Genomic DNA, 72,089 nt, shown 5'->3' with positions numbered 1-72,089 from the left:
ATGGTCCCTACGCTGGAGCTGGGTGCAGGGTCAGAAAGAGCAACAATTGGCTTCTGGCTTAATCTCAGCAAGTACAGTTCAGTAAATAAAAGATGTCGATGTAATCTGTTGGCTTCACGAATCTGCGGCTGTACCGGTGAATATACGTTTTGGTATCTGACACCCAAATGCTGGATTTTGAATTTCAAACGAATACCGAATACTGCAACTTAACTTTGCGCCTCGGTACATTACTCGAGCCCCTGCCTTCATAAGAGTGCGGTGTGTCATTTGTTTGTAAGACATTTTTGAGCTTGATACACGTTTTTAAAACATTGAAGCTACGTGCTGCTGCTGAAATTTCAACTGAAAATAGAGATTAGTTGATATTTATGTAGCTTCAGAGGTCCTTTTTCTCAAACTTGTACTACATACGTGCGTATACTGTCAGAAAGAACCGCAAAAGCAGCACATTCAGCTACAGCTTCCATCTAACTTTGTTAAAGTAATTCATAGCTGCAGGAAGCATTTATTCTTTTTTAAATAAAACTTTGACTGTATCTGTGTTGTGGCTAGTTAAAACTTGTTTTGAACAGCAAGTATAATTGTTGATTTTACTGTATATTTATTGACACCACCCCCAGTAGGAGCTGTAGCCGAGATGTTACTGTGCTGTCCCCTTTTGTCCCGTCACACTAATACTGGCTACTGTGCCGGTATATACATACTGCAGAAAAGCGGCTACTGTGCATATAGCGTCTTATGTTCATTCATTCATTTATTGTCTGTAACCGCTTGTCCATTTCAGGGTCGTGGTGGGTCTGGAGTCTACCTGGAATCAATGAGTGCAAGGCAAGAGCACACCCTGGAGGGGCACCAGTCCTTTGCAGGGTGAATGTCAATATTATACAAATAATTTTATTTTTTTATGCAACTTAAAATGGAGTTGATTATGGCGACCTTTACAGTGACATTTATAATAGATAGATGTTGACACTACCATGCAGCAGACTTTCTGCATTGTATCCTCGTGTTTTCCTGCCCGGCTCACTTTTTATCTCAAGATTATTAACTAACAATATACATTTAGCACAGGTGGGCAAACCAAACTATGCAGAGCAGTATGGATTTCTCTGTTTAAACATATAATTTAAGCCTAAAAGTAAGCTTGTACAGTTGCAGAAGAGCTGAACATTCCTCATGGACAATTTTAAAGTTATCTGTCTAAATTAGTTATCCTGTTTTGTTAAATACCCACAGGGTTTGGAGTTTTGTAAAATAAGTGACATATATTTTGTCTGTTAAAAGGTAATACTGACTTTTTACTACTTTAACCCTCCATATAAAGTGGACAGCTGAACTTGTAACAGATTACTTGTAACAAATTTTATTTTTTGTTACTAAAAATATCTGGAACAATTTACAATAAGGGCGGCACGGTGGCGCAGCAGGTAGTGTCGCAGTCACACAGCTCCAGGGGCCTGGAGGTTGTGGGTTCGATTCCAGCTCCGGGTGACTGTCTGTGAGGAGTTGGTGTGTTCTCCCCGTGTCCGCGTGGGTTTCCTCCGGGTGCTCCGGTTTCCTCCCACAGTCCAAAAACACACGTTGCAGGTGGATTGGTGACTCAAAAGTGTCCGTAGGTGTGAGTGTGTGAGTGAATGTGTGTGTGTCTGTGTTGCCCTGTGAAGGACTGGCGTCCCCTCCAGGGTGTATTCCTGCCTTGCGCCCAGTGATTCCAGGTAGGCTCTGGACCCCCCGCGACCCTAAATTGGATAAGCGGTTACAGATAATAGATGGATGGAATTTACAATAAGGGTACATTAAATTTACAATACACAAAGATAATAAGCCATATTAAATGGTTAGGTAATGTCACAATTAATCATTCTATAGAGATGGCCCCAAGAATCCCTTCAGTCTGGGAGCTCATCTGTCCATCCTGCAGCCTCACCACAGATGCCCTCACACCCAGACTCACTGGCTTTGAAGCATCTGCTGCCAGTGCAGTGTATAGCTCCTCGGATCCCCAGTGTCCCCCACCCACCAGAGAGTAATTAATATTGCTCTTTATTTGTATTAATGTACTGATTGTATAATGAGTAACCTTTTCACTTTTATAGACCTTGATTGATCCTTTTTGAATCCAATCCCTTCTACCCATTCCCTACTTCAAATAAGGCCTGTAATTCAGGCTTACATGCTGCCCCAACTCCTCATCTTAGAGGTTGGGAGTAGGAAATAGATGTATTCTGTCCCACAGTTCTGCAGGAAAAGTGATGTGTATTAAGTGATGAATGAATTTATAAATCTGCATCTGTTTAAAAGACATGTAGATATTTCTTCAGTGAACTGAAGATAAAATAATATTCAAAACCATCTTGAACTACTACATTAAAGTTATTATATCCCCAACATATAACCTAAACATGTAATGTCATTAAATGTCATTATTGTTTCAAGTGGGACAAGAGGAGACCATAACAGTGTTGAGGGAATGAAAGCTGCTAATCTTGAAGTATTGCTCTCCTGTTCCTTTTATCAAAACTAATCTTACACAATGTATTTCATAATGGTTATTTTACTAGCATAGGCCACGCCCAGAGGGGGGCGAAAGAAGGTTTGGGATGGAGTTCGAGGTGGCTCGGAGGCATGTGCGTAAAAGCCGTGCCCCCCCCCCCCCCCCCCCCAGGGCTTAAGGTGGTCAGAATGAAAAAGTGACTTCACTTTACTAGCATAGACCACGCCCAGAGAAGCATCAGGGAGGGGGGCATGTGTGTAAAAGCCGTGCCCCCAAAATTAGACTGTTGCCAATTGTTCATGGGCCGCGAGCAGATCATGGGCGTGGGTACGGATGAATCTGTGGTAGGCTTGTGAGGTCCAGCGCCCGAGGACTTGGACGGTGTGATCGGGAATTCCTTGGTGGGAGACTGAGGAAGCCGCACCGATCCTAAAGGAGTGAGCAGAGAAGTAAGCGGGATTGAAACCACTAAGAGAAGAATGTGACGGAGATGGAGGTGGAACCAATGGCGAGTGGCGACGGATCCAAGTTCGGTTGAAAAGTGGTTCGTGTCCAGATGAGGCTTGCATGTGACGGGTCTGAAGGTGGCGAAGGAGTGGTTCGGAAGTCAAAGCATGGAGAAGGAAAGTTAATAAAGTTGATGGAAACATCTGAAGGTTAGCCAGCCGGTCCAGTATGTAGACAGGGTGTTGGGTGCTACGGCCTGGAGGATGAGGTCTTGCGAGATGATTGAAAGATGGTGGAGCCGGGATGAAGTTGGAAGATGATTTCTGAAAATGGAGGCGTCTGCGTGGGATGAAACCTGTAGAAGGAGCGGCATCCGTAAATATGGAGGGGTCTTCGGGTTGGAAAGAGCATCGTTGTAGAAGGATGAGATGCCATTCCAGTGGTGGAGCAGGAGGAGCCAGAAGTTCAGCTCGGATTTACAAGCAGGGTCTAGGTTAACGACCTTGAACAGAGAGGAGACAGAAGAGGCGAGATTAAGAAGGTGTGAAACGAAAGCACAACCTTGGGGTATAATTCGCATGGCAAAGTTTAGGTGACCCAACAGACAGAGGAGCTGATGCTTATTGCAACTAGCTTGGGTAAGAAAGTCAGAAAGGAACTGGATGATGCGGTCTTGTTTTTCTTGTGGGAGGGATGCTTGGAATAGGATGGAGTCCAGGAAGATGCCAAGGAACTCGAGTGAAGTAGTGGGACAGAGGGTTTTCTCTGCTGAGAGGGGAACACTTAGGTGGCGGAAGGCGGAGTTGAATTGGGTAATGCAGTGCGCTGGCGGGGAGGAAGGGATGTCGAGCAACAGGAAGTCGTTGAGGAGGTGGATGACGTAGGGCAGGTGATAGATGTTCAGCAATATCCAAGATAGGGCCTTGGCAAAGAAGTCAAAAATCTTGGGGCTGCTCTTACAACTGAAGGTCAGTCGGACTGCAAAGTAATATGAGCCTCGCCAGTGCACGCCAAAAAGGTGCCAGAAATCGGGAGGAAGTGGGAGGATTTTAAAGGCGGAGACGATGTCCGCCTTGGCCAACCAGGCGCTCTGTCCTATGATCTTGATGAGTGCAATAGCATCCTCGACGCGAGTACAGGAGAGGGAAAAATCCGTGCTGGGAATGAGACTATTGATGGATGGCATGGAGGAGCCGTGGGGAGCCGAGAGGTCTATGATGAGGCATTTTTTGCCTGAATACTTTCAGGTGGCAATACCAATGGGGTTGATGCCGAAGGAAGAGAAGGGAGGCGTGGAGAAGGGGCCAATCATGAAACCGTCTGAGACCACCTTGTCTAGAACTGACGAAACGACGTCAGGTTCGGCTTCGGCTGATAGCAGATTGCGAGCGGAGAAGGAGGAGTTGGGGAGGACTAGTAGACCAGGATAAAAGCCCAATAAAAGATCAATCGAGAAGGAAACAGGCGAAAGTGGAGTCGGGATGATGGGAGAGGCAGGTGGCGAATTCCGGCACGTTGATGCTGAATCTAGGTGGTCTAACGGGACAGCTGGGTTGAGCATGAGCCTGGCCACAGTATGTGCAGATGTGCAGGAATCTGCATGAGGGTGCGAAACATCCACCTGAGTTAAAGTTGTTGCGGGCTTTTGTTTGTTTAAAAAACTTTTTTTTCATTTTATTTATAATATATGGACACAGGAACACCTGCAGTATGTATATATCACCGCCAGACACTGCTTCAATATCGCAAACAGGAAATTTACAGTATCAGCGGTGCCCTCCAGGAGACACTGCGGAACCTCCGCTTGCTTCGGAGGCCTAGCCCTGAAGCCTCGTCGTTTCCTGATGCCGGCGGCCGGGGAAGGAGACGACGCAAGCGGTGTGAGAGGAGACAGAAGCGCGGCAAGCGAGGGGGGATCCGTGCTAGGCTAAGAGCTAACCCGAGCCGGCAAGCTATCCCTTCTCTCTTTCTCTCCAATGTCTGCTCGCTGGATAATAAACTGGACTATATCAAACTTCAGCGAACTACACGGCGACAATACAAAGTCTTTTTGATAAAATTGATAAAGTCTTGCTGTGTTTTTGTTTTTATGGAGACATGGCTCAGCGACAGTATTCCCGACGCCGCCATTCAGCTAGATGGGCTAGCCGCATTTCGAGCCGACAGAGACCCAGCGCTATGCGGTAAGACTCGCGGTGGTGGTTTATGTGTCTATATTAACACTGAATGGTGTAAGAACTCTGTGCTAGTCTCTGCTTATTGTTCACCGTTTGTAGACCTTTTTATTTACCTCAAGAATTCTCTGTTGTTTACTTAATCGCAATCTATATCCCTCCCGATGCAAACACAAAACAAGCGCTGTGGGAATTATACGAAGCCATAAGTGACTTCCAAAACACACACCCGGATGGTCTGTTTATTGTTGCTGGAGATTTTAATCATGCAAATCTCAAGAAAGTGTTCCATAAATTCCACCAGTATGTGAACTTTGCTACGAGAGGAGCGAACACGCTGGATCTTGTTTACACAAACGTTCCAGACGCGTACAGGGCAGAGCCCCACCCCCACCTCGGACACTCAGATCACATGTCTGTTATGCTAATTCCTGCATACAGACCCATCATCAGGAAATCCAAACCTGTCCTGAAAGAGGCGAAAATCTGGCCATCAGAAGCAATCTCTACTCTTCAGGACTGTTTCGAGTGCACTGACTGGGACATGTTTAGAGAAGCTGCAACTTACAGCAACACAATAAACCTGGAGGAGTACGCATCATCAGTGACCAGCTACATAGAGAAGTGCATCGCTGATGTGACCATCTCCAAGACCATCACCATCCGCTCCAACCAGAAGCCGTGGATGAATGCAGAGGTGCGTGCGCTGCTGAAGGCTAGAGACATTGCTTTCAAATCAGGCGATAAGGCGGCCCTGAGAACAGCGAGGGCCAAACTCTCCAGAGCTATCAGAGAGGCAAAGCGTGCACACGGCCAGATCATTCACAGCCACTTCCAGAGCAGTAGAGACACATGTGGCAGGGCATGCAGAGCATCACCAGCTACAAGACTACACCACCTGTTTGTGACGGAGATACTTCCCTACCAGACGTGCTGAACCATTTCTACGCACGGTTTGAGGCACAGAACAACGTAACGGCGAGAAAGTCCACCCCTTCTCCCAGCGACCAGGTGCTGTCTTTTACTGTAGCCGACGTGAGGAAAACCCTATGCAGAGTTGACCCGCGGAAAGCTGCTGGACCAGACAACATTCCTGGCAGAGTGCTCAGAGAATGTGCAGACCAGGTTGCTGATGTCTTCACTGATATCTTCAATATCTCTCTTAGCAGCGCCGTTGTTCCAACATGCTTCAAGAACACCACCATCATCCCGGTGCCTAAGAATTCTTCTGTGTCCTGCCTCAATGACTATCGTCCCGTAGCACTCACACCGGTCATCACAAAGTGCTTCGAGAGGCTCGTCATGAGGCACATCAAAACCCTACTTCCCCCCACACTGGACCCTCTACAGTTCGCGTATCGTCTTAACCGTTCAACGGACGATGCCATATCCACCACGCTGCACCTGGCACTCACCTACCTGGACAAGAAAGACACATATGCCTGAATGCTGTTCATAGACTTCAGCTAAGCATTCAAAACCATCATTCCTCAGCATCTGATTGGGAAGCTGAATATACTGGGCCTCAACACTTCTCTCTGCAACTGGATCCTGGACTTCCTGACTGGGAGACCTCAGTCAGTCCGGATCGGTAGGAACACCTCCAGCACCATCACACTGAACACTGGAGCCCCCCAGGGCTGCGTGCTCAGTCCACTGCTGTTCACATTGCTGACCCATGACTGTGCAGCAATGCACAGCTCAAATCATATCATCAAGTTCGCTGATGACACAACTGTGGTGGGTTTCATCAGTAAGAACGACGAGTCAGCATACAGAGAGGAGGTGCAGCGGCTAACTGACTGGTGTGAAGTCAACAACCTTTCTCTGAACGTGGACAAAACCAAAGAGATGGTCGTAGACTTCAGGAAAAACAAGGGGTGAGCACTCGCCGCTGAACATCGACAACTCTGCTGTGGAGATTGTCAGGAATACCAAATTCCTTGGTGTTCACCTAGCGGATTATCTCACCTGGTCCACTAACCAGTAACATCAAAAAGAAAGCCCAGCAACGCCTCTACTTCCTGCGAAGGCTGAAGAAGGCTCATCTCCCCCCTCCAATTCTCACCACTTTCTACAGAGGAGTCATCGAGAGCATCATGACCAGCTGCATCACTGTCTGGTTTGGAAACTGCACTGTGGCAGATTGCAAGTCCCTCCAGCGGATCGTGAGGACAGCTGAGAAGATTATCGGTGTGTCTCTTCCCTCCATTACAGACATCTACACCACTCGCTGCACCCGCAAAGCACTCAGCATTGTAGGAGATCACACACACCCTTCACACACACTCTTTAACCTACTGCCGTCTGGAAAAAGGTATCGAAGCATTCGAGCCCTCACATCCAGACTCCGTAACAGCTTCTTCCCACATACTATCAGACTCCTAAACACCTAGAGACTGAGACTGGACTGAAAAAGCACACACACACACACACACTTCTTCACGCAAACACTGGTCTGTTAGACTGAAAATGAGTGAACTGTTTACACATATCCGGTTTACATCATGTTTACATCCAGTTACCGTTTACAGCACAAATACACTTTAAATTGCAGTGTCTCTCTCCCTCACCCACTCCGTACATGGTTTTTGCCTTGTCTTGTATTACATTGTATTGTATTGTACTGTAGGGACATTGTTTTGTATTTTTCTTAGCCATATCTTTGGCACTTTAATGTGTATGCACTGTTTTATGTTGCACTAGATTTGTACTAGTTGCACTTTAATGTTGTGTATTGTTTTGTGTTCTATATCCTTTACACTTTAATGCGTGTGCACTGTTTTATGTTGCACTAGCTTTGCACTAGTCGCACTTTAATGTTGTGTATTGTCTTATGTAGCACCTTGGTCCTGGAGGAACGCTATTTCGTTTCACTGTGTACTGTAAACACTGTATACTGCTGAAATGACAATAAACTTCTTGAACTTGCAAATCATCTGGCCGTTGAGGTAGGACAGGCGTCGTCCGTGACTATCGCGAGAGCAGGAAGTCGTAACGCATGGTGCGATGGTGGCTGTGGATGAAGTGGGGGCGATGTCGGTAGCAGCAATGGGAGTTTGTGAGAGAAAGGAACATGAAGAAGGGGCTGAAGAAGGGCGTACTAAGGCTAAAAGGTCGATGTCTGCACCTTGCAAGATCCTTTCTCTGAGACTGGGGGGCATGAGGGGTGGATTGAACAGCCGAGTGTTGGGAGGGGGCGGACCCGAGGGAGCTGAAGCCAAGGAGAAGGACGTGTCCTGAGGCCGATGCACGGGGGACTGGAATGGTTGAGCAGTAGCACCTGTAGGAAGAGAGAGTGAGAGAAGGTGCAGCCGGAAATGGAAATGGTTGGGATGACGAAATAGGGTTGGGGTTGGATGAATGGGCAGTAGGGGATGGATAAATCGGGGTGGGATGAAGGGGGAGGGGGTCGAAATGTCAAGAAACAACAGAAGAGGAGGGCAGCGGAAGAGGAAGAAAAGAGACAGAGGCAGGTAGAGTAGAAAGAGGGAGAGAGAGAGAATCCGAAACAAAGGTTGTAGGGAGGGGAGGAGAAAGTCGAGAAAACATGGAAACCTGGGAAGGGGCGGGTCCAGGTAGGAGAGGCGGGGCCTGGGCCGGAGCTGAAGCCGGGGGGATGGGGGGAGGCTTGGACCTGAGGCGTGGATTGATGGTATGGCGGCGTCTGCAGGGTCTAAGGCTGGGATCGCTGGATTGGGAGGTAAAATTGAAGCTCCAGGGGGCGGCTGGCAAAGGGGGGCTCTGCGGCGAGGAGGCGGAACCTCCAACCTACTTGTTGGCTGAGCGGGAAAACGAAATGCCGCGATCCTGTAAGGCCTTCTGGAGTCCGGCCACTGTCCAATCCGCGGCAGCGTGAGCAGTGGGAGGAGAAACACGGGACCTGCCGTGAGCGGCAGAATTGAAAGGAGGGGTAGTCCTGCGACTGGAGCGAAGACAGCGGCGAGAAGGATGAGGAGAGGTTGGGGAGGAGTGGCGGGAACGCCTAGAGCCGGAGTGTGGAGCTCGGAGGCGGCTGGATCGGGAGCCTGAGGCGGTTGAAGCAGGAGTGGCTGGAACTTCGACCACCGAGCGAAGCCTAGGGGTAGGATGCGAACTGGTAGATGAAGGACCGGGAGATGCGGAAAATAATTTGTCATCGGAGGCGACGAGAGCGATGTCCATGGTGGCAAACAAAAGCCGGATGGGTGAGAGACAAAACGCAATGCGATGTTGTTCGACACGGGGATGGAGTGAGAGTGAAGGGGTATAAATAGAGCTGTGGAGAGATAATTGGGGCGGGGTCTAGCTCCCAAAACTACGTCACGTGGTGACTTCACTCATAGTTCAAAACATCAGGTATGTATAAAAATCATTATGAGGTATTTAAAACCAGGATTTAAATGATGACCGTGTATTACAGTTTTTCTCAATTGCCAAGACACATTTCCTGAAACCATGCATCCATTTCTCCAAACTATAAACACAAGACCCAATTCACACACTAAATTCACAAAACCTCTGACTCTTCCTGCTAAACCAAACTATTGCCTCAAAACAGTCCAAGCAGTGCTCAAAACCAAACAATGTTGTCAAATCAGGCCTCGAGTCAACCAAAATGAAAAACAGCACTGAACAGTCATTACACACAACACTGAAAAAAGGAAAACACAGTAATCAGATCATGATGTTGATGTGCTGGCATTATGTTGATGTGCTGGCTCAGGCCATAGGACTTCATCTACATCACAGGCCACATTCTCCCTGGCCAGACAGCATGGGAAATAACTCCTAGTATGCTGTATCCATGCTTGGCATGCATCCACCCCTATGTCATTACAGGCCAGTTCCATGGCCTGCAAGAGAGTTTGTTGCAAGAGGGTTGCCAGTCATAAACCATGAAGAGAAGAACTCCTCTGATGGGTTGAGGAAAGGGGAGTATGGTGGAAGAAAAATATTTAGGGAATCTTGGTTGATATTGAACCACTGTCTGACCTGGACAGGACGGTGAAAACTCACATTGTCCTACACAATGACATGGACAGGATGTCCTGTCTGTTCATGATACTGCTGCTCACACCCTAACACAATATCTCGAAGATCACTTATAAAAGCCAAAAGATGTTGAGTGTTGTATGGCCCAAATGTGGCACAATGGTGGCGAACCCCATGATTGCTGATGGAAGCACATAACATGACCCCAACACTGGCCAAGGACTGAAACAATGGCTCGTTGGCCAATCACGTTCCTTCCTCTCCTCCTCCTTTTGGCGAGATTGAACCCAGCTTCATCCATATAAATATATTCATGTGGACAGTCTGAGGAATTCAGTTGAAACATTCTCTGCTGTATTTCACGCAGTATGATTACACTTGTCTTTGAGGGACCATGTCAACAATGAGGGTCTCTTGGTGTGAGTTCAACATAGACGTCCTCCCCTGCGATGTGGCAGTCTTGCGATTCTACAAAAGAACATGCCATTGCAAAATATTGCATGCAGCACTAAGCCTACAAATGTTTTAGGAAAATCATGTAATGAAAAACCTTTTTAAAGATCTGTACTGAGTCAAACTGTAAACATACACAAAATGAATAAAGCAATTACCTGTTTTTCTCTCTGAATGTTCGGATTATGGTGGACACTGAATCTACTCAGGTTGGGCTGAATTTGAAGTCCTGCTTCCCTCATAATCAATCCATGGACAAGAACGTGGTCAATGATGGTTGTCTGTATTTCATCTGAACATATCATTCTTCGTCTCGTCCCTCCTCTTCTTCCACCTCTTCCACCTCTTCCCCTTACTCTGCCTCTCTGTTTCTATCCATAGTTAAACTTCTACAACTGGGACCCTTGTACTGGCTTATATTGGTTTCTTCACATCGTTTGTCCCATGTGTGGTCAATTTAGAGTGGCTGCGTTTAGGTTGTGATACCTGTGCTTTATTTGAGTTTCACATTTGCTACCTGTGCTTACCATTAAGCAACCCAAGTGCATCACAGTGCAAAATGTGTTTTAGTGGGTGAAAATATGTTTGCAAATTAATGGGTCTTAATAGGTGGAAAGTGGTTAAGGTTCTGACAAAAGGGTGAACCTGTTGTGACTAACTAGGTGAAATGTGTTTATGGTTCTGCCAAATGGATGACAATTTCAATAAATGAGTTTTTGATTCAGACAACAGAGTTTTGTGTTTTAGCAATTGAGAAAAACTGTAATACCAGGGTTTTTATATACATTTTTATCATTGTTATAAAATTAAATGAAATATAAACATTATAAACATTAATATTAATAACATTTAGTTTAGGTATAGGCTATATTGTTTTTATTTAAAAGTTTAAAACTGCACTAATGTCTGTATTAAATCTTAGGTAAACATTCATTCATTATCTGTATCCACTTCAGGGTCGAGGTGGGTCCAGAGCCTATACCTGGAATCATTGGAGGAGGGAATACACCCTGGAGGGGGCGCCAATCTTTCACAGGGCAACATACACACATATTCACATTTATAAGGACAATTTTGAGTCGCCACTCCTCACGGAAATCGAACAATATATATATATATAGGCACAGTAGAATTAGTGTGTATATATATATATATACACCCTAATTCTACTGTGTGTGTGTATATATATATATATATATATATATATATATACACCCTAATTCTACTGTGTCTTCCGTCATTGATGACGTAGTCACCAGGAACTAAGCTTCTAATCACAGGTCTGAAGCAGTTCCAACTACACGACAGTGTTGCGAACGTTGGAACAATGGTTTTGAGAAACCCCTGTGTCGTTTAACGATGGTTCGGACTATGCAAGTTACCAACGTACTTACCTCGATAGTTCCAACGACTCTTTTGAAAAACACTTGCATCGAAACTGCATCCAACTATTTACATTGCTAGCTTAGTTAGCAACTATGCTTTTGGGAAACAAACCCCAGGGCGGGCATCGAAAAGAGAGATGAAGGGATTTGAGTGAGGTTTTGCGTTGATCAGAATGATATGTATATCATGTATTTGCAAGAAGCAAATTTAATATAAAAAGTGATTTAATATCTATATGTTGATGTTTGTTTATTTCGTATACGTTTTGTTCTTAATGTTTTGACAGGAAAATTAAATACATGTTGCGTGGTCTCTGACTTTTGCGCACTGCTGTACATATGCACGAAAATACGAAGCTCAGGTGGTACTGGTATGAAATCAAATTGTTTCAAAGGCGTGAAGAGTAGAGAAACGGAGGAGATTCCGTTAAACGCCTATGGTCCCGGGATCAGGGGCTTAATCCGGCGCTTCGGCGCACACTGTGCTGCATACGCAACCAGCCGAAACATTATTGTTAATTCAGAATCCATCCCCTTTTCCATCACATTCCGTCATGAACGGAATACACATTTTTTTGCGTTTTTCTGCAGCGATGAGCATGTAAAAAATAAATAACATACACTCTAAAAATAAAGGATTAGGTAAAAAAAAAAACAAAAAAAACCCCACATTCTCCATCAATGCAAATAACAATTTCAGCATGCAAAGAGCAAGCAATGGCTTGCAAAAATCAACGCAATGTTTTGCGACAGCCTTTTTGAATTGTGTCATCTTCTGGTAAAGTTACATTGATCCAGCAAAGAGTACAGTGACTTTGACAGACATATTAAAAGGCATTGTTATATAACATGAACTTAATAAATGTTACCGTCAACAGATATTCAACAGCATGATTACTTTTATTCCGTACTGTGATCACATCTCACATCTTTCACATACTTGAAACAGTAAAAAAAAATATGTATTAGGTTTTCTGTATAAATGTCACAGTTATAAGGCTCCATTTCAGTCAGCTCAGTGTGAGACAATTTAAACAATGATGCAAGAACATGAAAACATTCATAAAAACAGTAATAGAACTTAACTTCTCTCTCCTCCGTTTCCCTCTCCCTGTTTAACTTTTTGCATCCAAAGTCTCAAAGCGAGTAAATAATTACATTACAAAATTACAGCTTTTGTAACACTGTCTCTTACGGAGTTAAGGAAAGCTAGCTGGCTAATTCTGCCTGTATCCACCAAACACAGACTGTCAACACCACAGAAAAACGGGCAAACCTAAACATACAAATAAAATAAACCGCCTGTTTGTGTCATGAAAATGGTTATAACTCTCACCCTGGTAGTTTTTTTCATTATTATTAAATTAAATATTTTATCTTAAAGCAGTGCATTATATTTAAGTATTGGCTAAAGGCCACCATAATAACGTTTTAGAGTGTATTTAAAAATAATCCACTCTCACGCACTCAATAAAACTGGCGAGCTTAAAAAGAGGAAAGCTGTGGAAAATGACACTATACCTGTTGCACGACCCCTATATTATCCATCCATCCATCCATTATCTGTAACCGCTTATCCATTTTTATTTAGGGTCGCGGGGGTCCAGAGCCTATCTGGAATCATCGGGCGCAAGGCGGGAATACACCCTGGAGGGGGCGCCAGTCCTTCACAGGGCAACACAGACACACACACATTCACTCACACACTCACACCTACGGACACTTTTGAGTCGCCAATCCACCTGCAACGTGTGTTTTTGGACTGTGGAAGGAAACCGGAGCACCCGGAGGAAACACACGCGGACACGGGGAGAACACACCAACTCCTCACAGACAGTCACCCGGAGTGGGAATCGAACCCACAACCTCCAGGTTCCTGGAGCTGTGTGACTGCGCCACCGTGCCGCCCCCCTTATATCATATAAATATCTAATTAACTGATAAATGATCTGATAATTAGAGTGTACAATTATAAAGCGTATATTGTATTTGTTTTAATAAAAACTTAAAAAAAAAAAACATGGCCATACTCATGCAGATACAGTACATGTGAGTGTGTGACATGATTTGCTTGCATAGACCACGCCCCGGAGACGCGATGGGGAGGGGGCAAACTCAGGAGGTTTTGAGTTGGGTGTGCGTACTGCTGTAAATGTATATTTGTTCACGTTTACTCTAAATATATGTTGAATAATGGAAGTTTACAAATGTTCATCTCTCCTACTGGGGAACTGAATGTACGTAAAAGAGCAAAATTGATCGGGGTTCATAAGAAAATATGACAATGTTTAAAGTCGTTTTGTGGAGCGTACAATAGAGGCGTAACATATGTACATTTTGAGGTGTATACATGACTATGCATGACAGTTTTTAGTTTTGCCTAAGAATCGATAAGCGCAGTTCACGAGACAGGTTGAAAATTCTGTTGGAAATAATAAATAAATAACTCAAAAAATAAAAATCATTTAATTAATTACATTAGATTTTGTTGTGTTATAAAAACCCAGGGTTATTATACATGGTTAAAAATACGTGATTTCAAGCAAATATAATAATACATTTTATTTGTAATGCACTTTACATTTCAAGGAAATCTCAAAGTGCGTAAAAGCCAAGTGAAAAACCTTTTCTTGATTCCTGAATATCAGTAAACTTCTTCTTAAATTGATTCCGTAATTTCTTTCCATGTGTTGTAAAAATCAAAGTAGCAAGTGATTTAAATCATGAGACATAAAAGTTGTCACACACAAATGAGTGCAAATGAACATGAAATATATCGAATTATGTTAAAATGCTCAACATCAACAGTCATGATATAACTAATGTATTATTATATAACACTTCTCACAAGTGTGCCCCATAATCATCTTTGTGACAAAAAATATATAAATAAAATATAATAATAATAATAATAATAATATAAAAATCTTGTTTGAAATGTTAATAGGCTTGTCAGCTTTTATTTAAGTGAAGTTATGCTAATAACATAATTTTGGGAGTAGGACCACGTCCGAACTCCTCCTCTCAGCCCTATATATACCCTGCAAATTCACGTAATTTCCACAAGCTCGCCTCATTTATTTCAGAAGACGGATCTCGACTTGACTGCTTCACGACGTCAGCTCGCACCTCTGCCCTGGGTCATTCCTGCTGATCCCCATATTCGGAGTCGGGTTCGGCCTTTATCAAGCCCACTGAGCCTCCTGTTTTAAACTCGTTCCGGCTAAACAGCTATAGGACTGCCCGGTATCTGAAGTTACGTACTGCCATTGTCACGCCTGCAACCGCTTCAACTGTTGTATGCTCTGCTGTATTACCTGCTCCAGATCGGTGCTCTGTTCTGCTGCTTCTCCTCCCGCTGCATTCTGCCTCCCGAGTGACTCCCGCATCTCCCTCCGATGCTGGCACAAGGCTTCGAGCCTCCCCTTTATCATCCCACCCCTCCCCCTTTTTCTTCTTCTATATCTGTCTCTACGCATCATCCCACCTCTCCCCTTTTTCTTCCTCTACATCTGTCTCTACGCATCATCCCACCCCTGCCCTTATCATCCCACCCCTCCCCCTTTTTCTTCCTCTACATCTGTCTACGCATCATCCCACCCCTCCCTTTATCATCCCACCCCTCCCCTTTTTCTTTCTCTACATCTGTCTCTACACATCATCCCACCCCCCCTTTTCATCCCTCCCCTCCCTTCATCATCCCACCTCTTCCCCCGTTGCAGCCGCAGCTGCATGCCTCAGACCTTCTAGCTCGCACCCCTCTATAGGTGCTGCGGCGGGCCTGTCTCCTGTCCAGCGCTCTGACCACTTGACGCGGTCTACTCTTCGTAGGTCTACTCTACGCATCATCCCACCCCTCCATTCATCTTCCCACTTCTTCCCCCATTGCAGCCACAGCTGTATGCCTCAGACATTCTAGCCCACACCCCTCTATAGGTGCCGTGGCAATCTGTCTCCCGTCCAGTGCTCTGGGCACTCGACGCAGTCTATTCTACGATCTACTCTATGCATCATCCCACCCCTCCCTTCATCATCCCACCTCTTCCCCCGTTTCAGCCCGGCTGCATGCCTCAGACCTTCCAGCCTGCACCCCTCTATAGGTGCTGCGGTGGGCCTGTCTCCTGTCCAGCGCTCTGGGCACTCAATGCTTTCTTCTCACTGCATGGCTTCCTCATTGTTGATTCATTTTCTTTCCACCCTCTTCCCCGGCTGCTGCTCTATGCCTCATACGTTCCAGCTCGCGCCCCCTCTACAGATTGCTGTTGCGGGCCTGCCTCCTGCCTGGCGTTCTGGGCATTCTATGCAGTTTCCTTGTTGCACAGCTTCCTCACCTTAGATTCGCTCCCATCCGATTGTCTCATTCTCCCAGCCTCTACATCAGCAGCTTGCATACTTCATGGACGCTCATCCCAACCTCTTCAATTTGCGGCCACGCCATACCCTGCCTCTAACATTACAATTCTCATTTTTCTATTTAGGTGCTGCTGCAGACCCTCATCCTGACTTCTCTGCTGATGTGCTTCTCCCACCCTCTGGCTTCCAGTTTATACTCTCTTTTCAGATGAGACTTCTTACTACTCCTGTTTTAAACTCGCTCCCGCCTCCACCCCATCTCCACCATTTTCTCATATTCATTTATCCAACGGGGGTGGGGGGGATAAATGGCATTCATAAGCTGCCCTGAACTCTTCCCCAAAAGACTTCTGAGTTCGCCTCCCCGTTTCAGCCTCTACGGGCATGGTCCGTACTAGCAAAATCTCGGTATATGAAAATTATTTTTCACAAGTTTTTATTGTTGGTAGCCTAGGTTTCTTCATATTGTAGCTAGTTTTTTTTTAATATATCCAGTTAAATAATGGTTAAAGTAAGCTTTTTACAAGAATTATGTCACAGAACAGTGCTTTTGATGGACACTATACACAGAGCGAATAGCAAAGAGTCCTTCCCTTATAAAGTCTTATGTAATAGGCTTAAAAACGCGAGGTCTGACGTTGTTGGCCGACCAGCCATTTCATTTTTCTCAGTGATTAAAGCCGCACTGAAATATCTATCTCATCGATAGAACAGCAGCAATGCCTTCACGAGTATAGCGCTCAGCTGTTGTATCATGTTGTCAATCTGGAAACTGTTGTAGAAAACAATTTTATTACTTTGTGTTTGTTGACAAATATCCTTAAATGATGATTAGTTAAATTAGCATACTCATGGTGTGAAATCCTGTACCCTATATGCATTCATATGAATGACTAACCATCATTTACATTATGAATTACTTACACATGTAGTTAAACATTTTTGCTTGATTCTGCACTACTAACTCATATGATAATTACTCCTAAAGACATATTATAAGCTAACTTCACTATATGGCATGATAACTTGATATTTACACACAGTTTTAATTCTTAACGTCTAACCTTGAACAGATGTGCACTCCAGAATTGTAACACACTGACATCATAGTGTTGGGCATGGAGGCGCTGATCTGTAGCTTCTGTTTGTGGCCTTGAAGTGTATTTCTAACTCCCTAAATTTTAGTCTCTAGGGAAAAAGTGCTGAGAAGAGAGGCCCATTGTCAGCCTGGCCAGATAATGAATGTCTTCAGGGTCACAACAGGCACCTGAATATTGCACGTGAAGAGCTGAGTACTAACACGTGAAATCATGCATATTATTATACGCTAATCAGCCAGAAACGCCTCACCACCAGGCTATACGTCATCATGGGTATAACTTTTTGAGTCAGATGATGGGAGGTCAGAGTTTCACTTGGGAGGGGTATCACACTGTTCTCAATGTGTAAATTCTCCTGGATCCAGTATTTTGGTAAATAAATACTTTGATTTGCTTTGAACTTCACTCGACTGGTGTCTGCGACTCTCTCGTAACGGACATGCCTCCCCCGAAGAGGGAGGGTGTATTTTGGATCTTTTTGTAAACTTTTAAATACTTTGAGAACGGTCCAAAGAAACATTTTTATCTTCAAAACACAGTCGCACAAAAACAAATGAACAAAACTATTTTTAAAAATTTAATATTTAAACATATTCTGGATTTAATGTTTTCAGTTACCTTCAGGTTTTCACACAACAAACTGCCGGTGTTACATCAGCACTATTATAGTGTTACAATATTGTAATATAGTAGCTTGTTATGTTGGTTTAACAGAAATATACTGTGAACTCTAAAAATGATTAAATAAACTTGTAAAAGCATGCAAAAATACTTGTCAAAATATATCCAGTTTTTCAAAGTTTAGTCGAATCAAACACTGTCAAACAACAATCACTGTGATCGTTTATGGAACATTTCTGTACCTTCATTTAGCGAACATAATGGTAACATGATGTTGCAGATTTTATAATTGGGTTTGTTTTCATACACCCCATTTCATCTCCAGGACTTATTGGAGAAGAGAATGTAATGTACCATTAGTGAACACAAATGGATATTAACACCACTGCTGTACGTTTAAATATACACTTACATTATACTTTTATTGACCAATGATGCAGCTCTACCTTTTTTCCCTGAGAAGTGAAATCAAATCAAATCAAATAAAATTTATTTGTATAGCGCCTTTTACAACTGACGTTGTCACAAAGCAGCTTCACAGTTTCAAAACAGAACATTTAAATCAAAGCCCAATGCAAGCAAGCCGAAGGCGACAGTGGCAAGGAAAAACTCCCTCGAGGCTGGAGGAAGAAACCTTGGGAGGAACCAAGACTCACAAAGGGGACCCATCCTCCTCTGATCAAACTATAGATTGAATTTTAAATGATCACCAATGAAGTGTCATTATGCTACATAATAATAATAAGGTGAGCAGCTGGTCTGGTCTGGTCTGGTCTGGGCCGCAGGAGAATCCAGCAAACAATCTTCCATCAGTGGGCCATCATTCTCTCAGAAAACAGTAAAACAGTAAAGGGGAAGCAGTTAGTTTAGTTGAGTGCAGCAGAGAATAAGAGCATGTGAATATTTTCATTAATGTAGTGACGGATCTGACTGTAACAGACTGGGAGGAGGGAAACCAGAAGGAGCTCAGGCAAAGACATCCTTTCGCTCCAAACAAGAGAAATTATGAGCACATCATCCAGGTTTACCCTGATTCTCCATGTCCATGAGTTCCTGAAATGACAACCTTAAACTAGACAGAGGTTAGTTGCCAAAGGCTAAACTTAACAAGTGCGTTTTGAGCCTAGACTTAAACATAGTGACTGTGTCTGCATCCCGAACACTAGCTGGAAGATTGTTCCAGAGCTGAGGGGCTTTGTAGGAGAAGTCTGAAGTCTTATGAATTCTGGGTACTAGTAAGAGGCCGGCGCCCTGAGATCTGAGTAATCTTGGTGGTTCATAGTGTGTGATGAGGTCTTGCAAGTATTCAGGGGCGAGACCATGTAAGGATTTATACGTTAGTAAAAGAATTTTGTAATCAATACGGAATTTAACTGGAAACCAGTGAAGGGCCGATAAGACTGGGCTGATATGATCAAATTTTCTAGTTTTAGTGAGGACCCTGGCTGCAGCATTTTGAATTAACTAGAGTTTACTCAAGTTTCTGCTAGAGCATCCTGATAAAAGTGCATTGCAATAATCTAATCTTGATTAAATAAAAGCGTGAACTAATTTTTCTGCATCTGGGAGGGATGAGGAGTTTCTTAACTTAGCGAGGTTTCGAAGATGTAGGAAAGCTGTTTTTGTGATGTTACCTATATGCTGATCAAATGATAGATCTGAATCAATTATAACACCCAGATTTTTAGCTGATGAGCTAGGGAGAACAGGGAAGTCAAAATTATGTATTAAGTCTGATACCTTATTTATAGCAGGTTTTGGACCTAGAAGGAGAATCTCGGTTTTGTCGCTGTTTAGTAGGAGGAAATTGTATGACATCCAATGCTTCACTTCTTTAACACAGTCCTCCATTTTCTTTAGTGTAGGCTTGTCATCTGGTTTGGCTGATATGTATAACTGTGTGTCATCTGCGTAACTGTGGAAGGTAATGCCATGCCTGCTAATAACTCTGCCCAGTGGCAGTATGTATAATATGAATAGTAAAGGTCCTAAAATGGAGCCTTGGGGAACTCTAAATCTCATTTTTGTATGAATAGAAGAAACATTATTTACATTTACAAACTGATAGCGATCTGTGAGGTAAGACTTAAACCATGATAGGGCTGTTCCTGTTATTCCAACCATGTTTTTTAATCTTTCTAGCAGAATAGTATGATCAATTGTATCGAAAGCTGCACTGAGGTCTAGTAGAACTAGCATGGATACGCAGCCTCGATCAGAGGCGAAAAGAAGGTCGTTTGTTATCTTAACTAAAGCGGTTTCGGTGCTATGGTGTGGCCTAAAACCAGATTGAAATTGCATGTTATTCTTATGCAAGTATGACCTAAGTTGTTGGGCCACAACTTTTTCTAAGATCTTAGATATGAAGGGAAGGTTAGAGATGAGTCTGTAATTGGATAGTACACTAGGATCAAGATTCGTTTTTTTGATCAGGGTTTTAATAACTGCTAGTTTAAATGCTTTGGGTATGTGACCCAGTCTAAGGGACGAATTTATGATTGTTAAAATGGGATTGATTATGACTGGTAATACTTCTTTAAATAGTTTTGTTGGTATTGCATCAAGTGTGCAGGTCGTACAATTTGACGAGTAGATGATTTTCTCCAGTTCTAGCTGTGGTAGTGGGTCAAAGTCCTCTAGTCTTTGACCCAAGTGAAGACTGTAACAACATGGTGTCTCAACAGGTAGTGTCGTTGTCACACGGTTCCTGTGTCCTGGGGTTGTTGGTTCCAGCCTAGCCTGAGAGGAGCCCCAGCTGCTCCGGTTTCATCCCGAAATGCAGAAAAAAAATCCCACAGGGTAGACCTTTAAAAACGGTTCTACAGTAGTTCTTTATTTCAGAAAATGTGTGTTGGCTCGCTGGCCATTCCAAATTGTCCAGGTGAATGCGTGTATGTGTACAGTCCAGCGATGGACTGGCCAAGCTGAATTCCTGCCTCTCCAGCTCTCTTGTATGATGTATAGAGCTTTATTTTTTTTTTTTAATTAGTTTCCTCCAAATGTAATCCTGTTATGATGTACGGACAACGCCACCCAGATATTCCCAGAATCCTTTCCTGCATTTGGCTGTAGAAAGTGAATTTTGGGTCAGATCTGAACAGAACTCTCTCAGGGTTTTTCCACAAATAGTCAGAATACAAAATATCCAGTGTCAAAAGCGGTTAGTAAACTTTTTCTCCACACAAACGGGGAACCACACACTTCAGGTGCAGGTTTAAGTCTTATGCTGATGTAAGCATTCATACATATGCAGCGAACACAACCTAGTTCAGAAAACCAGAAGGCGACTAAGTGTACTAAACAAGGCCCAACTTCCCAAAAGCATATTATAGTGTGAAGATCATCTTAACAAGGGGAAAGTGTGTTCACTGTGATGCTCACTCTACCACCCAAGAATCTTCTTTGTTCTTTGTTTTTCCATCTTAAGAACATCAGTAAGATTAGAGATTTCCTGACTAAACCAGACCTGGAGATACTTATCCATTCTTTTATTTCTAGCAGGATTGATTACTGTAATGGTCTTTTAACTGGACTTCCAAAAAAGACCAATAAACTGCATCAGCAGATTCAAAATGCAGCTGCCAGAGTTCTCACTGCTCTATAGGAGGAAAAGAAGAAGATCACATCACCCCATCCTCAAATCCTTACACTGGATACCAGTCTGTTACAGAATAGACTTTAAGGTGTTATTACTGGTCTATAAGTGTGTTAATGGTGTAGGACGAGTGTATTTATCAGATATGGGCTTAGAAGAGCTCTGAGATCTTTAGGAACTTGTCAGTTAGTCCTGCCTCAGATGAAAACTAAACTTGGAGAAGCAGTGTTTAGCTACTATTCCACTGTTAAATGGAACCAGTTGACTGAAAATGTTAGAAGTGCCTTGACTTTAGACCCTTTTAAATTAAGACTTAAAACATTCCTGTTTGAGCAGCTTACAGCTCAGTCTAAAATACTCTGCACTTTTATTCAGTAACAGCACTTTAGTTCTTTTCTTTTATTGTATCATTTTAAATTGTTTTAATCATTTTATCATGTTTTCCTTTACTCTTTTTATGTATTTCCTTTTATTGCAATATTTTAATTGTTTTATTGACTTTTATGATTTTTATTCTTACTTTTAATCTAACTGACTTTTCTTCTCTGGCTACACAACGGTAAAACGTGACCAATGTTGGGCGTGAGGCAAACAGACTAGACTAGAAATGGTATGGTCTAAATTAGGGGTGTCTGAAATTACAAGTTTCTTGCAGGCATCAGTGTATTCATATATATATTACACATGGGGGGCGGGCACTACTTAGGCTTTAAACTGTTGAAAAGTATATGTATTATGTTTAAAAGGACTGTCAATGCGTAACGAACAAATACATTAATTACACAACGACATCGATTAATGTGTATGAAAATCGCTATAGACTATTGTTTTAAAGGTATAATGTAATTCCTCTCTCATATTTAAATAAACATAAAAATAAACAGTATTAATGTTATACGGAAGACACCAACTTATTTATGCAGCTAATAAAATCTGGTAAACAGGTTCTCTTACTGCAGGTAGAAGGTATTTACAAAATATCACACTTCTAAATAAAAGAAGAAAATAAAGCTCAAAAGTGCGTTTATATTGTTTATTTGTTGATTAGGTCATTTTGTCAACAGCGTTATGAACTAAATCGGTCTTAAGCTGTTTTCTCATTGAGAGTGACTCTAGTGGTACTGCCTGCCCAGAGCAGACACAACCACGCACAAGAATTTCTGCCAAGCCTCCTGCACATCAGCGGTGAAGACGGAGGGTCCGAACTTCATGGCCACACACACGGTGATGCACTCAGCAAGAAGCTGGAGGAAACAAACAAGAAATGTACGTCATAAACGTGGCATGGAAGTATGCTTAATTGTAGTGCATGAGATAGTAGCAGTTATGCAGGTAAATGCGGTTGTAAGCAAACCTACCCTGAAGTTGTCGGGATCCACGTGCAGTTTCTCAGAGTGCATCACACTCAGACTAGCGTAGGCAGCCTTGACGTTGTCCAAGTTCTTCACGGCTCTCTCCAGTCCACCCATGACGATCTTCCCGTGATGGGCCACTTTGGGGTTGCCCTGGATGGCGGCGGCGCTGGACATATTCCCAAATGAAGTGAAGTGCCTCTGAGTCCATGGAAATACGATCAAAAGCCTGAAATGATAAAGATTTTGAGAATATAGTTCTAAAGCAACGTGGACAAGACACGTAACGTGCACATAGTATTAATTTAAGACTACCTGGCAATGGCCTGAGGTCCGATTTCATCGACATTGATCTTTCCCCACAGGCCAAGGATGGCGCTGCGCTCAGCAGCTGTCCACTCAACCATACTGACGGTTTATTATCTTCTGAGGTTCTTCCTTGAAGATGTTCTGTGGCAGTGCAGCATGCTATTTATCGAAGTTTAACGTATCCGCCCATCAGACAGAGGACGGTTTGATTGGCTCAGTCATCGCTGGACGTAAGTCTTAAAGGGTATACGTGACTGCAAAACACTGATTGGTTTTATGCCAAAACATGCAGTCATATGTTTTTTTTCTTTTGTTTGTTTTGTTTTTATGTCCACTTTAACACGATAAAAAAATACAGTTAAGATTTCAAAATGTAGAAAAAACATACTGCAAATCTGCAGCTAATATCTGCAGTAAAAAATCCGCATGAGCATATTTTGACATAAATATAAACAGGCTCAAGAAATACAGCATTTCAAAATAGTAAGATTCTTTATGATTTACTAAAATCCATAAAAGTGAAGGCAAAAAACACGAATGTGATGTTTTTTTTAAATACAAAATATATGACGAAGATTGTGCACGATATATTTTAAATATAGTGCTTCTAGATTATTTATTTTATTTGTTTATTTATTTATTTATTATACTGTAAATGTATTTAACTTTTTTAAATGCTAAAAATATTTCTATTTATAAAAGTTCACAGTGAGCGAGAAAAACGCCCTTTATTTCAGTCTCTACCGCGGTTTTGAGACTAATCTGTCTTTCAGAGTGTACCATAAAAGTGCCAGTATTTTGTGCATTAATAGTCCTGTGTGATTTCAGGAATGCAGTCATGTTGCAAATTGAAACATAAGTTTGATTCTACATGTAATACGTGATTTGGAAAAAAATCGTTATCAAAATTATACCAGGCTGCACGGTGGCTTGACGTCGATTAGGCTGGGTGGAGAATCTCGAGTAACGTGTATGAAGGTGTGGTTTAGATGTGATATCGGGGTGGGTCCGTTTCGTGTTAAATATAAAAGCGGAGAAATTTTTCATGTTGAAAGTGCATTTTTTCTGAACACATCCTGAGTTGAGGAGTGAGAGAAAACGCAGCGATGAGTCTTACTGTGGATGACATGGCTGCGGTGAAAAGCCTTTGGGGCAAAATCTCCTCCAGGGCCGATGACATCGGGGCTGAGGCATTCGCCAGGTAACATCATTCGCTATAATTTAGGGTTGTTTCTTGATAAATAAAACCAGTAACCAACTGTTAGAACAATGCGATAAAACCATTCTGGGTACATTTAACCTATTTTAACTTTGTGATTTATCTGTGCGTTAATGCATGTCAGACTGAGTGATCATTTGTATTTACTCCATCAGAATGCTCTGCGTGTACCCCCAGACCAAGACCTACTTCTCCCACTGGTCTGATCTGAGCCCTGGATCTGCCCAGGTGAAGAAGCACGGAAAGACCATCATGGGAGCCGTTGCTGATGCAGTGGCCAAAATTGATGACCTTCCTGGCGCCTTGAGCCACCTCAGCGAGCTGCATGCTTCCAAGCTGAGAGTGGACCCTGCTAACTTCAAGGTAGTCCTCCTCCCAAAACTGGAATAACTGCAAAGCAGATAATGCACATTTAAATAGCCGTTAAATTCGATGAATAAAGATCACGTTACACATTTTCACAGTAGTTTTAAACAAGAGTTCCAAACACTGATCTGTTTTTTTCTTTAATTTTTTCTCTTTTATCACAGATCCTGGCCCACAATCTCATTGTGGTCGTGGGTATGTTGTTCCCTGCTGACTTCACTCCTGAGGCCCACTTGTCTTTTGACAAGTTCCTCCAGAACCTGGCCTGGTGTCTGGCTGAGATGTACCGCTAAGCTGCCGACTGGAAGGAGCTGTCCACCGATGCAGTTGTTGCATGGCAGAAATGTCTAAATAAAATGACTAGATGAAGAAAGAAATTGCATGTGCATTTTATTGCTAAAATCACTATTAACCCTACAACAGGCAGCGTGCACTATAGCAGATGCACTACATTTAACACCCATGTATCACACATGTTTTCACCCAATCAATGTATCGCATATCAAAAATCTTGTCTAGTGCGAGTAATAATGTCATGGTTTTGTAAACATGCTCAGAATTCATCATGATCATGAGCAGTGGTACAGGACTTACTGACCAAGTTTTAATTAATTTCACATTAATAATAACATTTATAAAGACAATAATAACACATCTTTATTTAATATAAATATAAGACTTGTGTCTTAATATGTCAAAGAAGAAAACATAGTCTAAAAGTGTTTTTAGTGTTATTAAGCAACTTTTAAAAAGTGTGTTTCCCCAGAGATACATTGCCAGAAGAAAACTGGTCAATGTGTAGTTTTAAAAATGTACATTTAAACAGGAAAATATTTACTGCAAAATAGATACAATCATGCACAATATGTACATTATGACAGTGAAAGCATATATTTTCCTCATATTTTGCTCATTATGGCAAAAAGCAGTTTATTTGAGGTATGAGAAAGTTGGTGTTGGTGCGTTTTTGTTTATTTGTCCAAACACTGGGCCTGTTTACATCTGGAATTAATATGTATTTTTGTGTGATGTGATCACTTCTGTGTTTTACTTGTCTGCATGGAAAGCTAGATGTAAACACCCTCGATGCATAGTGATCGGATTATGGTTAGATCACTGAAACCACATTCAGAGGTGGTTAGAGATGGCCCCTGTCCAAAACTGGTGTCAATGGAATGTGCTTTCTGTGTCTGGAAAGTTATGTTCAAACATATTAGATGAGTGGAGGGAGCAGCCGTGTTGTATTTCTAGAGATCAGTATTATTTACAGATTCACAAGAATCCATCTCATGTCAAGAAATGTGGTATTTTTCTGAGCATAATCACAGGGAAAAGCCCATGCAACCAAGTGATTATCAGAGTGAGAGTCACTGTTGTTATTCATTTGTCTGTGCCTTGTTCTTCCTGAATCTACTAAACTACTTTTTATGTTATAGTTATTCACTTGATAATAGCTGGTTTGAAGAATGCGGCAGGCCTGTTAGAAGTAATAAAATATATTAAAAAAAAAACTAGAGTGTGTCATGTTAGTAACAATAATGTAATAATGTATGACTCTTCATCAGATGAGACATTAATATATTTTTCTATTTGGACTTTTTCTATACCTTAATAGAACAACGAATCCTCAGATATACAATTCATAAAATCGTAAATACACAGCACATACAAATACACACACACACACACACACACATTTTCCACTCCTGCCCGTTTAAAGGTAAATGAAAGTTAGCAGTTAGCACCATATTCAGAGACATAAATAGATATTAATTTGTGGAAAAAATATGGCTTAAAACAAAAGGAATAAACGTAGTTTCCTCGGAAATATATTTTTTTCCATTCTGGCCGTTACAGTAGACTGTATCAGCATTATAGAATAAAATATTTTATTGAAAAAAAAGCTATTACGTTTTCATTACATGTATAAACTATACATTTCCTAGATTTAATATTTGCAAATTGTCTCGAAAAGATTCATATATTATCGTTGACACGGTAAAAAATATAAAACCACTTTACTAATTCTTAGGTATGTTTCTGAACAGGGTCACGCGGATTTTAAATCCATTTTCTTTAATAAACCTGTTGCCTCTTCAACCTCCACATACACTGTTTCAGTCAAAGCGGTTTCAAAATATTTCTCTTTTATTGTATGTACTGCGTGCTGTCATCACGGTGACGGAAAATGTACTGATCACAGCGTTTAACTGGATTGCTTGCTGTAAACCGGCAGAATAAATCAGATATGTTTTGCATAATCCATACAACACAAAAGCAAAAAACAAACACGATACAAAGCTGGGGAGGTGCGTTTGAATGGTTTTATTTATCTGTCAGGAATTTTAACAACAACTTTATTCTGTGAAGTGGTTTTAAGCTGATTCCTCGTTCATTGAGAGTGACTCTAGTGGTACTGCCTGCCCAGAGCAGACACAACCACGCACAAGAATTTCTGCCAAGCCTCCTGCACATCAGCGGTGAAGACGGAGGGTCCGAACTTCATGGCCACACACACGGTGATGCACTCAGCAAGAAGCTGGAGGAAACAAAAACATTAGCACCCAGGCGTCAATATTCGAGCATGGCTCCAAAACAGTACTAAAGTAAATAGTTACTGATGAAGTAAACAGTTACTGACACAATTATTTGCAAGAAACGTAAAGTCGTGAGATAAATGGACAATAAATAAGGAAATCTACCCTGAAGTTGTCGGGATCGACGTGCAGTTTCTCAGAGTGCATCACACTCAGCTGAGCGTAGGTAGCCTTGATTTTATCCAAGTTCTTCACGGCTTTGTCCAGCCCACCCATGACGATCTTCCCGTGATGGGCCACTTTGGGGTTGCCCTGGATGGCGGCGGCGCTGGACAGATTCCCAAATGAAGCGAAGTGCCTCTGAGTCCAAGGATATACGATCAGAAGCCTGAAATGAGTGCAGAATCAATTATTAGGTTGTCAAAGAATGTAGAGAATACAAACATTATGCACAGAGTGTGAGCATAAATAGAGACCTGGAAAAGGCCTGAGGTCCGATTTCATCGACACAGATCTTTCCCCACAGGCCAACGATGGCGCTGCGCTCGGCGTCTGTCCACTCAACCATACTGACGGTTTAGACTCTTCTCAGATTGCGGCAAGAGGTGCGATATAATATTTTTGCTCAGCAATGGAAACGCGGGCACAATTTATGCACGATTTCTCTCTCCGCCCTTCAGAGAGAACCTGATTTGATTGGATATTTTTTTTCGGACGTAATTCAGAGGGGAGTGGATGTCGCTGATCGGATCCAGGCCAAAATAAGCTTTTGTTATAAGCATTTATTTTGGCTAGTTTTAATAGTGAAAAACACCTTAAAAAATGCGTCACTGCGTCAGACATAATCCAGAAAGGGTCAAATAAATTCGCTAATACAGATTTAGCGTACCGTGCAATTTGTGAAAAATTGATAATAAAATTTTCTTAATTATACCAGAGTAAAAATTGACACGGTTTTGATTAAGCTGGGTGGAGATAAGCACTAACGTGCCTCGGAGGTGGGGTTTGGATAGGAAACTTGGGTGCCGGTCTCTTTATGGTTTTATATAAATGTAGTAAACTTTCCAAATTCACCAAGAGCTTTTTTCCCCCCCCCTGAATATCTGAATAGCATTGAGAAGACGAAGGACATGAATGTGGTGAAAGCCCTTTGGGCTAAAATCGGCTCAAAGTCCGATGAAATTGGTGCCGAAGCATTGAACAGGTAATTCGTAGCACTGGCCTGTAAGGGTTATTGTTTTGATACTGACCATAATTTAATGATACTATATTTAAATCCATCCATCCATTATCTGTAACCGCTTATCCAATTTTAGGGTCCAGAGCCTACCTGGAATCATCGGGCGCAAGGCGGGAATACACCCTGGAGGGGACGCCAGTCCTTCACAGGGCAACACAGCCACACACACATTCACTCACACACTCACACCTACGGACACTTTCAAGTCGCCAATCCACCTGCAACGTGTGTTTTTTTGGACTGTGGGAGGAAACCGGAGCACCCGGAGGAAACCCACGCGGACACGGGGAGAACACACCAACTCCTCACAGACAGTCACCCGGAGCGGGAATCGAACCCACAACCTCCAGCCCCCTGGAGCTGTGTGACTGCGCCACCGTGCCGCCCTATATTTAAATCAGTTATACTTAATCCAAAATTGTCTTGCAAGTCTGCAAGTCTTAACTGTTTCTTCTCCGTTCCCCCAGACCAAGACTTACTTCTCCCACTGGTCTGATCTGAGCCCTGAATCTGCCCAGGTGAAGAAGCACGGAAAGACCATCATGGGAGGCGTTGCTGATGCTGTGGCCAAAATTGATGACCTTCCTGGCGCCATGAACCAGCTCAGCGAGCTGCACGCCTAGAAGCTGAGAGTGGACCCTTCCAACTTCAAGGTGGGTCTACTTTAAAATACACGTGATTCGGATGAATATTTAATATTACCCTTACAGCTAAATTATACAGCATTCAGTTGTTTCACCTCTGCTTCGTTATTTTCGCATGTATATTAAAATATTGGGATATGAACGGGACACTCGTTAAATGTAATACTTTTTAAAAGAGATATATTTTTCTTTTTTTCAAAACCAAGCTACAACTAGGGACTTTTAATAGAACGTCATTGGTATATAACAGAAAATCAAAGTATATATATATATATTTTCTCTCTCTCTCTCTTTAAACTCAGATCCTGGCACACAATATCATTGTGGTCGTGGCCATGTTATTCCCAGCTGAGTTCACTCCTGAAGTCCACGTGTCTTTTGACAAGTTTCTTCAGAACGTGGCCTGGTGGATGGCCGAGAGGTACCACTAAAAACAATAGGAATGGACAGTCGATTGACGCTGATCTCTATCAGAACCATGTCTGAATAAAGTCACTCGATGAAACAATGAACAAATGCTTCACTGTGTTTTCTTTACAAAAGATGAAGCTGAAAATCCATCCATCCATCCATTATCTGTAACCGCTTATCCAATTTTAGGGTCGCGGAGGGTCCAGAGCCTACCTGGAATCATTGGGCGCAAGGCGGGAATACACCCTGGAGGGGACGCCAGTCCTTCACAGGGCAACACAGACACACACACACATTCACTCACACACTCACACCTACGGACACTTTCGAGTCACCAATCCACCTGCAACGTGTGTTTTTGGACTGTGGGAGGAAACCGGAGCACCCGGAGGAAACCCACGCGGACACGGGGAGAACACACCAACTCCTCACAGACAGTCACCCGGAGCGGGAATCGAACCCACAACCTCCAGGCCCCTGGAGCTGAAGCTGAAAATATTCAAGTTAAATTTCAAACTAACATGTGGCGTTACAACAAGGGCCAGTTGTTAAACATACAGAAAATACAGCCATAATTCCACTTAATCCATTCAAACGCACAGGTCAATATAGAGCATGTAACAACATCAAACTTGCTTTTGTAAATCAATTACAAACGAACTCCACTGACCTATTTTCAAAACACCTTAATTCTTTGAGTTCTATAATCACATACCTTGAAGGCAATGGCCGTCAATATTTCAGCTCATGAGGTTACAGTATAATAACATGCAGAGTCTTTCACAAATATTGGAACCACAAAGGTAACAGGCTCCTTCATTCAAATTATTAAGAAATATTTAGCTTTTTTTGAGTACAATCACTGAAATATATATATATATAAACTTTACAAATATTCTTCTCAAATATGTGTTGTACACATTTGAAAGGGAGGTTACAGTTTTTTCCACATGTTTACAAAGTGAAGCAGTCCTAATGAACCGTCGGTATATGCTTTGCCCACATACAAGGATCAAATATAGGTGTGCTTGATTGGATTCAGGTCTGGGGAAGGGGCAGGCCAGTCCATAGCATCAATGCCTTCATCGTGCAGGAACTGCTGACACACTTCAGCCACATGAGGCCTAGCATTGTCATGCATCAGAAGGAACCCAGGGCCCACTGCACCAGCATATGGTCTCACAATGTATCTGTGGATCTCATCACAGTACCTAATGGCAGTCAGGGTACCTCTGGCTAGCACATAGAGGGCTGTGCGAATGCCTCCCCACAGCATTACTGACCCACTGCCAAACCGATCATGCTGGAGGATGTTGCAGGCAGCAGAATATTCTCCACAGCATCTCCAGACTTTGTCACATGTGCTCAGTGTGAACCTGCTCTCATCCGTCAAGAGCACAGGGCACCAATGGCGATTCTGCCAATCCTGGTGTTCTCTGGCAAATGCCCATCGCCCTGCAAGGAGTTGGGCTTTAAGCACAAGCCCCACTTGTGGACGCTGGGCCATCATACCACCCTCATGGAGTCTGTTTGTGCAGAAACATGAATATTAGTGGCCTGCTGGGGGTAATTTTGCAGGCCTCCGGCACTGCTCCTCCTATTCCACCTTGCACAAAGGAGGCAGCAGTCCTGCTGCTGGGTTGTTGCCCTCCTATGGCCCCTCCACGTCTCCTGGCATCTCCTCCATGCTCTGAACACTGTGCTGACAGATACAGCAAACCTTCTTGCCGCAGCTCACAATGATGTGCCATCCTGGATGAGTTGCACTACCTGAGCAAATTCTGTGGGTTGTAGACACCGCCTTATGCTACCACTACGGGTGAGAGCACTGACAGGATGCAAAGTGACTAAAACATCAGCCAGAAAGAATGATAACAGAGAAGTGGTCTGTGGTCACCACCTGAAGAACCACTCATATAGGGGTTGTCTTGCTAAATGCCTCTGATTTCTACTTCCATTTGCACAACAGCAGGTGAAATTGATTCACAATCAGTGTTGCTTCCTAACTGGACAGGGGTTTGTTTCCCATACAGCGAAGGAGCCTAGCATTTAACTAACGTGTGGTTCGTTTCCCAAAAGCATAGTTGCTATGTTAGCAACGTACATAGTTGGAACGATGCAGTTGCGATGCAAGTGTTTCTCAAAAACTCGTTGTACCTCGTTGGAACTATCGAGGTAACTACGTTGGTAACTTGCATAGTCCGAACCATCGTTAAACGACACAGGGATTTTTCAAAACCGTAGTTTCACCGAACGTTCGCAACACTGCCGTTGAGTTGTGTAATAGGAACTACAGCTTCAGACCTGTGTTTAGAAACTTAGTTCCTGGTTACTACGTCATCGACGACGGAAGACAATATTATATAGTGCAAATATAAATAAAATAATATAATGTTTACCTAAGATTTAATACAGAAATGAGGGCAGTTTGAACCTTTTAAATAAAAACAATATAGCCTATACCTAAATTAAATGTTATTATTATTAATGTTTATAATGTTTATGTTTCATTTAATTTTATAACATATATAAAAAGATTAAAAAAGCCTGGTATTAATACACATTCATTTTTTAAACCCTTGTTTTAAATACCTCATTATGATTTTTTTTTATATATACCTGAGGTTTTAAACTATGAATGACCATTGCGTGAGCTTAGAGATACGTTTTTATAAAAGGAACAGGAGAGAAATACTTAAAGATTAGCAGCTTTCATTCCCTCAACACTGTTATTGTACTGTTTTCCAGCAATAGTCTGTCTCATCTTGTCCCACTTGAAACAATAATAACATTACATGTTTAAGTTATATTTTGGGGATATAACAACTTTAATGTAGTAGTTCAAGATGGATTTGAATATTATTTTATCTTCAGTTCACTGAAGGAATGTCAATATGTCTTTTAAACAGATACAGATTTATAAATTCATTCATCACTAAATACTCTGCACTTTTCCTGCAGAACAGTGGGACAGATTACATCTATTTCCTATTCCCCACCTCTAAGATGAGGAGTTGGAGCAGCATGTAAGCCTGAATAACAGGCCTTTTTTGAAGTAGGGAATGGGTAGAAGGGATTGGATGCAGAAAGAATCAATCAAGGTCTATAAAAGGGAAAAGGTTACTCATTATACAATCAGTACATTAATACAAATAAAGAGCATTATTAATTACTCTCTGGTGGGTGGGGGACACTGGAGATTTGAAGAGCTATACACTGCACTGACTGCAGATGCCTGAAAGCCATTGAGTCTGGGTGTGAGGGCTTCTGTCGTGAGGCAGCGGGATGGACAGATGAGCTCCCAGACTGAGGGGATTCTCGGGGCCAGGGCACAGCTCAGCCCTGGGGGAGAAATGGTTCAATATAGAACCCTAAACACTTGAAGAACCTTAGTAAGATTAAAGGTTTCTTTGTATTATGAAAGTGTTCTTCAGACTGATGGAGAATGTGCTGAAGATGGCTCTATATAGCAACATTTAGAAAAGGTTTCTATACGTCACACAAAAGTGTTATATGATTTCAAACTTGTAACAATAAAGGAACCATATATGGTGCCATACAGAAGCATTTTCTATATGATGCTCTATAGAACCATCTATAGCACATTCTCCATCAATCTGAAGAACACATGACGCAAAGGAGCCTTTAATCATGCAAAGGTTCTTCAAGTGTTATATATATAACCATTTACTAAAGAACCCTTATAGAACCATTTTTAAGTGGGAGATTAGGGCATAAACATATAGCAGTTGTTTTCTCACAGATTTCCCACCTGCTCTGAACTGTTTAATTACTACAGGACTCACCCAGAGGTGAAAAAAAAGCTCCAAAAAAGGATGGAAAAAGACAGACTACAACTGACAAAGAATGATAATTTCAGATGAAATACAGACAACCATCATTGACCACGTTCTTGTCCATGGATTGACTATGAGGGAAGCAGGACTTCAAATTCAGCCCAACCTGAGTAGATTCACAGTGTCCACCATAATCCGAACATTCAGAGAGGAAAACAGGTAATTGCTTTATTCATTTTGTGTATGTTTACAGTTTGACCCAGTACAGATCTGTAAAAAGTTTTTCATTACATGATTTTCCTAAAACATTTGTAGGCTTAGTGCTGCATGCAATATTTTGTAACGGCATGTTCTTTTGTAGAATCGCAAGACTGCCACATTGCAGGGGAGGACATCTATGTTGAACCCACACCAAGAGACTGTCATTGTTGACATGGTCCCTCAAAGACAAGTGTAATCATACTGCGTGAAATACAGCAGAGAATGTTTCAACTGAATTCCTCAGACCATCCACAGGAATATATTTATATGGATGAAGCTGGGTTCAATCTCGCCAAAAGGAGGAGGAGAGGAAGGAACGTGATTGGCCAACGAGCCATTGTTGCAGTCCCTGGCCAGCATGGTCATGTTATGTGCTTCCATCAGCAATCATGCGGTTCGCCACCATCGTGCCACATTTGGGCCATACAACACTCAACATCTTTTGGCTTTTATGAGTGATCTTAGAGATATTGTGTTAGGGTGTGAGCAGCAGTTTTCACCGTCCTGTCCAGGTCAGACAGTGGTTCAATATCAACCAAGATTTCCTAAATATTTTTCTTCCACCATACTCCCCTTTCCTCAACCCATCAGAGGAGTTCTTCTCTTCATGGTGTTGAAAATTTTATGACTGGCAACCCTCTTGCAGCAAAATCTCTTGCAGGCCATGGAACTGGCCTGTAATGACATAGGGGTGAATGGATCCGGCATACTAGGAGATATTTCCCATGCTGTCTGGCCAGGGAGAATTTGGCCTATGATGTAGATGAAGTCCTATGGCCTGACCCAGCACATCAACATAATGCTGCACTAGAGATACTGTATGCACTTGTTATAATGTATTTCTTTGTGTGTGTATATATATATATATAATTTTTTTTTTTATATTATTTATTTATATTTTACACACTACATAATTACTAATTTTTGTTAAACGAGAGTTTTGTTTTCGAATCTGCATTTTCCTTTGTGGACAATAAAGATTAATTCTAAAGCTTCATGATCTGATCACTGTGTTTTCCTTTTTTCGGTGTTGTGTGTAATGACTGTTCAGTGCTGTTTATCATTTTGATTGACTCGAGGCCTGATTTGACAACATTGATTGGTTTTTAGCACCGCTTGGACTGTTTTGAGGCAATAGTTTGGTTTTGCAGGAAGAGTCAGAGGTTTTGTGAATTGGGTTTCGTGTTTACAGTTTGGAGAAATGGATGCATGGTTTCAGGAAATGTGTCTTTGCAATTGAGAAAAACTGTAATAACCTTTAGTTTAGGTATAGGCTATACTGTTTTTATTTAAAAGTTTAAAACTGCCCTAATTTCTGTATTAAATCTTAGGTAAACATACATTCATTATCTGTATCCTCTTATCCAGTTCAGGGTCGAGGTGGGTCCAGAGCCTATACCTGGAATCATTGGAGGAGAGAATACACCCTGGAGGGGGCGCCAATCCTTCACAAGGCAACACACACACACATAATCACATTTATAAGAACAATTTTGAGTCGCCACTCCTCACGGAAATCGAACATATTTATATATATGTATATATATTGTGACGCTCTAGACGGTGCCGAGGGCCACAGGAGAACATAAGTTAACAACGAAAAATCCCAGGCGTTCAAAAAAAAACCACGTGCAATGAGTGCCGACGCCAGTGAATATGCCTGGGCTTCTCCTTTTCGAAGACAGCGGGACGGCGGCCAGCTGCACGTCCATGCCAGATCAGTCTGCTCCAGAGAAGAGAAACAGAAAAACAACAGGGGGGAAGAGAGAGAAAGACGAGAGGGAAATGATTAGACGGATCAGCACAACTCAATCTCTCGTGTCGACCAGTAGTTACCCCTTTTCTCTCTCCCCCTCTCGGAGGTTCCTCTGTGCTCTTTTATGTCGTCGCTTCCGCCCTGGGAAGTAGGAGGTGCTGGGCCACATAACCGCCAGGCGCAGGTGGTTTCTCACCCCGCCCTGAGAGCCCGATGGCTGGCGTGGCATGGAGCTGCTGGATTGATGAGACGGCCCTCTGCCACACCCCCCCCCCTCCTACATCCGCGTTGCCGTGTAGGACCCCTGCCCTATGCTGCACCCGGAACGAGAAGTCCTGTAAGGAGAGGAACCAACGGGTGACTCGAGGGTTGGAATCCTTGGCCCGGGCCAGCCACTGCAGAGGTCGACATGTTCAGACCAAGTCTCAGAGTGGATGATGATGTCGTCCAGATAGGCTGCCGCAAAAGGCAAAAGTGGCCTTAAGACCACATCCATGAGACGCTGGAAGGTGGCTGGGGCCTCATGCAGGCAGAACGGGAGAACGCGATACTGCCAGTGGCCTGCAGGGGTGGAGAAGGCCGTCTTGGGATGGGCCTCTGGAGTGAGAGCCACCTGCCAGTATCCCTTGGTGAGGTCTAAGGTGGAAATGAAACGGGCCTTACCTAGCCGATTGATCAGGTCATCCACCCTGGGAAGAGGGTAGGAGTCGAACTGCGAGACTTCATTCAGTTTCCTGAAGTCGTTGCAGAATCTCCATGAACCGTCCGGTTTGGGCACCAGGACAATGGGGCTGGACCATGGACTGTTAGACGGCTCGATGATACCGGCGGAAAACATACGCTCAACCTCCTCCTCTATGGCTGCCTGGCGGGCCTCGGGGACATGGTAAGGCCGCTGTCGAACTGTAACCCCAACAGGGGTTCGGATGTCGTGTTGAACAACCTAGGACCTCAGAGACCTGAGGGATCTGCTCCACCCACTTTTTAAGCAGGTTCACATGATAAACCTGCTGGGTTTTTCTCCAACCGGGCTGGTTAAGGCGATAATTCACGGGGCCGACTCCTTCGAGGATGGTGTAGGGTCCCTGCCAAGTAGCCAGGAACTTGCAGGTGGTTGTGGAGACCAAAACCAGGACACGGTCCCCCACCTGGAACTCTCTGGGCTGGGCAGGGCAGTTGTAGATGCGCTGTTGAGCCCGCTGGGCCTCCTCCATATGCTCCTGTACGATCGGAGCTACCGCATCTACCCACTGTTGCATCTCCTGCACATATTCAATGATGGAACGGTACGGAGACGGCTGCTGCTCCCACGCTTCCCTCACCACATCGAGAAGTCCTCTGGGCCTACAAGAGTACAGTAACTCAAAGGGGGAAAAGCCTGTCAAAGCCTGGGGGAGCTCCCGGACTGCGAAGAGAACATAGGGCACCAACAGGTCCCAGTCCCGTCCGTTTTGAGCAACCACATTTTTTAGCATCCGCTTCAGAGTTTGGTTGAATCGTTCTACTAACCCGTCTGTCTGGGGGTGGTAGACCGAGGTGGGGAAGTGTTTTATCCGCAGGAGCTTACAGAGGTCCGCCACCAGCCGGGAGACGAAGGGGGTGCCCTGGTCAGTAATAATGTCTTTGGGGATCCCCACTCGGGAGCATAGCAGGAACAACTCCTGGGCAATCGCCTCGGAAGTGGCCTTCCTGAGGGGGACAGCCTCCGGATACCTAGTGGCATAGTCTACCATCACCAGGATGTACTCATGTCCCCGGCCAGACTTCAGCAATGGCCCGGCAATGTCCATCCCAATCCGCTCAAAAGTAACTCCGATGATGGGGAGCGGGATGAGGGGTGCCGGCAGTGGTTTCTTGGGTGAAGTTAGTTGGCACCTCGCACAACGCTGGCAGTAGTTCTTGACTTCTGCCTGGATGGAGGGCCAGTAGAAGCGGGGCAGGATACGGGCCAAAGTATTTTGCCAAGCAAGATGTCCCCCCAGCGGGTGGTGGTGAACCACGTGCATGACCGCGTCAATGTGGGACCTGGGGAGGACAAGAGCCTCCTGAGGTCCCTCTGGAAGTTGGCGTACCCGGTAGAGGAGATTTTTATGGACAACGAAATGTGGGTCAGGTAGAGGACCCGGAACGTGGGGAACCCCGTCCAGAACCACAACGTTCTCCCAGGCCCACTTCAACTGGTCATCCTCCCTCTCGGGCGAACCCTCCCTCCGCTTGTATCTGCTGACAAAGAGAGGAGAGAGGATTAATGGTATCCTGACACTCACCTTCACCACTGGCTTCTGCGCTATCCTCCAGGGGCCGGGCCAACAAAGCCTACCGGGGCCTGGACCGGCTCTTGTGATGGTGACGTTGTCGCCGAGAGGGGAGCTGGTTGTGGCCTTGCGCGAACCCAGGAAAATCCTGTCCCACGAGCAATGGCTCAGGGAGATCAGGAACAAGGCCCACGGTGAGGGGCCATTGACATCCTTGCTCCCCCAACAGGACGGGTAGGATTTCAAGGGAGGGCTGAAGCCAGGGAAACTCAGCCGGGCGGAGGAGGGTGACGGTACTTCGAGTCCATGAACGCCCGTACGGGCCGGCCATCTACATGCAGCAGGCGGTGGGAGCCGTTTTTCTGAAAATTCCCATGCACACCACACCCAGCGAGCCAGGATCTCCCGCTTTAGCTGATCGTAGTCATGGGCACGATGACTCTCCCCCTCTCGGAGGTTCCTCGGCGGTCTTTTATGTCGTCGCTTCCGCCCTGGGAAGTAGGAGGAGCTGGGCCACGTAACCGCCAGGCGGGTGGTTTCTCACCCCGCCCTGAGAGGCCGATGGCTGGCGTGGCATGGAGCTGCTGGATTGATGAGACGGCCCTCGGCCACAAATAATTATGATATATATATATACACACACACACACATTATGGCAAGCCAAACAGGAAATATTTAATGAACTTTGATATATATAGAATGAACTTTGATATATATAGAATGAACGCTGATATATATAGAATGAACTTTGATATATATAGAATGAACACTGATATATATAGAATGAATGCTGATATATATAGAATGAAAGCTGACATACAGGGGTTGGACAATGAAACTAAAACACCTGGTTTTAGACAACAATAATGTATTAGTGTGGTGTAGGGCCTCTTTTTGTGGCCAATACAGCAGCAATTTGTCTTGAGAAAGTCCTGCACAGTGGTCAGATGGATTTTAAGCCATTCTTCTTGCAGGATAGTGGCCAGGTCACTACGTGATGCTGGTGGAGGAAAACGTTTCCTGACTCGCTCCTCCAAAACACCATTCTTCTTGCAGGATAGTGGCCAAGTCACTACGTGATGCTGGTGGAGGAAAACGTTTCCTGATTCGCTCCTCCAAAACACCCCAAAGTGGCTCAATAATATTTATATCTGGTAGTCACCAGAGGCTATGGGAGATGTTCAACTTCACTTTTGTGTTCAACAAACCAATCTTTCACCAGTCTTGCTGTGTGTATTCGTGCATTGTCATCCTGATACACGGAATCGCGTTCAGGACACAATGTTTGAACCATTGAATGCACATGATCCTCCAGAATGGTTCGGAAGTCCTTGGCCATGATCATTCTATATATATCAGCGTTCATTCTATATTCCCCATACTCAAATAGCGACCTCCTGGCCTTTTTAGGCCCATTGGGCATCTATTTCTGGCACGAGAGCTGTTTTGAAAAGTTTTTTTTTTATTTAATGTTTTTTTTTCCAATCGCGCTGTCCGCTCTTATTTTGAAATCGCGCACCGCGAGGCTGATGATTGCCTCCATGGCAACAATAAACAGATAGCAGTAAAGCCTTCGGAAACGAGACAGTCAAAGTTCATTCTATATATATCAGCGTTCATTCTATATATATCAAAGTTCATTCTATATATATCAGCGTTCATTCTATATATATCAGCGTTCATTAAATATTTCCTGTTTGGCTTGCCATAATATATATATATTTCTACTGTGTCTTCCGTCATTGACGGCGTAATCACCAGGAACTAAGCTTCTAATCACAGGTCTGAAGCAGTTCCAACTACACAACTTAAGGACAGTGTTGCGAACGTTCGGTGGAGCAATGGTTTTGAGAAACCCCTGTGTCGTTTAACGATGGTTCGGACTATGCAAGTTACCAACGTACTTACCTCGATAGTTCCAACGACTGTTTTGAGAAACACTTGCATCGCAACTGCATCCAACTATTTACGTTGCTAGCATAGTTAGTAACTATGCTTTTGGGAAACGAACCCCAGGGCGGGCATCGAAAAGAGAAATGAAGGGATTTGAGTGAGTTTTTGCGTTGATCAGAATGATATGTATATCATGTATTTGCAAGAAGCAAATTTAATATAAAAAGTGATTTAATATCTATATGTTGATGTTTGTTTATTTCGTATACGTTTTGTTCTTAATGTTTTGACAGGAAAATTAAATACATGTTGCCTGGACTTTTGCGCACTGCTGTACATATGCACGAAAATACGAAGCTCAGGTGGTACTGGTATGAAATCAAATTGTTTCAAAGGCTTGAAGAGTAGAGAAACGGAGGAGATTCCGTTAAACGCCTATGGTCCCGGGATCAGGGGCTTAATCGGCGCACACTGTGCTGCATATGCAACCAGCAGAAACATTATTGTTAATTCAGAACCCACCCCCTTTTCCGTCGCTCTTTTTCGCATTTCGTCATGAATGGAAAACACATAGCGTTTTTCTGCAGTGATGAGCATGTAAAACAATAAATAACATGCACTCTAAAAATATAGGATTGGGTAAAAAAAAAACAAAAAAAAAAAAAACAAACACATTCTCCATCAATGCAATAACAATTTCAGCATGCAAAAATCAACGCAATGTTTTGCGACAAACTTTTTGAATTGTGTCAACTTCTGGTAAAATTACATTGATCCAGCAAAGAGTACAGTGACTTTGACAGACATATTAAAGAGCATTTTTATATAACATTAACTTAATAAATGTTACCGTCAACAGACATTCACTGTATGATTACTTTTATTCCGTACTGTGATCATCTCACATCTCACATTTTTCACATACTTGAAACAGTAAACATCTGTTATGTTTACTGTATAAATGTCACATTTATAAGGCTTCATTTCAGTCAGCTGAGTGTGAGACAATTTAAACAATGATGCAAGAACATGAGAACATTCATAAAAACAGTAATAGAAACTTAACTTCTCTCTCCTCCGTTTCCCTCTCCCTGTTTAACCTAAGTCTTAAAGCTAGTAAATAATTAAATTACAAAAGCACTAGAGGGTCATAAAAGTGTTTTTAGCGGTTGTAACACTGTCTCTTGCGGAGTTAAGGAAAGCTAGCTGGCTAATTCTGCCTGTATCCACCAAGCACAGACCAGCAACACCACAGAAAAACGGGCAAACCTAAACACACCAATAAAATAAACCACCTATTTGGGTCATGAAAATGGTTATAACCCTCACCCTGGTAGGTTTTTTGTGCCTTATCCTCTATAAGGTGTGCCTGGAGCAAACTGAAGCAGCCTTCTCAGGTAAAATTCATCTTGTCCGAGTGGGCGGAAGAAAGCAAATGAATGAGAAAATGGCGTTGTCCAGTACAAATAACTGAGTTGCCAGAAAATGATTTTTGCTTTTTAGTATTTAATGGAATATATTGAGTTCGGGTTAGTCTTGAAACAACACTTATATTATTTTATGTTACCAGAACTCAATAAAAACTCTATCAAAATCATTAAATTAAATATTTTACCTTAAAGCAGTGCATTATATTTAAGTATTGGCTAAAGGCCACCAGAATGACGTTTTAGAGTGCATTTAAAAATAATCCACTCTCACGCACTCAATAAAACTGGCGATATTAAATAGAGGAAAGCTGTGGAAAACGACTGTTGCACGACCCGTATATAATATAACTATCTAATTAACGGATAAATGATCTGATAATTAGAGTTTACAATTATAAAGCGTATATTGTATTGGTTTTAATAAAAACTTAAATAAAAACATGGCCATAGTCATGCAGATACAGTACATGTGAGTGTGTGACATGATTTGCCTGCATACACCACGCCCCGGAGGTGCGATGGGGAGGGGGCAAACTCAGGAGGTTTTCAGTTGGGTGTGTGTGTAAATGTATATTTGTTCATGTTTACTTTAAATATATGTTGAATAATGGAAGTTTAGAATGTTCATCTCTCCTACTGGGGAACTGAATGTAAAAGAGCAAAATTGATCGGGGTTCATAAGAAAATATGACACTGTTTAAAGTCGTTTTGTGGAGCGTACAATAGAGGCGTAACATTTTGAGGTGTGTACATGACTATGCATGACAGTTTTTAGTTTTGCCTAAGAATCGATACGCACAGGTCACGAGACAGGTTGAAAATTCTGTTGGAAATAATAAATAAATAACTCAAAAAATAAAATACATTTAATTAATTACATTCGATTTTGTTGTGTTATAAAATCCGGGGTTATTATACATGGTTAAAATACGTGATTTCAAGCAAATAAAATAATACATTTTATTTGTAATGCACTGAGGAAATCTCAAAGTGCGTAAAAGCCAAGTTAAAAACCTTTTCTTGATTCCTGAATATCAGTAAACTTCTTCTTACATTGATTCCGTAATTTCTTTCCACGTGTTCTAAAAGTCAAAGTAAGTGATTTAAATCATGAGACATAAAAGTTGTCACAACTGAGTGCAAATGAACATGAAATATATCGAATTATGTTAAAATGCTCAACATCAATAGTCATGATATAACTAATGTATTGTTATATAACACTTCTCACGAGTGTGGCCCATAATCATCTTTGTAACAAAATATATATATATATAAATAAAATATAATAATAATATTAAAAAATCTTACTTTGTTTGAAATGTAGACAGTGTAATGGGCTTGTCAGCTTTTATTTATATCTATACGTAAAAACCTCGGTATGAGAAAATTATCTTTCAAAAGTTTTTATTGTTGGTAGCCTAGTTTCACATTGTAGCTAGTTTTTTAATATATCGAGTTAAATAATGGTTAAAGTAAGCTTTTTACAAGAATTAAGTCACAGAACAGTGCGTTCATCGGACACTATACACAGAGCGAATAGCAAAGAGTCCTTCCCTTATAAGGTCTTATGTAATATGCTTAAAAACACGAGGTCTGACGTTGTTGGCCGACCAGCCATTTCATTTTTCTCAATGATTAAAGCCTCACTGAAATATCTGACTCATCGATAGAACAGCAGCAACGCCTCCACAAGTATAGCACTCAGCTGTATTATCAAGTTGTGAAAAATTGATTAAAAAAATTATCTGAATTATACCAGAAAATTGGAACGGTTTGATTAAGCTGGTTGGAGATAAGCACTAACGTTCGTCGGAGGTGGAGTTTGGATAGGAAGCTTGGGTGGGTCCCTTTATGGTTCTATATAAACGTGATAAACTTTCCAAATTCACCAAGAGTTTTTTTCCCCAGAATATCTGAATAGCGTTGAGAAGACGACGACAGCGATGAGTCTTACTGCTAAGGATATGAATGTGGTGAAAGCCTTTTGGGCTAAAATCGCCTCAAAGGCCGATGAAATTGGCGTCGAAGCATTGAGCAGGTAATTCGTAGCTCTAGCATGTAAGGGTTATTGTTTTGATATTGACTTAATTTAATGATACTATATTTAAATCAGTTATACTTAATCCAAAATTGTCTTGCAAGTCTGCAAGTCTTAACTGTTTCTTCTCCGTCAGAATGCTTATCGTGTTCCCCCAGACCAAGACCTACTTCTCCCACTGGTCTGATCTGAACCCTGGATCTGCCCAGGTGAAGAAGCACGGAAAGAACATCATTGGAGCCGTTGCTGATGCAGTGGACAAAATTGATGACCTTCCTGGCGCCTTGAACGAGCTGAGCGAGCTGCACGCCTACAAGCTGAGAATGGACCCTGCTAACTTCAAGGTGGGTTTACTTTAAAATTCAGTTGTTTCACCTCTGCTTCGTTATTTTCGCATGTATATTAAATATTGGGATATGAACGGGACACTCGTTAAATGTAATACTTTTTAAAAGAGATATATTTTTCTTTTTTTCAAAATCAAGCTACAACTAGGGACTTTTAATAGAACGTCATTGGTATATAACAGAAAATCAAAGTATATATATATATATTTTCTCTCTCTCTCTCTTTAAACTCAGATCCTGGCACACAATATCATTGTGGTCGTGGCCATGTTATTCCCAGCTGAGTTCACTCCTGAAGTCCACGTGTCTTTTGACAAGTTTCTTCAGAACGTGGCCTGGTGGATGGCCGAGAGGTACCGCTAAAAACAACAGGAATGGACAGTCGATTGACGCTGATCTCTATCAGAACCATGTCTGAATAAAGTCACTCGATGAAACAATGAACAAATGCTTCACTGTGTTTTCTTTACAAAAGATGAAGCTGAAAATATTCAAGTTAAATTTCAAACTAACATGTGGCGTTACAACAAGGGCCAGTTGTTAAACATACAGAAAATACAGCCATAATTCCACTTAATCCATTCAAACGCACAGGTCAATATAGAGCATGTAACAACATCAAACTTGCTTTTGTAAATCAATTACAAACGAACTCCACTGACCTATTTTCAAAACACCTTAATTCTTTGAGTTCTATAATCACATACCTTGAAGGCAATGGCCGTCAATATTTCAGCTCATGAGGTTACAGTATAATAACATGCAGAGTCTTTCACAAATATTGGAACCACAAAGGTAACAGGCTCCTTCATTCAAATTATTAAGAAATATTTAGCTTTTTTTGAGTACAATCACTGAAATATATATATATATATACACTTTACAAATATTCTTCTCAAATATGTGTTGTACACATTTGAAAGGGAGGTTACAGTTTTTTCCACATGTTTACAAAGTGAAGCAGTCCTAATGAAACGTCGGTATATGCTTTGCCCACATACAAGGATCAAATATAGGTGTGCTTGATTGGATTCAGGTCTGGGGAAGGGGCAGGCCAGTCCATAGCATCAATGCCTTCATCGTGCAGGAACTGCTGACACACTTCAGCCACATGAGGCCTAGCATTGTCATGCATCAGAAGGAACCCAGGGCCCACTGCACCAGCATATGGTCTCACAATGTATCTGTGGATCTCATCACAGTACCTAATGGCAGTCAGGGTACCTCTGGCTAGCACATAGAGGGCTGTGCGAATGCCTCCCCACAGCATTACTGACCCACTGCCAAACCGATCATGCTGGAGGATGTTGCAGGCAGCAGAATATTCTCCACAGCATCTCCAGACTCTGTCACATGTGCTCAGTGTGAACCTGCTCTCATCCGTCAAGAGCACAGGGCACCAATGGCGATTCTGCCAATCCTGGTGTTCTCTGGCAAATGCCCATCGCCCTGCAAGGAGTTGGGCTTTAAGCACAAGCCCCACTTGTGGACGCTGGGCCATCATACCACCCTCATGGAGTCTGTTTGTGCAGAAACATGAATATTAGTGGCCTGCTGGGGGTAATTTTGCAGGGCTCCGGCACTGCTCCTCCTATTCCACCTTGCACAAAGGAGGCAGCAGTCCTGCTGCTGGGTTGTTGCCCTCCTATGGCCCCTCCACGTCTCCTGGTGTACTGGTTTGTCTCCTGGCATCTCCTCCATGCTCTGAACACTGTGCTGACAGATACAGCAAACCTTCTTGCCGCAGCTCACAATGATGTGCCATCCTGGATGAGTTGCACTACCTGAGCAAATTCTGTGGGTTGTAGACACCGCCTTATGCTACCACTACGGGTGAGAGCACTGACAGGATGCAAAGTGACTAAAACATCAGCCAGAAAGAATGATAACAGAGAAGTGGTCTGTGGTCACCACCTGAAGAACCACTCATATAGGGGTTGTCTTGCTAAATGCCTCTGATTTCTACTTCCATTTGCACAACAGCAGGTGAAATTGATTCACAATCAGTGTTGCTTCCTAACTGGACAGGGGTTTGTTTCCCATACAGCGAAGGAGCCTAGCATTTAACTAACGTGGGGTTCGTTTCCCAAAAGCATAGTTGCTATGTTAGCAACGTACATAGTTGGAACGATGCAGTTGCGATGCAAGTGTTTCTCAAAACAATCGTTGGAACTGTCGAGGTAACTACGTTGGTAACTTGCATAGTTAAACGACAGAGGGATTTTCAAAACCATAGTTTCACCGAACGTTCGCAACACTGTCGTTGACTTGTGTAATAGGAACTACAGCTTCAGACCTGTGTTTAGAAATTTAGTTCCTGGTTACTACGTCATCGACGACGGAAGAAACAATATAATATATTGCAAATCATAAATAAAACAATATAATGTTTACCTAAGATTTAATACAGAACTGAGGGCAGTTCTAAACTTTTAAACAAAAACAATATAGCCTATACCTAAATTAAATGTTATTGTTATTAATGTTTAGATTTCATTTAATTTTATAACATTACATGTTGAGGATATAATAACTTTAATGTAGTAGTTCAAGATGAATTTGAATTTATTATTTTATCCTCAGTTCACTGAAGGAATATCAACACGTCTTTTAAACAGATACAGATTTATAAATTAATTCATCACTAAATACACCCCACATCACTTTTCCTGCAGAGCTGTTGGACAGAATACATCTATTTGTAAGCCTAAATTTGTAAGCCTGAATTACAGGCCTTTATTGAAGTAGGGAATGGGTAGAAGGGATTGGATGTAGAAAGGATCAGTCAAGGTCTATAAAAGTGATAGAAAGCTATTCATTATACAATCAGTACATTAATACAAATAAAGAGCAATATTAATTACTCTCTGGTGGGTGGGGGACACTATAGGAGCTATACACTGCACTGACTGCAGATGCCTGAAAGCCAGTGAGTCTGGGTGTGAGGGCTTCTGTGGTTGGACAGATGAGCTCCCAGACTGAGGGGATTCTAGGGGGCCAGGGGACAGCCCAGCCCTGGGGGAGAAATGGTTCACTATAGAACCCTAAACACTTGAAGAACCTTAGTAAGAATAAAGGTTTCTTTGTATCATGAAAGTGTTCTTCAGACTGATGGAGAATGTGCTGTAAATGGCTCTATATAGCAACATTTAGAAAAGGGTTCTATACGGCACACAAAAGTGTTCTACTATTATTATGATTTCAAACTTGTAACAATAAAGGAACCATTTATGGTGCCATACAGAAGCATTTTCTATATGATGCTCTATAGAACCATCTATAGCACATTCTCCATCAATCTGAAGAACACTTTCATGATGCAAAGGAAAAAAAGGCTCCAACATAGGATGAAAAAAGACAGACTACAACTGGCACTTTAACTGTACCATTTGTATCTCTGTGTGTGTGTGTGTTAAAAGATGCTACCATCTTGGTATATACTACAAATATATACAGGGGTTGGACAATGAAACTGAAACACCTGTCATTTTAGTGTGGGAGGGGTAATGGCTATATTGGACCAGCCTGGTGGCCAATCTTCATTCATTGGACATTGCACCAGTAAGAGCAGAGTGTGAAGGTTCAATTAGCAGAGGGCAAAAGCACAGTTTTACTCAAAATATTGCAATGCACACAACATTATGGGTGACATACCAGAGCTCAAAAGAGGACAAATTGTTGCTGCACGTCTTGCTGGCGCATCTGTGACCAAGACAGCAAGTTTTTGTGATGTATCAAGAGCCACGGTATCCAGGGTAATGTCAACATACCACCAAGAAGGACGAAACACATGCGGTGCCGTGTATCAGGATGACAATGCACCAATACACACAGCAAGACTGGTGAAAGATGAAAGTGAAGTTGAACATCTCCCATGGCCTGCACAGTCACCAGATCTAAATATTATTGAGCCACTTTGGGGTGTTTTGGAGGAGCGAGTCAGGAAACGTTTTCCTCCACCAGCATCACGTAGTGACCTGGCCACTATCCTGCAAGAAGAATGGCTTAAAATCCCTCTGACCACTGTGCAGGACTTGTATATGTCATTCCCAAGACAAACTGACGCTGTATTGTCCGCAAAAGGAGACCCTACACCATACTAATGAATAATTGTGGTCTAAATGTGGTCTATTGTGGTTTCAGTTTCATTGTCCAACCCCTGTACATCCGAAGAGGCAACAGAATACTTTACAATACTTAAGTGAATGAATGTTTCATCACTGAGAGCTTCAGTTGCTGTAATAAAAACAACACAATGAACGCTTGGGTCTCGAACCCACCTCTGTGCTGCACAGAAATGCAGGTTTTTCACTGCGCCACTGAGAAACACTGCTGAGGGTTCTCGCCGTCATATTGATAAACTTTTCTAACACATTTAATATCTATTTTTTATAGTGATACATACGCTGAAATATTTTTTTTGTTACAAAACAATCTTTGTTTTTTTCACTGTTATTTCTTTTCTTTTATTTAAAAATATGCATTTATTTTTAATTAAAGTAACGTTATTCTTTTTGCTGCTGATTATATATGATCACAGTATGAGTAATTGCGGTCACAACTCTCATATTTTCGCATAATTTTACAAAATGCGTGAGTTTTTGCAAGTTTCCTGCTGTGAAAGCCAGACCAAACACATCTGGAACCATCGTAGTTCAGGCTACGGTGGTTTAAACCAACATGATTCAAACTACTGTGGTACTAACAAAGTATGACGGATTTGGGAAACTGTTGGAGTTCAGATGTTGGTTAGTTTAACAATGCATCGTACCACATTAGTTAAATGCTAGGCTCCGTCGTTGTATGGGAAACGAACCCGTGGTACGATGCATCAAATCCATCTTGAACTACTACATTAAAATTATTATATCCCCAACATATAACTTAAACATGTAATGTCATTATTGTTTCAAGTGGGACGAGATGAGACTGATCATTGCTGGAAAACAATACCATAACACAGTGTTGAGGGAATGAAAGCTGCTAATCCTTAAGTGTTGTTCTCCTGTTCATTTTATTAAAACTTATATCTAAGCTCACACAATGTATTTCATAATGGTCATTCATAGTCCAAAAACATCAGGTATATATAATACATCCTGTATTAAATGTTAGGTAAACATTAAAACATTACATTATTTTATTTATGATTTGCACATACACACACACACACACACACACACTATACAGTACCCTAATTCTACTGTGTCTTCCGTCATCAATGACATAGTCACCAGGAACTAAGTTTCTAATCACAGGTCTGAAGCTGTAGTTCCTACTACACAACTCAATGACAGTGTTGCGAATGTTTGGTGAAACTACGGTTTTGAGAAACCCCTGTGTTGTTTAACGGTGGTTCGGACTATGCAAGTTACCAATGTAGTTACCTCGATAGTTCCAACGACTGTTTTGAGAAACACTTGCATCGCAACTGTATCGTTCCAACTATGTACGCTGCTAACGTAGTTAGCAACTATGCTTTTGGGAAACGATCCCCATGTTGATTTCACAGAAGTGTGATTGACTTCGAGTTAAATTGTGTTGCTTAAGTGTTGCCTTTATTATTATTTTTGTTGTTGTTGTTGTTGAGTCGTGTAGTTGGTTTATCAGAGTATCGTGCTTGTTGCTTTTAAATATTATTATTTACATATTTAAACCAATATATTGCCAATAATACATTTTAAAATACTTTGTTCACAGACACCAAGTTTTGGATTGAAAAGTGCCTTTCAGATCAAAATTCCCCAGAACCTAAACAACACCCTTCAGCCCTATTGAAACAACCCCTATTGGAGAATTTTATGTTTAAGTTTTTATGTTTTAGAAAGCAAAATAATATATTTTATTTCTTTTTTCTTTAGCTACAATATGTTATTTATGTTAATAATGAACAGGGAGCATGTATTTTACTGTTTTAATTTGTTATAATTTTACATACTATGTAAAATACTATTTTCACCAGAGGGTTAATCTTATTAAATTAAATTCAAATTTACTTACTAAATTAAAATATGTTTTCAACTGATTCTAGATGAATAAAACCCTCAGAAACTTTGCCTTTATAAAGTATGAAATAACACAAACACATTTCCCCCTCTGTTCTAAAACTAATTTGTGCACCTATAGGTTTTTGCTTCACTTCATTTGCAAAGACACCAAATTGTGGTTGAACAAATGTCAAAAATTAGTCTCAATGTAATTTAGTACATATTTAGCTAAAAGCCCACTCCCATTTTTCCTAAACTATATAAGAAATATCAGTTATATGATGTACACTATTGAATAAGGTAAATTGAAGGAAGCAGATTTGTGTGGATAAAAACTTGCGTGTATTACATAAAAAAATTGAAAATTACAAAAGTCACAACGCACAAAAGTCAAAAACAGCTGAACAACCGTTCCTGATTGGTGAAGTGTGGATATGAGCTAGTGACGTCAGTTTACTGGGCATACTTGTAATTGTACTGAATGGACTCAATGGAAGCAGAGGGAGATGCCTTTGATGTTCCTGGTTTTGGTTCACTTCTGGGAATAGCTATTTTGTTCAGTTTACCCATTTGGACATTAAATATCTTGTCTTTGTAGTGTATTCAATTGAATATAAGTTGAAAAAGATTTGCAAATCATTGTATTCTGTTTTTATTTATGTTTTAAACAAGATCCCAACTTCATTGGAATTGGGGTTGTACATAATTGTCCAAAAGGAAGCCAACGATTTCACTACAATGGTAGGAATTTTCCTTTTCAGTGTCATCTTTCTCCATTTCCATGAAGTTTTTGATTTCCTCAAACACCTTCCAAAATTCTTTAGAATAAGGGGACCTGTCCAAAATAGTCTTGGCTGACCTCATCTCAGTGTCACCATCCCCGATCTTGGATTTCTTTGTTTCTGTACTGTCTTCAAATACTTCTATTCTGTCATTGGCAATGAGTGCCTTTAGAAATTCAAAGCAGATCTTGATTATTTCACTGGACTGCTCTGCCAGCAAAAACCCTGCAAAAGTTTCTGAAAATATCACATGCAGATCATGTGTTCCTTCCAATGCCATTTGAGCATGGTAACATGGGAAGAGCACAGATGCAAAATTGTAAAGGACTTCATTTCTGCCCATGTCTTTTACTTCTTGACAATTGCATGTGTTCTTTCTTGGTACACATGGATGCTCTCCCCATTGAATGCCAGAAGTACAGCCTGAATCAAAGCCCAACTGTAGTCAGTCTATACCCGATACCCTGAGGTCTGAGGCTGCTATACTTGCATAACTTAAGCAAAAACTGCATTAGCCAAAATGTTATTGGGGGGCTGAATGCTCATTTGTAAGCATCTCACATATTGGAAGGGGAGAAACATCTCTACTTTTTCCTGCCAATATGAGTGAATAATACAGAACTATTTTGCATTATTCAGATATTTTCATCACTACTCCTCCAGTTGCATCTAGACAAGGTGAGACAGGTGTTCTCTTCCTAAGGTGCTGCACCAATGCTTACATCTGTATACAGGTGACTATCAAAGGGATTCATTTACAGATGCTGAATATATTCAGGTGTATTGTAAAAGTTGCTGTCACATTCTCTGTGAGGTACAATTCCCTCAGAACATTTTCATGTAGCTGTCTATCTTTTCGAACTTCAAGAACATCTTTATTAAGAATGTGTTTAATGTAACCTGAGACCAGTTCTTGAACTGGTGTTGTATTTAATCTTTTTTAGTGTTAATGACCTACTCCATGAAGAACTGCTCTATCTATTTTTCCTCTCCATATGTTGATTGCGACGTATAGGCCTGCTATTACAAATGATCATCGTGATGCTTGACTGCAGCTGAGTTGGCTTATTCTGCATTATAAAAGTACACCTTGCCTTACAGGTGGAGAATTTGCAAACTGCATGGACTACAAAATAGGGAGCATGATTCTCTCTGCTACCTGTAACACACACATGCTTGTAAGTGAAATGGAAGCTTTTCATGGGTGACATTTTCTCCAGTGTTTTGGACTTATGAATATGGTAAATCTGGTTGGAGCAGGTGGCACCTTTTTATGTCTTCTGACATTTGTTTTTTTGCCAGCTGACAACTTCTTGCTGCTCTTTGTTACTTCTGCATTCATGTGAGCTAAACGCAGGCCAGCTGCTAACATATCTGGTCTTTCACCCTTTGATAGCGCTGACATATCTTCCTCACTCCACTTTGATCCACCATGTTTACATCCTGTTAAAGCTTTTTCATCTAAAACATAATTCATTTGTACTCGTCTTTTTCGTGTGATGTGTGATTGATATTTATGTCTTTTTAATGCCTAATGTTTCTGGATCACTCTGGTAATATTTGAATCCAGAGAATTTTGCACCAATGACCAGTGACTCTTCTTCAGTGTCTTAGTCTGTTCTTCTGTGTCGCGACAAATCTTTTTTCAGATTACATGATACTTCCCTCTGTTCTGCAAAATCACTTCCTGATGTATCATACAGATGTTTCTGAAGTAACCTTTTTTTTCATCTGAACTGATTTTAGAAAAATCCTTCTGCATTTTGTTTCTGCTGTCATTCTTAGTGTATATATATTTTTTTGTGACATAACTGTCTTCTTTCAGTTGGTTTTGCAACTCAACCTTTCTTCTTACATCTCTACGATAGCAGCTCCACACATTTTTTTGTTAATTATCATTCCCAAACAGTTTTATAGCCAATGTTGACTAGATAGTGGGTTTAAATGTAGTATCTTTCCTTAATATATCACTTGAGAGGAAAGATTTCACAAGTGAATCTACTCATCTGACTATTGTCCATAGATCGGCCTGTGCAGCTCCATTTCCTCTGTGATATTTTGGCATCTCTGAAGCTTGTGAATATAAGACACATACATATACACAAGTGTCATTATTAAACACCTTTACAAAATGGGCAAAAAAAAAGTTACTTGCACTGCTGTCCGTTTATATTTTTGAAATGACCATTTCTGTAATTTAAAGATGCAGTAATTGATTTCAGTCCAACACAGTTTTTACACATTTTGTCAAACACATTAGGCAAGGCAAGGCAAGGCAAGGCAAGGCAAGGCAAGGCAAGGCAAGGCAAGTTTATTTATAGAGCACCTTTCATACAGAAGCAATTCAAAGTGCTTTACAGAAAAAGAAATTACATTAAAAGCCAGAGTAAAATCATAAATTCCAATAAGACAATTACATAAAAAGAGTAAAATGATTAAAATGATTAAAACAATTTAAAATGACAATAAATGAAAAGAAATAAAATAAATAAAATGCCGTTACAGAAAAGTGCAGAATATTTTAAACTGAGCTGTAAGCCTGCTCAAACAAGAGAGTTTTAAGTCTTGATTTAAATGTGTCTAACGTTGGGGCACTTCTAATATTCTCAGACAGCTGGTTCCATTTAAAAGTGGCATAGTAGCTAAATGCTGCCTCTCCATGTTTAGTTTTGACCCGAGGCAGGACTAACTGACTAGTTCCTAAAGATCTGAGATCTCTGCTCGGCTCATATCTCTGTAGCAGATCTGATAAATACGCTGGTCCTACCCCATTGAGACATTTATAAACCAGTAATAACACCTTAAAGTCTATTCTATAACAGACTGGTATCCAGTGTAAGGATTTGAGGATGGGGGTGATATGATCTCTTCTTTTGCTCCGAGTGAGAACTCTGGCAGCTGCATTTTGAATCAGCTGAAGCTGTTTAATGGTCTTTTTTGGAAGTCCAGCTAAGAGACCATTACAGTAATCAATCCTGCTAGAAATAAAAGCATGGATAAGTTTCTCTAGGTCTGGTTTAGTCAGAAAATCTCTAATCTTACTGATGTTCTTAAGATGGTAAAATGCTGATCTAGTAACCGCTTTAATATGACTACTAAAACTGAGATCTGAGTCCATTGATACACCAAGGTTGCGAGCCAGTTCTTTAGATTTGAGGGCTCTCGAGTCCAGATACGTAGCCAATCTTTGTCTCTCAGTGCTATTCCCAAATAGTATAATCTCAGTTTTATCTTTATTCAGCTGCAGAAAATTGTGTCCCATCCAGTTTGTGATGTGTTCAAGGCACTTGCTTAATAAGTCAACTGGGCCAGAGTCGTTTGGGGACAGGGCCATGTAAATCTGAGTATCATCTGCATAGCTGTGATAGGACAGCCCATAGTTCTGTAGAATCTGGCCAAGAGGAAGCATATATAAATTAAATAAAAGTGGACCAAGAATAGAGCCCTGGGGGACACCACAGGTTACTGGCATGTTCTCTGAAATATTATTTTCTATTTCTACAAAGTAGTTCCTGCCTTCCAGGTAAGAAATGAACCACTTCAGGACTGTTCCTGAGAGTCCAACCCAGTTTGCGAGTCTATCTATAAGAATCTTATGGTCAATGGTATCAAAGGCAGCACTAAGGTCAAGAAGTAATAGAAGAGATACCTTTCCAGCCTCTGTATTTAAGCGGATGTCATTAATTACCTTGATTAGAGCAGTCTCAGTGCTGTGATTAGACCGGAACCCGGACTGGAATTTGTCTAGGCTACTGTTCATGGACAAGAAACCAGTGATTTGCCTGAAAACTATTTTCTCAATGATTTTGCCCATGAACGGTAGATTAGAAATTGGCCTGTAGTTACTTATCAGAGAAGATTCTAAATTTTTCTTTTTTAGAAGAGGCTTTACAACTGCAGTTTTTAGTGAGCTCGGAAAAACCCCCGACATGAGTGAGGTGTTTACAATGTGGAGTATGTCTGGTGCTATAGTGTGAAACACACTCTTTAAAAAATTGGTTGGTAGTGTGTCAAGACTGCAAGTGGATGATTTGAGATGATTAACTGTGTCAGTTAAAATATTACTATCAACAGTACTGAACTCTGACATTTTAACTAAGGAGTTTTTATGAGGTGATGGAGAGGGTACAGACTCATTGTTGGATATAGATGTACTAATCGCTTGTCTGATATTCTGGATTTTAGTGTTAAAAAAGAATGCAAACTCATTACATCTCTCAGTTGATACTAATTCAGGGGCCATTGGTGTGGGTGAGTTAGTAAGTCTGTCGACCACGGTGAAGAGGATTTTGCTGTTGTTAGTGTTATTGTTGATGATGCTAGAGAAATAGGATTGTCGTGTTTTGCATATTGTCGCGTTGTATTGACGTAGCCTATCTTTGTAGATTTCTTTGTGAATATGAAGACTTGTTTTACGCCATCTGCGTTCTGCCTTGCGACACTCCCTCTTTTGGATTTGAACAACAGAAGCATTTCTCCATGGTGCTTTCTGTTTGCAAGACAAGGCCTTCATTTTAACTGGCGCAATCTCATCCATTACACTGACAATTTTTGTATTAAAACTATTCAGCAAATCATCAACAGAGTTGGATCGTTCACATGGTGTAGTGCACAATTTACTCATGAAAAGTGTAGCTGTACAGTCCTTTATAATCCTTTTCTTGACACAAACTCTTCTATCTCTGATGACTGGTGAGGCCCACATATCAAAGAACACACAGTAGTGATCTGACAGTGCGACGTCCTTCACAGTCACTGATATGTTGAGACTCTTTGAGATAACAATATCCAGCGTGTGACCATGACAATGAGTACTCCCTGTAACATGCTGTGAAAGACCAAAAGAGTCCAATATGGCAAGTAGTTCCTTGGCAAAACAGCCCTTGGGATTGTCGATATGTATGTTAAAGTCACCAGCAATAACAAAATGGTCAAAGTCTGTAGAAATAAAGGACAGCATCTCTGTAAATTCATCAATAAAATTAGCGCTGTACTTCGGAGGCCTGTAGACAGTTACTAGTAATATCTGTGGTGTCCCTTTCAAAACTACACAGAGATTCTCAAATGTTGTGAAGTCTCCAAATGATAACTGCTTGCACTGAAAAGAACCATGGAACAAAGCAGCTAGACCTCCACCTTTTCTGCTGGCACGAGATGCATTTAAAAAATGAAAATCTGGAGGAGCCGACTCCAATAAAACAGTTGCAGCACTACATTCATTTAGCCAAGTCTCAGTTAAAAGTATAAAATCAAGCCCATGTGCTGTAATAAAATCATTAAATAAGTGTGATTTGTTTGTGAGAGATCTGATATTTAGAAGAGCTAACTTAGTAACTTGTGCACTTTGCCACAGAATCTCTGTTTCACATTTTATTTGCTGTAGATTGGCTACATTCACAGAATCTGACCTGAACTCTCTGTTCTTTCTCTCTCTGATAAGTACTGGAATGGGAGAGATTACAGGCATCAAAGGTCCAAGCTTGTTTTGAAAACATATACTGCTGACATCATCACTGCAGCAGCCAGGACCCGAAAAACATCACTTTTCTTTGCCCTTATCAGCTGACGAAGCTGTGTGAAGCTCCTGCTGGCGATGGGGCCGTGAGCGAAGCTGCCTTTCCGGGGGTTGAGGAGCTTGTCTTTTCCGTTGAGGTGCTCTAGGTGGTGATGGAGTGTGATTATTCTTAGGGGACAGTCTGGGGAACTGCAGTGGAGAAGTGGCAGTAGATGATGGTGGAGTAGAAGCTGGGGTGGTTCTTCTTTGCACCTGAGGGCTGGCTGACAGGGAAAGTGACAGCCTTGTCCCAGCCGAAACCAGCTTCTCCATGGCTGCTGGGAGGTTCAGGTGGGGTGATGTGGGGGGGGAGATAGAGGACAAGGAGGATTCCTCTTGGGGTTTTGGTGTCTCTGGCAGCTGATAGAGTTGGTCATTGCCACTCATGTCCAGTGTCTGCTGCTCCCTCAGGTCGTCCTCAGTGGAGAGAGGATGTTCCGGCTCTGACATGGTGTCATCAGCTTGTACAGGAGAGTTCCTGGATGTTGATGCTGATGCGCCACCCCCAAGAGAAGTAGATAGATTGCACACTGAGAAAATGAGATTGTCTGTCAGAAGTTTAACACCCCTCTTGTTTGTGTGCAGTCCGTCTCTCCTAAAAAGTTCTCTCTTCCCAAAAAACAAGTTAAAATTTTCAATGAAGTTCAGTCCATTTGACCTGCAGCTGTTCTGTAGCCATGTGTTTAATCCCAGTAACCTTGAGAACATATTGGTGCCTCCTGCAGGTAGAGGTCCACTGATGAAAAATTGTATGTTGAACCTACTGAGTGTGTTAATGAGGTCATTAAAGTCTCTTTTTAAAACTTCAGACTCCTGCTTGATAGTGTCATTCTTTCCAACGTGTACAATAATCCTCTTCACATTGGTGTACTCAGCCAGTACAGCTGGAAACTTTGCAGTAAGTTCAGGCACGGTGATGTTTGGCTCGCATCTCACTATGAGTTTTGGGTTTGTTACCCCATTAACAGTGTCATCTCCAAAGATCAGGGTGTCTGCAGTAGGTTTGTTAGAGTTTTGAGACTGACTGACACTTCTGGCACTTTCTGTGCTGTGTTCACTGCGTTTGTGATTCTCACGAAGGGCATGCAGTGGTTCAAACCTGTTTTTCAGCTGCAGTGAATAAGACCGGTTTTCTGGTTTGGGTCTGTGCTGTGCTCTCTCAGCAGCAGTGTTAGGTTTAGCAGCTGAAATCCCTGGACCAGCTGTGGTACCAGGAGTAGAGGACGAGACTACAGAGCTATACAAAGCACGGCGCTTGGGTCTAGCTTCAATCTGCACCCATTGCCCGTCTCTAGTTGTACTCACAGCAGTGTTGCCATTTACTCGATCCTCTGGTCTAGATCTGTGTCCCTCCACTGTCCGCTGCTCCGTTAGGTCCTCAGCCCACTGTCTGCTGCCCGTACTCCCACTCACTGTTACTCCTCGCGCAGGTCCGACATGCCAGTCCTTAAACTCTGATAACAGGTTCCGAAAATCCCTTTCCAAAGCTGACATTCTCTGTAGAAGTCCGTAGCAATTCTGACAGCACATGTGTTGAACAAAATGAAGAGGCATTTCACAAGTTTCTTCTACTGTAGCCTGATGAAATATCCTGGTTGTTGGAACAGTCCTGGTTCCTAGAGCAATCACACTACTTTAAAAAGTATCAAAAGCAGAAAATATCCAGTTTTGGCTTCGTAGTGCTGCTGATTTGTGTATATTTAAAAGCTCAGATACTCTATCACAGGAAAAACAAGTCGGTTTTGAAAAAATAAAAGGAAAGAAATAGAAGATAGCAGAGCTAAGCAGCAAAGCGTCTGAACGGCAAGGAAGCAGGAAGCCAATCGTTGGCTTTACCCTTCAAGTCAATTCCAGGAGACATTTGTGACATTTTCTCCAACATTGACTCCATGCATTATAAAGAAGAACACAGCCAAAGGCAAGATCTATAGATCCCAGTCAAATCTGTGCCCATAGTTTGGTAATCCATATTCTCGGTTTATAAACTAAACACACAAATTGGTAAATTGTACTTTTAAATTTAAGATCCATGATAAATATTATTCCATTCACCATTCATTCCATTAAGACACTGTGTAAATCTACCACAGTCTCTATGCTTCACAGGCCTTCTCTATGACTGACTTTCACTTAGTTTGAAATAATGGATAGTTTCTTGACATTTCCTAAAAATGGCAAGCCTGCTTGTATTACACAAATCATAATCTTAAATAAAGTACCTGTAATTGTTCTCTGCACATTCTGGTGTACAGAGTCTATTTGTTAAGTTATAGATATTGGGTTGCTATAATTAACCTCTGACAACTTTATCATCTTTGAGAGTTTTGGCAAATTGTAAAGATCAGCTCTACAGCTGAGATACTGCAGTGGCACGTGGCATACCAATGGCAACATTTCAACATTCATGGATTGCAATCTTCTCTGTTGGTGCTAAAATTGGAGTAATCTATGTTTTTTATGTATGTTGATTTAGAAAAGATTTATAAGCATTAATAACAGTGTTATATTTACAATATCAATATAAAGTAATTGTAGGCATATAGGCTATCTTACAATAAGTTGGAAAGTTATGTTCTTACCTACAATGCCCATGTGATATATTACAAATGGGATGAGAGCTCTCACATTATCTCCATTAAGATTGTGTTGTTCCATTTTCCTGAGTACAATACAATAACTACTGAAACACTGACACCTCCTGGTAGGATCACTTCAGCAGCATTCATTTACAGATTATCATAGTGCTCACCAATGTCTCAAGGTAATCCCTTTCTGTGAAAGCATACCTAACTTAAGGGCATAACTTCCCTATTCCCCAAAATATGCTTTTAAGTATATAAAGAATACACATATTTCTGTTTTTAAGTTGTTTTGATATCATTTTATCCAATAACTAGATAGTTTAACAGATTTATTTGGATAATGAATTTGTTTTTCACCAAAATAATCTTTGTAGTATGTAAGGAACAAAATGGTACATTTCTTAGTTGGTGTGACTTCTAAATTTGTGAGAGATTAATAGATTGTTATATTAACATTAAACGCTATACGTTTCTTCTGGTAATTTTACGATGGTCCCTACGCTGGAGCTGGGTGCAGGGTCAGAAAGAGCAACAATTGGCTTCTGGCTTAATCTCAGCAAGTACAGTTCAGTAAATAAATGATGTAGATGTAATCTGTTGGCTTCACGAATCTGCGGCTGTACGGGTGAATATACGTTTTGGTATCTGACACCCAAATGCTGGATTTTGAATTTCAAACGAATACCGAATACCGCAATTTAACTTTGCGCCTCGGTACATTACTCGAGCCCCTGCCTTCATAAGAGTGCGGTGTGTCATTTGTTTGTATGACATTTTTGAGCTTGATACACGTTTTTAAAACATTGAAGCTACGTGCTGCTGCTGAAATTTCAACTGAAAATGGAGATTAGTTGATATTAATGTAGCTTCAGAGGTCCTTTTTCTCAAACTTGTACTACATAAGTGCGTATACTGTCAGAAAGAACCGCAAAAGCAGCACATTCAGCTACAGCTTCCATCTAACTTTGTTAAAGTTAGCCATGATGCTAATCCGGCGTAATTCATAGCTGCAGGAAGCATTTATTCTTTTTTAAATAAAAACTTTGACTGTATCTCTTTTGTGGCTAGTTAAAACTTGTTTTGAACAGCAAGTATAATTGTTGATTTTACTGTATATTTATTGACACCCCCCCCCCATACTGTTGCAATGGCCAATTGTTTTTATCGTTGTCTTGTAATAACTCACTGATTGTACTCACACATTCAATTGTAGAAATAACTGGATTTTTATTTAAACACCTTAATAAAAAAATCACTTGTAAACTCTGAAATACAGCCAATGGAACCCAAAAGGTAGGTATTACAAAATAGCTTATTAAATTAAATTATCATCCATGTCTGGGTAATAAAATAAACAAATACTCTGCAGCATTCCACGGTAGTGATTAAAACAACCGCAACTGTCAACAAACAGTTAACTGATTTAACATTTTCTTCAACTATTTTTGGAAGGCAGTAGGGCTGCAACTAATGATTATTTTGATAATCGATTAATCTGTCAATTATTTTTTCGATTAATCGATTATTAATCGGATTAAAAAGGAAGACAAGCCAAATTTGGTTTCCTGTCTGTTATGAGCATTTTCAGGATACCATCAGTGAGAACAGCTGCTTGCTGTGGTGTGCAGATCTTCTTTAAAACATAGTCTGCAATGATGGACTGTTTTTATCTGAGGTGAGAGAAAGTGTAGATATGAACATACAGCTTTTTTAAGTCAATAACTACTGATCTAAAGTACAGACAACAATGCAGGTAAATTGAAATTACATAAATGGATATTTGGTGATGCCATGGGCTGAGAATAAAAGGGAATTTCATCTAACACATATGATCAGATGGTGTTAAGATATTTAAGATTTTAGAGAACTAATGTTGTAATTGTACAACCTACCATTATTAAAAAAATACATGAAGAATTAACCCAACCGTTACATTAATTTTATATTTATCAATATTTAACAGTGTATGTAATGTAATATACACTTGGCTGTGATACTCAAACACTAACACGCAACGCCAGTCAGAAAAGACCTTGAAAAAGGCTTTAAATATATCATTTTTAAAAATCCTTGGATTGATTTTTTTAAACTCTGAATGTAACTGCCGCCACATTTAAGGTGGAACGGAAAACTCGCTAAATACAAGAGTGATATAAATTTACTAAAAATTAGACATCTTGTTTAACTAATCTAGCAGACTCTAGTGACACTGAGTGAGAGAAAAAAGACTTGTCACTAACGTTAGCTTGACTAAAACTACGGCCTGTTTTGGAACTGCTGGTCGAGCTGACACATTTAAGGTGGAAGAGAAAACTCGGGGGGAAGCTAAGGCTTGTTCGCTAAACGCGAGTGTAGTATCAATTTCCTAAGAAAAACAAATGTTGTTTAACTACTGTAGCAGGCGCTAGTAACATTTTAGTGAGAGAAAAAGTAGAATTGATTTACTATACTTCGTCTCTTTCACACACAGCTCCAACAGGCTTCATTTTCAGGTGCCTCATGCAGTGATGTTGTGCTGCTGTGCCATGAGAGATCAGCTGTGCACATTTTGCACCTAACGCTGTTCATTGAAGGCGTTACTGTAGAGTGTTCCCATACTTTTGATGACTGGGGTCGTACATTTTTCTCTTTGCTTGTGCTAACATTATCCTCTGCTGTGACCGCCTCCGCCATTTTTCAAACCCTTCTTCCAGAGTTCGTCACGTGTAGCAACGGGACCTATGTGTATAATAACTTAGACCCAACTAATCGATTATTAAATTAGTCGCAAACTATTTTAACACTCGATTTTAATCGATTAGTTGTTGCAGCCCTAGAAGGCAGATTGGCATTCAGGAAAACCAAGTGTCTCAGCTTTGATTGTTGTTCTCTGATTGGTTGAATGACAAGCCTTAGAAAAAAATGGCTCGGTCTTAGACGGGAACCGGCTCTCATCGTTCACTTACAAAAGCCGGCTCTTTGAACCGGTTCGTTCGCGACCGACACATCACTACAAGATTATTAACTAACAATATACATTTAGCTCAGGTGGGAAAACCAAACTTTGCAGAGCAGTATGGACTTCTCTGTTTAAACATATAATTTAAGCCTAAAAGTAAGCTTGTACAGTTGCAGAAGAGCTGAACATTCCTCATGGACAATTTTAAAGTTATCTGTCTAAATTAGTTATCCTGTTTTGTTAAATACCCACGGGGCTTGGAGTTTTGTAAAATTCGTGACATTTTGGCTGTTAAAAGGTAATACTGACTTTTTACTACTTTAACCCTCCGTATAAAGTGGACAGCTGGACTTGTAACAAATTTTGTGTGATACTAAAAATTTCTGGAACAATTTACAATAAGGGTACATTAAATTTACAATACACAAAGATAAGCCATATTAAATGGTTAGGTAATGTCACAATTAATCATTAAGTATAATATATGAAACAAGAACTAGCATTAACTAGCATTCGTACGGAGCCCATAAGGTGACATGGTGGGTTTATTTATTATTTATTTATTTATTTTATTTATTATTTTGAGTCTCCTCCATATCTCTCTCCTGGAGAAAGTTCTCTAATTCACACTGCTTTTCCATGTTATCCATGAACCTCAAAGCAGTGTGCATTAACGTTAACCAACTGCAATCCGGTGTTAGACTTAATCTCAAAGGTTAGTTGTGCGGTTGTTCAGCTGCTTTGCCAATCAAACGTGTGTGTGTTGCAAATGCAGGTCCCTTGGTCCAAGCTTCAAAATATTATTTTGTGGCCTCAAAATACTATATAGTGGTCATGACTAGCTAAATAAACCCACCATGTCACTTTAGGGGCTCCATACATTCATTTAGAATTTTTTATAAAATCTGAAAATAATGCTTGTTCTGATTTCTATCGTTACATAATGACTCATTGTTATTTAATAATTAATAAAATAATTATACTGAATATTGACATGCTCCTGAATTGTTAAAATGTGTATGGAGTGTTTAGTTCATCCATAAAGGACTACTCAAACTTAAATGTCACCTTAATGTAACACCACAATAGCTAATGAGATTTACACAACGATACGAAACCTTTTATTTACATTTGTGGTGATTATCTCTGAACTCTCATAGCAAAGTATATAATAGCAAATGCTTACCTTCATTATTATGTGTGTAATATATGACAAATCTCAAATGTTTGGATGAGAGATGTCGGACTGGGCATGTCGTCGTCTTTGTGCAGTATGGACTTTGTGAACCGTTTGCTTTTTCTTTGAGTTCTGTCACTGACGCAAATTCTGTACTTTTACCTGTTTTCCCAATAAACAGTCATTATAGCCAAGTAATTACTCAAACGAAAATAAAAATATCATTGCCTAACAGTACATGTGGACACGGCCTAACTTACTGTCACGGCTGAGCAGGGAGGACGAGGAGACGGACATCAACACAAGGAATTTTATTTAACATGACGGAAGCAAACTACAAACAAGGGTAGATACAGGGGAAATAGACAAGACCAAACTATGAACTAAACAAAGACAGACAGGGAAGAGCCATGAACTGGGGTAGACACATGTAAACAGAGACTGAGAGACTGAGAAACATCTAAGCACACAACACCAGACAAAGGAGCACTCAAATCACAGGAGTATATCAGGACAAGATAAAGGAGGAACACCTGGAGACAATAATGAGACAGAGTCAGGACTAGGGCAGAGACAGGAACAACAACAAACAGAGCCATGTGCTACATGAGCACATGGTGGGGAAAACGGACAGGACTGGGCCAGGATGTGACACTTACCTGACATGATCACCAGTGGTGTCTCTGATATGGAAAGTCAGGTGGTGCACAGTAAACTCCGTGTGGGCAACATTTGAAAGAAAATACACAACCCACCTCATACAACATTTAAATCTGTAATGTGATAGCTTACCCAGGGGTGGGTTAAAACCAAGGAACCCTGAGTGGGCTACTAGTGGAGTAGTTTGTTAATGGACTCAAGTGCAGAATAACCAGAAAACGAAATTCAACTAAAAACAAAAAGGGACTTCCCAAATGAATAGACATCTAAACAGGCAAAGATGCCAAACCTAAAGATCTGAGAAAAGAACAAAAGCAATAAGCTTAGAAATCTGATATATATATATATATATAATAAAAGACGATTTCACAGGAAAGAGACCCAGGAGAACACGTTAGGGACTTTACTAAAAATTACCGGTCATGCTTGTGTGGCACTCTTGAAAAGAGAAACCCAAAACTGAACACTGAGGTGCCTGTTGGCTTTCTTTAAGTAGGAGAGAAGCAGGTGCTACTGATTTTTCTTAATTAAGGAGGAAAAATACCAAAAATTATAATTAAATTAAAGCAACAATAGGTATTTTCCTTAAAATTACATCTTCAAAAACACTGTGACATTGCTACTACAGGTTCTGTACTAATTATTGATTGCAGCAACACCTGGTAGGGACCTGCCCATTGAAGGATGAAAGGGGCCAAAAAAGTATCCAAAGCATCACATGGACTACAGTCTGTAACTGTAGAACAAAGGGCTGCTGTACGGTCAGTGACATTGAGAGAATGGACAGAAATATTGTGGTCATAATATTATCATATGACTGTGTATTCTAAAATGTAATTGAAACAGCTCTGGCTGACACTGTGTATCAACATTAATCTACTGAGGCAGATCAATGTGACATCTATTTACAAAAACAAAATCTCAAACATATAAAATCTATTATAAATAGATTCAGTACAAAAAAAATATTTTAAAAAATATATTTCAGAACAACACAGCATGTTCTAATAAAAATATCTATATGTATAACCAGAATTCCAGCACTCACAATGTTCCCATCTGGAATAACGTAAGATAATTTAGTCTTTCAGAATATTAATCCTTAACAAATTCCAAAGTCTCCTGCCCTTCACTGCAGCAAAGGACATTTCCGTATAACAGATAACCATCTAAAGGTTTTGGCACAGAGCATTAACGTAGATTAATGGGACCCCCCTGAATTTTTTGGCTAGACTTGCTATTTTTGCTGTAAACACTATTTTGAAATTTACCTGCCAAACGCATCTCTTTTTAAAAAGAGAAGAAAAAAATTTGAATTAAAATAGAAAAATGTTAGCTAGTACATTTTTATAGGAAATGCACTTTTCATGACTACAGGAATATAAAGTGTTGAATATTGGATATTTTGGACCATGGATGATTTTCGTGGTAATTGGTCACGCCATGTACAAGAAAAATCACAACACTTTAACACACAAACACATCCAATATCCAATAATTAAGGTAAAACCCGCTGTTCTACTGTGTGTACCGGCACAGAGCCCGCTGTTCTGTTGTGTGTACAGGCACAGAGCCCTCTGTCCTGCTGGGTGTACTGGCACAAGACCCGCTGTGACATACTTCTCGTATTAGTGTGATGGGACAAAAGGGGACAGCACAGTAACATCTCGGCTACAGCTGGCTCTCCCCATCCTCACACTTTTCTTTTTTATTTTTTTTTAAATAAACATACAAATACATTATAATTTTAAACCAGGCAGCTATTTTAAAGCTTTTATTTTATTAATGAAGATTTACTGTTTCTGATATACAAATTGGATTTGGCAAAGTAAAGAGCTGTCTCTATGCCAACAATACATGTTACTGTGGGAAATATTGTATGTATACATTACTGACGGCATATTGTATGTCATTTAGATCTTTTAATTTGAATTCCACGTTCAGGGATCACATGACAGGCTCTAGTTACACTTACTAGTTTACTCGCTCACTCGATACCTCTCACTCAGTTGATTACTCAGTCACTCCAGCTCACTCAATTACTTGCTCACCCTCACACACTCAGTGACTCATCCATTCTTACTCGGTTACTGGTTCACTCGATCACTCCCTTGATTACTCTCACTTGCATACTAGATTACTCACTCATTTTATTACTCTCACACACTTGATTATCATTCACTCACACACTTGATTATCATTCACTCACACACTTGATTACAGTCTTTCACACACTCAAATACTCGTTCACTCTAACAGTTGATTGCTCTCTCACACACTCGATTACTTGCTCACACACTTGAGTACTCTCACTTGATTAAATAAATAAATATGATTTATGATTTATTTAAAATGTTATTTATCATCATCATCATCTTCTTCTTCTTTTCTATTCCAGGTAGGCTCTGGACCCACCCTGACCCTGAACTGGATAAGCGGTTACAGATAATGGAATGGATGAAGTAATGAAGGCTATTGTAATACTACCTGGCTCATCAGAACTGTCTGATTCATTATTTATGGCAGATTTCAGGTGTTTTTTCAGGGAAAGTGTTTCTCTGAAGTTCTGGCTCCTTGGATGATTTTGTCTTTGATGCTACTGGTCCATTTGCCCAGAAAACTGGAAGCAGTCTCTGCTCCAAATATAAAAAAGAAGCCTTGTAGAATCTAATATAAAAGGAGGGGCTATTATTACAATCACTTAAAAAAAATCATATATGTTTCACAATAGTTGCTTCCGGGTGCTCCGGTTTCCGCCCACGGTCCAAAAACACATGTTGGTAGGTGTATTGGTGACTCAAATATGTCTGTAGGTGTGAGTGAATGTGTAAGTGTGTGTCGCCCTCTGAAGGACTAGTGCCCCCTCCAGGGTGTGTTCCTGCCTTGCACCCAGAGATTCGGCACAGACGTATGCAAGACATGGGTTTCAGCTGTTGCATTCCTTGTGTCAAGCTACTCCTGAAAAAGAGACCATGTCAGAAGCATCTTGCTTCCAAAAAGGACTGGACTGCTGCTGAGGGGTCCAAAGTTATGTTCTCTGGTGAAAGTAAATTTTGCATTTCCTTTGAAAATCAAGGTCCCAGAGTCTGGAGGAAGAGAGGAGAGGCACAGAATCCACGTTGCTTGAGGTCCAGTGTAAAGTTTTCACAGTCAATGATGGTTTGGGGTGCCATGTCATCTGCTGGTGTTGCTCCACTGTGTTTTCTGAGGTCCAAGGTCAATGCAGTTGTCTACCAGGAAGTTTTAGAGCACTTACTGCTTCCTGCTGCTGACCAACTTTATGGAGATGCAGATTTCATTTTCCAACAGGACTTGACACCTGCACACAGTGCCAAAGCTACCACTACCTGGTTTAAGGACCATGGTTTCCCTGTTCTTAATTGGTCAACAAACTCGCTTGAGCTTAACCCCATAGAAAATCTATGGGGTAGTATGAAGAGGAAGATGCAATACGCCAGACCCACCAATGCAGAAGAGCTGAAGGCCAATATCAGACTAACATGGGCTTTCATAACACCTGAGCAGTGCCACAGACTGGTCGACTCCATGCCACACTGCATTGCTGCAGTAATTCAGGCAAAAGGAGCCTCCAACTAAGTATTGAGTGCTGTACATGCTCATACTTTTCATGTTCATACTTTTCAGTTGGCCAGCGTCTCTAAAAATCCTTTTTTTGTATTGGTCTTAAGTAATATTCATATTTCTGAGATACTGAATTTGGAGTTTTCATTAGATACCAGTTATAATCATCAAATTAAAACAAATAAACACTTGAAATATATCAGTCTGTGTTTAATGAATGAGTATAATATACAAGTTACACTTTTTGAATGGAATTACTGAAATAAATCAACCTTTTCATGATATTCTAATTTCATGACCAGCACCTGTATGTCTGCAGACTGCTGTGGGTCATGGAGCATCTTTTGGGGATAGTGGAATGTTTATCTCATCTTCTGGTAGACTCATGGTCAATGGTGTGGTGTAGGAGAGTCACTGCCTCCATACATTCATCTCCTGTTTGCTGCCCATTTATGGAAACAAATATCCTTGATAATGTGGGACCTCCTTTTAGCTCCACTCTGTTATGGGATGTAGATGTAATTTTGGACTACCATTGCACACACCACTCAAGAAAGCTCTCAATGTCATAGAAATGTTCCTGAAAACAAAATGATTTTTGGATGGATGTAATAGTGCTTATACACAAGGGTATCAAATCAAACTGCGAAAGGATTTCATACTATGGCTACGATAAAAACGTACATATCCCTTTTTGAGTATGGATCCCTCAAACATGGGAAGAGTGACACAGTCTCAAGGACATGAAACTCCTTTGTGGCTGTACAGCTCTAATGTAAAATTTATTTATTTATTTAAATAATGTTGCTGCTTCAGTTTCAAATGAGAATTTCCTGTCAATATTAGCATCAAGCCTCTTGCACTTCCTTTTCATGCAAATAAACTACAAAGATGTTACAATCAAACACACTGTAATTGATAATGTGTCAAAATTAAGCTGTTTAATTAAAAGTTTCTTAAGCTTGGTTTTTAAATCAGTCCAACAAAAGAACCCTGTAAAATTATATGAGTAATAAAATTGCATTTGTTGTGTGGTTGCTGTTCATCATCAGGTTGAATCTTTTCACATTTATTTTCAATTGTGTCACTGCTTAGGCAGTGTCACAGTCAGTGTCTTTGTTAGACTTGGGGATGAAGGTTCTTCAGTGTCTTGTTTAAAGACAGTAAAATCACTGGTAAGTTCCTCCAAACATCTCTGCTGAGAGATAAAATTAACTACAATAGTAACACATTTTTATGAATATTTTCAATATAGTACCCATTTTATATTTCATTATTAATATTTACAACACTGCTGAAACCCCGGGGGTTTCTTGGGTTTTACATGTGACTATGTCCGAGCACTGCGAGTGTTGATGTAATTATAAGGAGACAGATCCCAAAACTTCAAATGGAAAGAAAACGCAAGATAAAAATAAAGAATAATTTGAGGTGCATCCCAGGAGAGACCAAACACATCTTAGGAGCCTCCTCCCGAACACAACTAGCAGGCTCTTAACACTGAAGCCCCACCCCGTGGCTAAACCAATACCCCGAAAGAGGGTTGACATCCTATGATGTTATTCACGTTCAAACACATATACATACATATTTACGCATATACATACACATAGCTCTATTAAATTAACCTGGTGTCTTTCTATGTAGTACCTGTAAGTATTCTCACATTTATTCCCTTTTCTTTCTTTTTCAGGTTTTAACCCAAGGACACAGAGGACCAGCTCCCTCCCTGAAGGTGGTTAGCCCAAAAGGAGTAAGCTGCCCCAGTTCCCTTTACCTCCCTTTGTCCCATATAGACCTACACAACAGGGCTCAAAGGTACGTATATAAAACCTGCATCATACTACCATTTGTGACTGTTGCACTCCATAGTCATACTCGTGATGGGTTAGCTTGCCCCACCACACCTGCCTACCACAAGGTCATTTTTGGAGCAGCCAGTCATATCCTTTGATTCTGCTAGTCAGGTGTCTGAAATGCACACTGGAAATTGTACAGAACTTTTATTATAATTTATAATTTTTAAATTATAAATTTTATATATATTTTTTTATATTTTTTTTTGTTTTGTTTTTTTACTATATACTATAATTTTAATCAAATTAATATTACTTCTTAATGACTTAGTACAAATCATATCACTTGCACTGATAAAGTCTGAACATGGCTACTTCCAGTTTGACATTATTCTTTGTTTCCTGGCACTTTAATTTTATCAGCATTTTGGTGAGTTAAAGAAAATAGAGACTTTTACCAATATTGAAACCAGCATGTGAACTATCATTGTAACATACAAGTCTTTATGATAGTAGTCACTGAAAATATAGCTTAAACATTTTAAGTGTTAGCCGGTCTACATTATCCAACTCAGCTCTCTGCTTGTAGACTGTTGTTTTAACCAAAAGTGTAGGAAAATGTAAATGCTACCATCGCCATTAATTCAGTTCACATCTAATGTGGTATTGTGCCTATGACCTTTGTAACTGGGCAACCGCTTACTCCAAAGTAAAAAAACAAAAAACAAACAGGTTCTGTAAATGTTGATATTACCAGAAATACAAACATATTCAGGAGTAATGCTAAACATTTGTTAATATAATGCATGGATAATGTGCATATAAAATGGCTCTTTCACTCCTTTAATAGTTCTACATATGATTCAAACTATCAATACTTAAAGCTGAGAGCACTTTTGGAATGCTCAACCCAGAACTGCTTTCAATTTCATCATTCATGTTTTGCTTTTTCTTTACATGTTTAGTCCACAATTTGTAATATGTCATCTGATGATGAGATGCCATTTTGTAGTTTTGCCGCAGGACACCACAACCTAAGATTATGTATAAAATACATACCAAGTTCATATGCTGTTGTGTTATCAGATTTAGAAACTCAATTGAATTAAATTGTAATTTTTACACCTCTGTCAGTAATATAGTGATAAATCAAAACACCTTTTACAAGGATACATTTTAAGAATATAAAAGAAACAAATTATTTTTAGTGACATACTTACACAGCAGGGGCGGCACGGTGGAGCAGCAGGTAGTGTCGCAGTCACACAGCTCCAGGAACCTGGAGGTTATGGGTTCGATTCCCGCTCCGGGTGACTGTCTGTGAGGAGTTGGTGTGTTCTCCCCGTGTGCGCGTGGGTTTCCTCCGGGTGCTCCGGTTTCCTCCCACAGTCCAAAAACACACGTTGCAGGTGGATTGGCGACTCGAAAGTGTCCGTAGGTGTGAGTGTGTGAGTGAATGTGTGTGTGTCTGTGTTGCCCTGTGAAGGACAGGCGTCCCCTCCAGGGTGTATTCCCGCCTTGCGCCCGATGATTCCAGGTAGGCTCTGGACCCCCCGCGACCCTAAACTGGATAAGCGGTTACAGATAATGGATGGATGGACGTACACAGCAGATGATAAAATAAAATGTATTGTGATAGTTAATATTATTGTGTACATTTAAGACATGCTAGAACATACTCATGTATTAGAAAGACCAGCATCATTCCTTGTACTAAACATATCATGAGTCTCTGGAAAACCATAAATATGTCTTAACTGTGGGGATCAGACCAAAAGCCTTAAAAAATATCTCCCTTAGAAAAACACATCAGAAGAAAGGTGAAGGTGGTAAGGTCTATGTCTAATTTTCGACACGTCATTAGCGTTAAGGGTTATATTTCCTCTTACATAATGCTTCTTTACATAACACAGGTTCAGGACTGAAATATTTACTTGTATTGCCACTACTGTTTTTTAAACCACAACTACTCTAAGCAGACATTTAAATGCAATGTCCTAAAATGTACACCATATACTCTTAGAAAATAAAAGGTACTGTAGAAGTACATTACTGTTCACTAAAAGAACAAACAGTGTAAATGTATATTTTAAAGATACAACAGTGGTTTTACAGTCCAATTTTGTTCCCTAAAGGTACACTATATTGCCAAAACATTCACTCACCCATCCAAATCATTGAATTCAGGTGTTCCAATCACTTCCATGGCCACAGGTGTATGAATCCAAGCACCTATGCAGACTGCTTTTACAAGTATTTGTGAAAGAATGGGTTACCCTTAGGAGCTTGGTGAATTCCAGCTTGGTAATGTGCTAGGATGCCACCTGTGCAACAATTGGTAAGCCACAACCCAATGACAGAGCAGTGTCAGCAGATGCTGAGGAGCAAAGTGTGCAGAGGTCGCCCAACTTTCGGCAGAGTCAGTTGCTACGGATCTTCAAATTTCATGTGACCTTCGGATTAGTATAGATAGCTTCAAGGAATTGGTGGCCAAACAGCTATCAGAGCTATATACCACCAAGGGCAATGCAAAGCATCAGATGCAGTGGTGTAAAGCACTCTGACACTGGACTCTAGGGCTGTGCAGACCTGTTCACTGGAGTGACAATTCACAGATTCTCCATCTGGCAATCCGGTTTGGTGAAGAGATAATGTTGTGTGGTTTTATTTTTCAGGAATTGTGCTCAGCCCCATAGTTCCACTGAAAGGAACTCTTAATGCTTCAGCATTCCAAGAGATTTTTTTCTTTTTTACAATGCTCCCAATGTTGTGTGAACAGTTAGGGAATGGTCTCTTCCTGTTTCAACATGACAGTGCACCAGTGCATAAAGCAAGGTCCATAAAGACATGGATGAATGAGTTTGATGTGAAACAACTAGACTGACCTTCACAGAGTCCTAACCTCAATCCAGTATAACATATTTGTGATGAGTTAGAGCAGAGGCTGCGAGCCAGGCCTTATCATCCAACATCAGTGTCTGACCTCTCAAATGTGCTTCTGGAAGCACAGTAAAAATTCTCATAAACACATTCCTAAACCTTGTGGTAAGCCTTCTCAGAAGAGTTGAAGCTGTTATAGCTTCAAAGGCCGATGTCATATTAAACCCTATGGAATAATAATGGGATGTCTGTCAAGATCATATGCGTGTGAAGGCAGGCAATAAAGTGAGATGCAGCCCAGCCAATATTTGTTATTATTGGGCACATCCTTGTTCCACTGAAGAGTTTTCAAACAAGATACGCTGCAAGTGATGCAACATTACAATTCATAATACAACACATCTCTATAGAACAACTTTAGAATTATTGTGATAATTCATAAACATCTATCTTCAATGAATATTGCAGTGTGTCATCAAACCAGTGTGCCATTAATCAATCAGTGCGTACTGAAGCAATTAACATTTAAACGGATCACAATTGGTTTATGTTGGAACAGCTGACAATTTAGAAGCTGCAATGTCTTTGTTTTATTTTTTGCATGTGGTGGAAGAATCTTGACTGTTACAACAATATAGTGAATTACCACAGCTTGGCCTTTACTACTACTACTACTACGAGTAATAATAATAAT

At 41.0% G+C, this 72,089-nt stretch overlaps 5 protein-coding genes across 5 annotated transcripts; 3 read left to right on the top strand and 2 right to left on the bottom strand.

The window, feature by feature from the left end:
* Positions 1–22,623: 22,623 nt before the first annotated feature.
* On the bottom strand, positions 22,624–23,389 carry LOC136699094 (hemoglobin subunit beta-like). Its single transcript, XM_066673540.1, has 3 exons — positions 23,267–23,389; positions 22,958–23,180; positions 22,624–22,843 (listed from the first exon to the last, which is right to left on the bottom strand). Exons 1-3 carry the CDS (start codon positions 23,356–23,358, stop codon positions 22,712–22,714), a joined length of 447 nt encoding a protein of 148 aa, XP_066529637.1. The 5' UTR covers positions 23,359–23,389; the 3' UTR covers positions 22,624–22,711.
* A 913-nt stretch (positions 23,390–24,302) lies between these two features.
* LOC136699095 (hemoglobin subunit alpha-like) lies at positions 24,303–25,213 on the top strand. The gene is made up of 3 exons (XM_066673541.1): positions 24,303–24,461; positions 24,635–24,842; positions 25,010–25,213. The coding sequence occupies exons 1-3, from the start codon at positions 24,367–24,369 to the stop codon at positions 25,136–25,138; spliced, it is 432 nt and encodes a 143-aa protein (XP_066529638.1). The 5' UTR covers positions 24,303–24,366; the 3' UTR covers positions 25,139–25,213.
* Positions 25,214–27,141: 1,928 nt separating this feature from the next.
* LOC136699093 (hemoglobin subunit beta-like) lies at positions 27,142–28,003 on the bottom strand. The gene is made up of 3 exons (XM_066673539.1): positions 27,859–28,003; positions 27,548–27,770; positions 27,142–27,384 (listed from the first exon to the last, which is right to left on the bottom strand). Exons 1-3 carry the CDS (start codon positions 27,948–27,950, stop codon positions 27,253–27,255), a joined length of 447 nt encoding a protein of 148 aa, XP_066529636.1. The 5' UTR covers positions 27,951–28,003; the 3' UTR covers positions 27,142–27,252.
* Positions 28,004–28,512: 509 nt separating this feature from the next.
* On the top strand, positions 28,513–29,768 carry LOC136699096 (hemoglobin subunit alpha-like). Its single transcript, XM_066673543.1, has 3 exons — positions 28,513–28,586; positions 29,053–29,275; positions 29,569–29,768. Exons 1-2 carry the CDS (start codon positions 28,513–28,515, stop codon positions 29,243–29,245), a joined length of 267 nt encoding a protein of 88 aa, XP_066529640.1. The 3' UTR covers positions 29,246–29,275; positions 29,569–29,768.
* Positions 29,769–42,677: 12,909 nt separating this feature from the next.
* Positions 42,678–43,894, top strand: LOC136699179 (hemoglobin subunit alpha-like). The gene is made up of 4 exons (XM_066673670.1): positions 42,678–42,764; positions 42,981–43,110; positions 43,247–43,454; positions 43,692–43,894. Exons 2-4 carry the CDS (start codon positions 43,016–43,018, stop codon positions 43,818–43,820), a joined length of 432 nt encoding a protein of 143 aa, XP_066529767.1. The 5' UTR covers positions 42,678–42,764; positions 42,981–43,015; the 3' UTR covers positions 43,821–43,894.
* Positions 43,895–72,089: the final 28,195 nt, after the last annotated feature.

The sequence above is a fragment of the Hoplias malabaricus genome, chromosome 6, assembly GCF_029633855.1.
Source record: "Hoplias malabaricus isolate fHopMal1 chromosome 6, fHopMal1.hap1, whole genome shotgun sequence".
In the NCBI taxonomy this organism is placed as follows: Eukaryota; Metazoa; Chordata; class Actinopteri; order Characiformes; family Erythrinidae; genus Hoplias; species Hoplias malabaricus.
Note: the sequence above shows the minus strand (reverse complement) of the source record. Positions and strands in the feature narration are given on the sequence as shown.

Coding starts and splice junctions, on each gene's coding strand:
- LOC136699094 (XM_066673540.1), bottom strand. CDS start 23,358: ATGGTTGAGTGGACAGCTGCTGAGCGCAGCGCCATCCTTGGCCTGTGG. Junction 23,181..23,266: donor GGACCTCAGGCCATTGCCAG/GTAGTCTTAAAT, acceptor TTATCATTTCAG/GCTTTTGATCGTATTTCCAT. Junction 22,844..22,957: donor TGGATCCCGACAACTTCAGG/GTAGGTTTGCTT, acceptor TGTTTCCTCCAG/CTTCTTGCTGAGTGCATCAC.
- LOC136699095 (XM_066673541.1), top strand. CDS start 24,367: ATGAGTCTTACTGTGGATGACATGGCTGCGGTGAAAAGCCTTTGGGGC. Junction 24,462..24,634: donor GGGGCTGAGGCATTCGCCAG/GTAACATCATTC, acceptor TTACTCCATCAG/AATGCTCTGCGTGTACCCCC. Junction 24,843..25,009: donor TGGACCCTGCTAACTTCAAG/GTAGTCCTCCTC, acceptor CTTTTATCACAG/ATCCTGGCCCACAATCTCAT.
- LOC136699093 (XM_066673539.1), bottom strand. CDS start 27,950: ATGGTTGAGTGGACAGACGCCGAGCGCAGCGCCATCGTTGGCCTGTGG. Junction 27,771..27,858: donor GGACCTCAGGCCTTTTCCAG/GTCTCTATTTAT, acceptor CACTCATTTCAG/GCTTCTGATCGTATATCCTT. Junction 27,385..27,547: donor TCGATCCCGACAACTTCAGG/GTAGATTTCCTT, acceptor TGTTTCCTCCAG/CTTCTTGCTGAGTGCATCAC.
- LOC136699096 (XM_066673543.1), top strand. CDS start 28,513: ATGAATGTGGTGAAAGCCCTTTGGGCTAAAATCGGCTCAAAGTCCGAT. Junction 28,587..29,052: donor GGTGCCGAAGCATTGAACAG/GTAATTCGTAGC, acceptor TTGTCTTGCAAG/TCTGCAAGTCTTAACTGTTT.
- LOC136699179 (XM_066673670.1), top strand. CDS start 43,016: ATGAGTCTTACTGCTAAGGATATGAATGTGGTGAAAGCCTTTTGGGCT. Junction 43,111..43,246: donor GGCGTCGAAGCATTGAGCAG/GTAATTCGTAGC, acceptor CTTCTCCGTCAG/AATGCTTATCGTGTTCCCCC. Junction 43,455..43,691: donor TGGACCCTGCTAACTTCAAG/GTGGGTTTACTT, acceptor CTTTAAACTCAG/ATCCTGGCACACAATATCAT.